Source organism: Henckelia pumila, chromosome 3 (genome assembly GCF_033568475.1).
Source record: "Henckelia pumila isolate YLH828 chromosome 3, ASM3356847v2, whole genome shotgun sequence".
Classification (NCBI taxonomy): Eukaryota; Viridiplantae; Streptophyta; class Magnoliopsida; order Lamiales; family Gesneriaceae; genus Henckelia; species Henckelia pumila.
Window position 1 is genome coordinate 29,265,707 of NC_133122.1, and position 71,846 is coordinate 29,337,552.

Genomic DNA, 71,846 nt, shown 5'->3' on the forward strand with positions numbered 1-71,846 from the left:
ATCGTACTAGTCTTCATTTCTTGAGCATGAAGCTTCTAATCGACACACGCATCGATACAAGCATACTCCCGACCAAGACTCTCTACATGTCCTCCTACGAAGAACTCCGGAGAAATGGCTTGTGATAGCTAATCAGCTATGCTCTGCGTCAGTGCATGTCAGTCGACCCCTCCTGCTCACAATCTACCAGCGTTCTTCTTGTATTCATATCATGCTTCTGAACATGAAGTCTCCCGTGTGTCTACCGAACGCATCGATACAAGCATACCGGCAAAACCATGTTCTGCATGAGGTTAAAGACCTCACTCTCGAAACCTGTCATGCTTTAGACACTCAAGGCATTCTCTGGTGAAGGTCTATCTGACAATCTCCTCATCTATGACTGGAGAATCTTCAGAGTAGTGTCATCATGGTATGGACTGTACAGATGCAAGCATCAAGTGCGTCCCATCCAATGCTCTGCCACTGCCTCTGGCATCCGGTACTTGATCCAAAACTAGGATCCATATGAGTAAAAATTTTGAAAACTCGGACACGATCCATCACTCCTGTCCGCACTTGCTGGAATCCCATAAGCCAAATCTTCAGAAATCCTGCCGATGATGATAGTCTCTGGGAAAACTAATTGCTGCATCATCACCTCTTCCAAGGTCTCATCAATCCTATAAGGATAACCCAAAGTCTTTATTAATATATCCCAAGTCTCTTGCATGCATATGCTCTGATACCAATAAATGTAGCGACCCTACCCGGATCCACTACCTAATCAGAGTTAAGAGCATAATTAAATATGCATTTAATAAATCGCTGCGGAAGACTTAAATAAAAACAGACCGGCAGAATACAACCGCTTAAACCAATTCGATTTATACAACCAAATCGAATAAATAGCCTAAAGGCAAAACATACAGCAAATCCTGTTGTCTTCACTAGTCACTGGCTACTCCAAGCTCGGGGTGCTCAATCCTGCACCTACACCTGCCCCGTCGAATGGGGTGTCCAAATACACAGAAAAAACTGGACGTGAGCTCTAAGCTCAATACGAAAGCACTGGGTAAAACATACAAATATGATGCATGCAAATGATAGATATCCATATCTGGGATAACTGTATATAACTGCTCAGTAATGGCGCCTAGGATATGAGTGGTACAACCCGGGGAGCAAACCCTGCGTACACTACTCATTCCTATAGGACGTGGACCGTATCCCCAGATGCTAGCCACCCATGACCCGTCAGTCAATAGGCCCTAGACATCAACCGTCCAGACAGGGCTAAGCGGCCCTACGTGGCTCATCTCACAAATATGGATAGGCACAATATGATATGCACGTGCTGCATAATAAATGACATACAAAATGCAACATATAAGCATGCAAAACCCGCTGGCTATCTCAGTCTGTACTTGCGTACCTTACTACAGGCAGTCCTAGCAGTCCCACTCTAGGTTCCCAGCCTATATCAGCTCTACAATGCAAATATCCATGCATCATTATTTAAGCTCTAAAAGCCTTAACTAAGCTATTGCATACTCCTAAATAATTTAAGGAGACCATAGCTATACCTGCGTCCGTCGTCAGCCCGCTGATGATAATTGCCTCAAAACTAGGCCACAGCTCCGCCTCGACGCCTGGATCGCTATGCCACTTCCAGATTCCCAATAGGATGCCTAGAACTCCCTAAATCTGAGTTAGAAGGCTTAGGAATCAGAGAGAAGAGAGGGAAAGGTGCACTTTGAAATGAAATCTTGGCCCCCTATTTATAGACGGAGTTCGGAGCCTCCGAACCCGGTTCGGAATGTCCGAACACGATCGGAACCTCCGATCCTGTCTTCGGAGCGTCCGATCGCCCCAATATTACGTCAGCCATGACGTCACCTTGCTGACGTAAGCGATGACGTGTGCCCTGGTCCCGATTGGAAAGTCCGATCTTGCCGACGGAGCTTCCGATCTCGATTGGAGCCTCCGATCCGAGTTCGGATCCTCCGATCCAGTTCGGAGCCTCCTGACTTGGTTCGGAGCTTCCGAATCCTCCGGACCTTCGGGACATTTCCGGCTACTTTCGAGTGTCCTGAATCCATTTTTGGACTCCGTTAATCTATTTGGAATTTCCTTAATCATGTTTTTACTTAATATAAACATGATTACACGATTAATATACTCATTAATCGCTAATTCTGGATACGGGTCACTACACATGGTTAGCTTTGAGGGAAAGATGTAGAAGTGAGACTCGGTTTAGAAGTCGATTTCAGCATGCCAATCTAGTTTATGTTAGAACATGTTTAGTTATCGAACTTCATCGTTATATTGTTGTTGCATGTTCTCGACTTTGGTTTGGTTGTTGAACTCCAGAACTCATGTTTTAATTTGAGGAATCATGTTTGTAACGCATGTTTATGTTTTGAAATATTTTATGGCTTGATGTTCTTGATTTTGGCAATTTCTAGCACCGGAGCAGCCAGGGAGGCGCGCCCACGCGCCTGCGCCCCTTTCCGGGCAGGGCGTCATGCGCGGCCACGCCTCGGAAGGGCGCCGTGCGCGCCCGCGCCTGATGAGGCACGGCCGCGCGGGCCCTTAAAAAAAATTTCTTGGCTTTTCCTTGCTTGTTAGTTTACTCCTTTATTAGATGTTTAGAACCGAGATCTCACAGAGATGCACCAGTGTCAATAAGTACGATAGCAGGTATACCATAAAGTAGAAATGTACCTACGATGACTTTCTCATTCTCCTCTACAGCCTAATCATGCCTCAAGGCAAACACCTGACCAGAAGCCCGCGGCCTCAAATGAGAACTCCTAGAAGACTGTCCCTGCGACCTCTGCTGAACGGTGGCCTGAGAACCTGATCCTGAACCAGAACCGCCTCCCCCAGATAGTGGACAATCCCTCCGGATATGACCAACCTCTCCACATCGGAAACAAGCTCCAGAAGCTCTACGACACTTGTCTGATGGATGCTTCTTCCCGCAATGGTCGCACTTGTCCTTCTTCCCAAAGCGAACAACACCTCCAGAACCAGAGGAAGAAGTAGATCCGGACTTCTTGAAAGATTGGGCACGGGGACCCAAAGAACTAGCAGGCCTCGACTGAGAAAAATACCTGTTTCGCCGAATACTGTCCTCTGCCTAGTGACAACGGCTCACCAAACCCTCGTAGGACATGTCATCACCGACCGCCACACGGTCATGGATCTCAGGGTTAAGGCCCTGAAGGAACAGATTATACTTCATCTCAGAGCTGTCAGCAATCTCGGGGCAATAGGATAGCAGATCAAAGAACTTCTGCTGATACTCGTCAATAGACATGGCTCCCTGTCGCAGACTCATTAGCTCGCCCGCCTTTGACTGACGGAGTGCAGGAGGAAAATACAGCTTCTGAAAAGATGTGCGGAACTCGGCCCAGGTGGCCACTCCTTTCGCCGTAACAAAGGGTGCAGAAGTAAACCTCCACCACCTACGAGCTCGCCCATCAAGAAGATAGCCAAGGGTCTCCATCTTCTGCTCCTCGATGCAGTGGAAAGTCTGAAAAGTCGTCTCCATGCGGTCTAACCAGTTCTCCGCATCCTCCGGAGACTCACCTCCAACTAAGGGCTTAGGTGTCATCTGCAAGAATCGGCGCACGCTAAAACGTTCCTCATCACGACGACGACGATGACGGTCCCGATGATGCTCACGATCGTCATCTCCCCAGCGTCCACCTCCACTATCATGGCTACTCTGGTCATCGTAGTTCGCCATCTACAAAAGTACCTCACGGTTACCTTATGCAGAATCTAAATCCCAAGAATACTATGCATGCTCTGATACCATAAATGTAGTGACCCTTACCCGGATCACCTACTAAACAAAACTTAGGCATGCAATTAACTTAATTAAACAGAAATCAGAATTCAACTGCGGAAACCATAACATTTATACAATCCCAAGAAAAGGAATCTGTAAATATCCAATAATATACAACCAAATCGAATAGCTGAATAAACCCAAAACAACAGAATAAAAACCTAAACGAAGCTCCAACTGATCAACCACTGCCTAGCCCCTCTTTGATCCACCCGCCTCGTCCAATCGCAAACCTGCCCCATGGAATAGGGTGTCCAGAAACACAGAGTACGAGACGTGAGCATAAAATACTCAGCACGAGAGTATGAGTATACATGCATGCAAAGTGAACTCTCTATAAACTCGAGGTCAAGGATCAGAGAACAAAGACAGACCGGGCCCTGGTATGTAGCACGATGTGCCGTCGCTTCAGGAGGTGGCTCCCATACCAAAATACCAGTGGATATGCTGGACCCAAATCTATGGAAGTCGAACCACTAACAGGATAGGGTAAAACCCTACTATAGACATCTCGAACGAGATAGCTCAATATGCAAATGTATGCAGCATAAATCAGTGACATATAAATCATGCATTCACATAATACATACATACTCAGTCAAGATATCTCGAACAGTACTTTCGTACCTCAAATACTAGGCAAGTGCTATCAGCCCTAGGTCCATGCCTATAATCCGCGCTACACTGCCAAATGATATTATTATCATTATAGCGCTCTAAAAACCTTAACTAAGCTAAAGCATACTCCTAAATATTTTTAGGAAGTAAAAGCTATACCTTCGTCCGTCGTTAGCCCTTTGATGTCGATTGCCTCAAAACTAGGCCACAGCTTCGCTACAACACCTGGACTGCTATGCCACTTTCGGATTTCCGATGGAACGCCTAGAATTCCCTAGATCTGGACTAGAAGGCTAAGGAATTGAGAGAAAAAAAAGTGATTGGTGCGACTAAATCTGAATCTCGGCCCTCCTATTTATAGACCACGATCGGAACCTCCGATCCTCGATCGAAACTTTCGGACATCCTCATCTGCCACGTGTCAAAATATCGTTGGTTGCCTTCGGATTGGGTGATCGGAACGTCCGATCCTGATCGGAGCTTCCGATCCTGCCACACGTCATGCCTGACGTAATACCATCGGAGCTTTCGATCCGTCCGATACCCAATTTGTTTAATTAGCATTGATTAATCCCTTAATCACTGATTTTGGGTACGGGCTACTACAGAAATTATCATCACTAATATCATAATGCGATCAAGTTACTAACTTGACCACACCAACTTCATCACATCCTTATACATGCTCTTAAGGGCCCCGCCAATTGCACAACTTTTGATCTAAAATTTCAAAGAGATGGTTGAACAAATCACACAAGATTGAATATCATTTCCGATGTCATTAGCAGTTTTTCTTTAATTATCAAATAAATCCTACGAACTCAGAGCCCAGAATCAATGTGTTGAAAGAAGCGAGATTCACCTCCAAAGGGTTATCAACTTGATCGCCCCATTAACTCCTCGCCCCTCCAAGGGGCGAGGAAACAGCACGCGGAAATGTGGGTGGGTTTCGCGCGGAGAGTCAACCCACAATCTTCTTTTTTTTAAAATTTTTTTTCCATGCGGGGCCCACCATTATTTGTTTTTTAATTTTTTTCACAACGGGCCCACCATTATTTTTTTAAAATAAATTGTATAAAAATTCAAAAAATTTAAGAATAATTAATAAAAATATTTAAAAAGGTCAGCGACTATATTGCATTTTATTTACTTGTGTCAAGTATAATTCATGTGTATTTTTTCATGTTTATGTTTTTATTTTGAAATATTATGTATGCCTTTAAAATTATTTTTTTATGTTTTAAAAAATATTGTTTTTATTTCTTATATTTATGTGCATTTTTAAATTTAATTAAGTTTATTTTTGATTTGTTATAAATTTGTGTATTTTATTATGTTTTAACAACATTATTTAATATATTAAAAAAATAATATTCCAACATCACTACACAATTGTAGAAACATACAATGAGGTTATCAACACTGACATCATCATGCGATCAAGTTACCAACTTGACCATACCAACTTCCTCACATCCTTGTACATGCTCTCAGATCTCCAAATTTGATCCCACTGAGTTTTCGTAAGCTCTCGCAAAAAAATGATATGCTATAAAAGAAAATACTTATATATTTTCACTATCGTATTTAAATATTTGAAAATAATTAACAAATAAATATATAATTAAATCTTTTTTATTTCTTCTTCGAAATTCAAATTTGAATATGATGTCTCTTGAAAATTAAAAAAAAAATGTACTTAAATTGATTTTTTGTAAATTCATGAATAATTGTTATCTATCTTGATACGAACATTAATATAAATATTCTTAACATGTTATCAAACAAAAATTTAACCAAAATTTATTCATTTATATGAATGACAAAAATTTTGAGTATTTCAAATATTTATTCATTCTTTGTTTTCTATTTTTTTATTACTAATAATTATAATTCTCCTTGGCCAAAACATTGTAATTTGTATGTGATGATACATACAAAAGTCAATTTAAAGACATAAGATTGTTATCTTCATTTGTATTTTATCCCAAATAACATTTCGATATAATAATCCATTTAAATTTTAAATATATTCCGTACATAATATTAATCATTTTAAATAATCAAGCACTTATATTTACTAATTTTAATAATTAATTATATAAAATAATATTATGTGCTTGCACATAGACACTAGTTTGTTAAAAGCTCGATTTGATTAGAGGAAAAAAAAAACTCAAATTAAATTCGTAATATATTAGAGGAAAAAAAAACTCAAATTAGATTTTATATATATATGTATATATATAGTTTTGATACGATGAACACCAATTATTAGCATTCATATAAATACCGATCAATTAAGGCTACAACATGTACATATAATAAATAAACGTCGCCTCTATTGATATTCACATAAATATACATTATTGATGCTCCTAGAATCCTAAGATTGGGTAGAAAAGCTTGTTCAGGCTTCTTTCCCTGAAGCCATAGAGGTAACGACATGGATGCATCGACGTATTTTAACTTTCCTCGCCTCTTTCTCATTAATTAATATTAGTTTTTGTAACTTTTACCAAGTTTCACGCGTCATTCTAGATTATATTATAATGTTTTTAAAAATAAAAAATAAAAAAATTGCAAATACTATATTATAAGTTGACATCAACGTTAATGTCAATTCATGGGCCATCCACCTTCCTAATACTTGTATGAACATTTATTGACAATTTTAATAATACTATTGTTAATAATATAAATATAAATTTAATTTAATTGCCAAATTCATTAACTTTATATATCCAACTTTTACAACAACAACAATAATAATAATAGTAATAGTAATAACAATAATAGTAATTTTATTATTATATAACAAAAGCAATATATAGTTTTCAGAAATATACATAGTGTTACAATTTGAAGAGTTTTCTTTTCTACAATAAAAATTGTTGTGATGAGGCTAAAATTATAGTAGTTAACAGAGTTTTTTTTTCACGATGATAGTACTAAGTATATGTCAATAGATTCGAATTGTTATGTTATAGGCATTGCACAACTGATCTCGCTCGCCCACATATATCATATCATCATTAGTCTATATGCGCAAACTTATATTATATCGAGTCGCCAAATACTATGTATTTAGACTTGACTCTTGAGAGGCATTCCTTAGCGAGTTAGCGTACAAGAATGAATTTCTCGCCAATTTCGTGAGTCACATGCCTTGGAAATATCAAACACGGTTGGTCCTCTTAATTTTTCATTTTCATATGTGATTTTATGCCTTTTATATGTTATTAATTATTAATTATAATAAATTATATAATAAAACCTTTATAATGATACATTATCCTAAAAATGAGTAAATCATATGTCAAATAAATTTACAGTTATAAGTACCTGATTTATATTAGAAAAAATTACATTTCCATATACTCCATAAGATTTAGAAATATGATTTTTGGGACATAATGCGATGTGTGAATAAACTTTATGTAAAACATATAATCTAATAATATGGTTTTCAAAAAAAAAAATCTAATAATATGTGAGTATTTTATTTTTTTACACAGAAACTATTATTAGACTTAGAAGATCGTTTCGCAGGTCAATTTCGTGAGACAAATATCTTATCTAACTTATAAAAAAATATTACATTTTATTTCAAATATAAATCAGGTCGACCAATCTCATAAATATAGATCTGTAACGTAAGACCGTCTCACAAAAAAGACCAGACCTATACTTTTTTTTAGCATATTATATGAGAGTATTAAGAGAAGACAAAAACTTTTGTGAGACTGTCTTACTGGTTAATTTTGCGAAACGGATCTCAACCCGATCCAAATCATGAATTTTTTTTTCTCAAAAACAAAACTTTATATGATAAATAAAAGTCGGATTGATCCGTTTTACAAATATAGACCGGTGAGAGAGTTTCAAAAGAGACCTATTAGATATATATGATGTGCACAAAGCAACCAAACCGAATCGAGCCGAATAATGGTAAAATTTTAAGGCTCGAATTTGGCTCGATAAGAGTATATTCGAGTTCGAGCTCGATTCGAAGCTCGATAATTTCAAATATTTTGGTTCGAGCTCGGCTCGAAATGAAGTTCGAATTCGGCTCGAAATATTCGAACCTATTAGTGAACTATTGCTCGGATATTATGATTCGAAAAGATCGAAATGTTCGAAAAAGTTCGAAATGTATATATATTTATTATATAATTATATTATATTAATTAAATATTAAGGCTCGCGAATTATCGAACAAAATGATTTTGGCTCGAGCTCGACTCGAAAAAAAGTTCGAACATGTTCGAATTCGGCTCGAGTTCGATAAGCTCGAATACGAATCAAATATTTATCGAGCGGACTCGTAAAGCTCACGAACCGGCTCGGTTCGTTTGTATCCATTATGCACAACACAACTAAGCATAACAATAAATCTCAACTTTTAATTTTTGAGAGAGGCGTAGACGGTTGACGAGTAGTTTTAAAAAGTCAACTTAATTACAGGTTTCCCCAATTTTAACCTAGAATTTTCCATTGTTTATTTATAATTTATAATTATAATTATAATATAATTTCTTCATCCTATTCCTAAGACAAGATGAAATTGAATACCAGCCTAAATTGAATTTGCGATCTAGCGCATCTTCTCTTTTACCGGAATAATATTCAATTATTACAGGAAGAACTTAATTTTGCTCGTAATTTGGATTTCGGGAATCCCACTGGTGTAATTTTAGTGTTGTGATCATTGAGTGGTTGCATTTATTGGAGAATCTATTCATAAGATGAAGAAATCAAAGTTTCTGCAGAATCCGAAGGATATGCTTTCCAGGAGCTTCAACCCGGCCAAGTGGTAATTACTTCCCGTGAATTTTATATTCACGTTCAGTCATATTGTGGGCAAATTTTGTTTTTCAATTTCATGTTTTTAATCGTTTGATTGGCGTGCTGATCAACATGTACTTTTGAGTTGATTGATTGTTGAACTAGTAAATTTTATTCGTGTCGGTTATTGATAGACATCTTTGCGTGTTTTTGGGTTTGTTGAATTTGAGTGCGATGAATTGATTTGATGCAGCAAGACATCGCTGAGGCTGGCGGGATCAAGGCTGAAGCTGTTGAGGAACAAGAAAGAAGTTCAAGTCAAACAGATGAGAAGGGAAATAGCACCGTTGCTTGAGTCTGGTCAGGATCGGACGGCCCGAATTCGAGTACTGATCTATGGCTCCCTTTCTTTTATCGAGATCAATATCTTATGAAATGCAATGTGTTCTGTTTCAATTTATTATTATTATTATTATTAAATTGGTTCCGTCATTCCGTGTCTCGATTTGCAATGCGAAATACATTTTGCAATATATGAAGCCCTTGAACTAATGTATGCTCTTAAACTTTGAGGAATAAGGCCCTATAAGGAAATGGTGTTGGAGATTCTGTAGTGAGAGGGAGTCTTTGTGGAAAAGGATTGTCGTTAGTAAATATGGTTTTCAAGAGAACGGTCGGGATGCAGGTTTAGCTGCGAATGTGTCATTTAGGAGTCCTTGGAAATTTATTTTGAAGATATACCCGGCTTTTCTCCAGTCAATGAAGGTGGTGGTTAGAGGAGGAAATAGTATCTTTGGAGGACAGGTGGTGGGGGATTCTTTCTTTCAGGAATTTTATCCATCCTTATTCCAGATTTCTTTGGTTCATAATCAGCCGGTCTCTGTCTTTTTTCAGTCAGACTCATCTCACAACTTTCAAAATCGTTCTCGGAATTTATACTTTCGTCGGGATTTGAGGGATGATGAGGTGTTAGAGTTGAGTGCGCAGTTGGAATCTTTAGACAGGGTTAGTTTGATTGAGGGAGTGGATGATATTAGGAAATGGGTGTGAGATTCTTCAGGGCTTTTCTAAGTAAAATCTTTTTTCGATCCTTCTTTCTGGACAGTACTTCTCCGTATTTGTCTATTTATCCTATTATTTGGAAATCTTCAATCGTCTAAGGTGCAAGTTTTCTGGTGGACCGCCATGCTTGGAAAACTACGGACGTGTGAGATGATGCAAAAGAGGTTTCCCCTTTGTTCACTGTGCCCGAGTTGGTGTGTGTTGTGTAGGCAAGAGGTGGAGACTCCGGATCATTTACTCATTCATTGTCCTTTTATGAGTTCTCTCTGGTTCGGAGCTTTTGAGGAGTTAGGCTTGGTACGGGTATCCCCAAGTTCAGTTAGGGATTTATTTGAAGCAAATCTTGGTGGAAATCTGGGCATGAGGGGTAGAATCTTTTGGATTGTGTTAGTTCATTGTATTTGTTGGATGGTTTGGTTGGAAAGAAACAGGAGAATTTTCGATAATGGAGAATAACCGGTTGGCGATTGCTGGAATAAGATAAAGTTTACGGTTCCATTTTGGATTTCAAAGACAAAAAAGTTCATAGACTTTTCAGTTTCAGATTTGTATAGGCCATAGGGATTGGAGTCTTATATTATGCTAAGTTGACTCCGGTTTTTATCTTTTTTTGTGTGGACATCTGGTCCACTCTTCGCAATTATTGCCTTTTATCCAATGAATATTTTAGTTTCCTATAAGAAAAAAGGGGCTTCAAAATGATTTTCCAACATTCTAGATTGTAAAATATTCTGGCATCTATATTTATGAGAAAGAGTGTGGATTATCATAGAAAAATTATACTCCTTTGTTTTGAAGTTGGTCTTTGAGATTGATACCAAATTTCATCAAGAGTTGAAATAGTGAAAAAATTGGGCATCATCTTTTTTTAGCCTAAAATTGGTACTGGTTGTGCTTTAATTATAATCCATTTTTATTTGAAGAGTAATCTTGACAGAAATTTTGGCATCTATGTTTTTTAAATAGTAATCTTGAAAGAATTGTGTCATTTTAGAAATGGAAAATAAAAAATAGAATGATAGATGACCCGAACATGTTAGCATTTCATCACGAGATCTGTATGATACGATTTTGATGTCATTATGTGTAGTGGAAAAATTTGAAATCCAAGAAGTCTTGAAATTTAATTCGCATCTTCACTAAAAAGTAAAATATATTATAAGCATGCTAGGTAGGCTGTCTAAGTTATGATATTTGTCTACATCTCAAGAGGAAAACTTTTACTTTTTAACACCAATTTGAAGATATTTATTTTTTTCCTGCTAAAATCATCATATAATATTTGGGATATTCACCCTACATAGGTATTATACTCACATCTATTTTATTTAATGTCAGGTCGAACATGTCATCAGGGAAGAGAAGATGATGGCTGCATACGATCTCCTCGAGATTTACTGTGAACTGATTGTTTCACGTTTGCCCATTATTGAATCGCAAAAGTATGTATATCTTGTCTGACAGAATGCTCCATGAATAACCGTTACTAATGTTTCATAATTTAGTTCTTTCAAAATCCAAATTATCTCTTGAAGAACTTACTCTACACTAATGAGCTCATGCATCAGCATCACAACAATTACGGTAAATAAGTTTCTAGGAGACAAAGGTTTTGGCTATTTTTTAAGTAGACTGCTAGGTGTTTTCCTATTTAACAAATTTGGAAAAGAAAAAATTCTGTTAACTGACCCAATTATTTTCTGTTAAATTATGTGAACTGAACCCATTATTTTCTGTTACAAAAAACATTATTCTTCATCCAATCATTAGACTGCACATCATGATGAGACCTTGTTTTGGGCTAGAAGACCAGGAATCCTTGTGGCGTACTATTCATGCATCAATTTACCCAATAAAATGTAACTGGCCTATGAATCTTATCTATCATCGAGATCGATTTGGAAATGACTCTTTTCCTAGTTTCCAAATTTTATCAATGATTTTGTGTTGACTTGAGGATCATGGTTTAGTGTTTAATTACACTTGGAATGTAAGACATTCCATTATCCATTTGTTGGTTGGTTCTATAGGTTGAATTATTGTATATTCAGTAATCTTTTTATTAGAGCACAGGAAATTAGGATTATATGCATGTTATGAATGCTATTATTTGATAGTTTAGCCAGATGGGCTTCACTTTTTGTTGATCGCATCACGAAATGGAAGGATTTTGCCCTTCTACTTTTTCCCACAATATGGTGCATTGAGGAATATTTTTTGCCCATTTTTTCTTTTTTATCCATGGTTCCTTCGTGTTATGGTTCAGTGAACGTATTTCGTTATCTCTTTTTGTTTATTTTTTTGGTTACCACATTTTATGCTATGAGAAGGACATTCATTCGATTGTCTTGTCTTTCTAAAGTTATGATTCTACTCTCTTGTCAAGTACTGGAGTTTTTTGGGTTTATAAAAGATGGAGGCATTTTATAACTAGACAGTGAGGGCTGTGCTTGGACATTCTTTATGCATGCGTAGTGGTGTGCAATCTCTCTTTAAGTTATGATAAGTTATTTGTGCCTATTTCTGTTAGCATGCAACATAAAATAATTCTCCCATTGTTCTAAGGCTTAATAGTTTATCTGTTCTCTTAATTTTTTATGTAGAAATATCCCCATTGACCTGAAAGAAGCAATTGCAAGTTTAGTTTTTGCATCACCAAGATGTGGAGATGTACCTGAACTTCTAGACATCAGGAAGCATTTCACTGCAAAATACGGGAAAGATTTCACAACTGCAGCTATAGAACTACGTCCAGAATGTGGTGTCGGCCGCATGGTATGTTCTGTTATTTATTAGTTCTTGAAGTTCACACTCGAGAAAATAATGATGGGGCTCTACTCAGCACCCTAAAATTTTCAATTATTATTTGATTCTGATTTTATATTGCAGTTGGTTGAGAAGTTATCGGCAGTGGCACCAGATGGACAGACCAAAATTAAAATTCTAAGTGCTATTGCAGAGGAGCATAATGTCAATTGGGATCCTAAATCATTTGATGAGAAAGATCCAGTACCGACAAATGACTTGCTGGTATATTCAGTTGCTTTGCGGCAATCCACATATGATTTGATTTACATTATTATATCCTAGAGGAAGACACTATTTTATATAACTTTCTTATTTCTGGATCAATTTGTTCAATTAATCAGAGTGGCCCAAGTACATTTGGGAAGGCGAGTACTCTATATGCTGAAGCACCTCGTGCTGGAGATCCAGATATCCAAGCTCCCCCTCCCTCTAGTGACAACAAGATACATAGTACAACATTTAATGTCTCCCAGCAGGGTCCCAAAACGTTAATTGGAACAGAAAATATCTCTTCTGCACAAAATCATGGGATCAGCCTAGCTTCCCAATCAGAAACAAAGCCCCCTGGTACAATCTATGTGACTGAAGTGAACGAACTACTTACTGTAATATGGCTTGTTATTTTGCTTAACTATTTGTTCGCGATTTTTAGGTGACAAGAAGACGCAATTGTTTCAAGACTATGAGTCCTCATTGGATAGACAGAGGTGGAATATGGAATTCAAAGATGCTACTACTGCGGCACAGGCAGCTGCTGAATCTGCCGAACGAGCTAGTATGGCAGCTAGAGCTGCTGCAGAACTTTCGAACCGTGATAGAATTATGAGGCAAAATTCCTCTTCAGAGGGCCACGTTTCAATAAATGAAGGTCGTGAAAACTATGAAACATCAAAATTTGCAAGTAAACCATTCCCTGATGATTCTGCAAGCAAACCTTTTGTGGAAGAGAGTGAGCCACGGAGGGAGCAAGTTAATAGGTATGATGAGAAGACTTCGGGTAGTTTCAAGGGGCAAGGTCGTGGGAAAACAAAGGAATATGTCCAGTCAACTTCTTTAAAATCTAAAGCTTCAAAAGATAATGATACAAAGGATCACGATGTCGTAGCTGCAGGTGCACATTCTCAAAAGAACTCTTTCAAGGTTTCTAGAGGTGAAATGAGCATGAAGAAACAGTCTTTCGTGTATGAAGATGAGAACACTAATGATTGGCCAGAGAAATCTGAGAATTTTAGAGAAGAAAGGATTGGAAAACAATCCAGCGTCAACTTTTCTAGATCTGATTCTAACATTTCTGATGATGTGAATATTTTTGCGGACTCCGATGACCGAAAGTTTGGGCATGTTGCTGGTGAGGATTCTTTTGTGGATATTGGTATGAAGAAACAGTCTATCAAGTATGATTTTGAGTCCACTAATGACTGGCCAGAGAAATCCAAGCATTTTATGGAAGAAAGGATTGTGCAACTGCCTAGTGGAAACTCTTCTCGTGCCCATTCTATCATTTCTGATGTTGATAACATTTTTGTGAACTCCAAGGACCAAACTTTTCGGCATGAGGTTGACGAGGATCCTTTTGTGGGTAGCAAGGGAAGCATTCCTGGTGAAGCCTCCCAGATAAGCACCCACGATACTGATGCCGCAGTTTTTGACAAGTCTGATTCAGAGAGTGATGGTGGGTATGATTTTGGCACTACATATGATGAGCGAGAGTCTGTATTCCATTTGCCATCGAAATTTCCTGAGAAGTCCTCAGTAAATTCTGATTCATGGAACCCTATATCTGGCTCAACCAAAATCTTGCAGCCCAACGCCTCATCATTGTTTTCTATTAGAAAAAACTCATCGCCTGATCTTTCTGAAAATTTAGTAGCTAAAGATGCTTCAGAAATGGATAGTAATATGTCTGTGAAATTTGACTATTCCGATGGACCAAGTTCTGAAAGTGATGATGGCATGAATATGTTGGGACACACTGTGAAGCAAGACTCGAGAAATATTTCAAGTACACAAAATAGTAGCAGTCGGTCAGTTAGATCAGAAATTAAAGATAAAAGCAGAAAATCACTTGGGTCACCGTTAAGGGAAAAGAGATATTCAGGATTTGGCAGAAAACAAGCACTTTCATCTGATGATGAATTGACGTCCGAGGAAATTTTCAAGGAAAGAGAACAAGGAAAAAGTGCTTCTCCAGGAAAGTTATGCTTTCAGAAATCCTCTGCTGGTAAGAAAAAGGAATATTCAGGATTTGGCAAAAGACAGTCGTCCCTGTTGTCTGACGATGAATTAATGTCTGAGGAAATTCTGGAGGGAAGTGGCCAAGGAAAAAGTAATCCTTCAGAGAAGCTTAGTTTTCGGAAATCCTCTTCTGGCAAGCCACCCTCTAGATATGAGCAGTCTCAGATTGAATCCATTGAACATGGAGATGAATCTAATTCAGATAGTGGAGAGGGTCTAAATTTTAGAAAACTCACTGGTGGTTTTCGTCACAAGGGCTATAACCAGCCATCTTATTTGAAGAATCGGTTGGGTGGGCAATCATTGTTGAAGAAAGAGACGGAGGATGCTGCCACCTCAAATGTAAGATCCATTTCTCCTCCTGCTGTTGAGAGTCCCCGGATAAACAAAATGTTCGGTCATAAAAAGGGGACAAAAATACCAGTTCTCTCCTCGGATTCAGATAGTAGTTCCGAGGAGGAAGAATATATACAAAAGAGTTCTGGTCACAGGAAAGGGCGAGTTACTCCTAATGCAGCAGCAGAAGTTAATAAAAAATCAAGTTTAGGAGCTTCTCGCTCAAATTATGGTTCTTCTAACAATGATTTAGATGACGATGCTCTGGAGGAGTCCCATACTAGAAAAAACCATGTGCGAAGTGGGCTTTCTCGACGAACAAAAGGTCCTTCATCCAGTGCTAAACCAAGTTCTCTTCCCAATACTTCGTGGAATGAATCTGAAACTCCTGATTCTGATGCTGCTAGGCACAGAAAATCCAAAGTGTCTGGCATTTCTGAAAACCAACAAGAATCCGAGTCTCAGAGGAAGAACTCTAAAAAATTGGAAAATTATGAGCGACCAACCTCACCAAACGTGCCTTACAAGCCAGCTAAATCAAATTTCTGGGCACCTCCTGAGCAGCCCACCTCAGCAAAAGCAGCTCATGGTACATTGTATGAGTCCAAAATGAGACTCAAGTCTGAAGCGCTTGATGATGATGCTAGCGATGACAGAAAACCTGTCAAAACACGCCATAAGAAGTCTCAAGTGCTTGATTCTGATGAAGAGGATGAAAAAACGTCTACAAGAACCAACACTTCTGAGACTCCACGGAAACTGGAATCTGAAAGGAAGAGCACTGTGAACTGGGAAAATTCCGAACGCCCCACCTCTACGAAAGGGGATTCTAAGCCAGCTAGATCAAGTGTGTTCTCACCTCCTAAGCAGCACAAAGTGGCTTCTAAGCCTAGTCAGCCAAGTTTTATGGGGACACCAGAGCAACCTAACTCTTCGAAACCAACTACCTCGACAGCTAGTGAGCCTAGAACCTCTCAGACGAAGGCAGAGACTTCAGTTAGCAACGAAAATCCGAAGTCAGCAACTTTGAACAAGACTAATTCAAATAATGGTGATGGCTCTCAGAAAGCTAGCCATGTTCATCCAAAACTCCCCGATTATGATATCTTCGTACAAGCTTTTCGGAAGAATCGTACTTGAATTGCTAGAGAGTGGAATTTTTCAAATTTTATGAGTATTCTACACACAGCTCAATGGTGGTTCTGTTTTTTTACAGTTAAAGTCGGTGTTATATATTTATACGCATATGATACCTGTGATTGATGTCACATAGAGAGTGTTTCTTCTTTCTTCTTAATTATCATGTAAATTTAAAATTTCAAATTCAGCTGTTTTTATACTTTGTAGTGTTTTGTAATTTCTTACCATGCTGGAAGTCCATTTGATTCATTGGTTGTATACAAAACAATATGATTGATTTGTTTGAGCATTTTGTAGACTTTTATTGAAGCTTTCTTTGTTTACTTTTATGAGTGAACTGAACAACTAGATTGGTGCTATCATTTTTTTATTATTTTTTCCGCAATTAATTTATGTTCTCAGCTGTCGGATCAAAATCTATCTTCATCAAATGGTAATATCAAAATATCAGTTTACTAATCAAAGCACAATCCAAAAACAAATTAATTTGATGAAGATGGATTAACATATCTGCATCTCACATAGATTGGAGCGTGAAGAGACAAATAACTTGATGTTATGGTGTAACATCATAACTTTACTTTTCTATTATATTATGTCATATAATTCTTTTAATTTTTTTTTATAAGAGTTAGTTTTTTATATTCAACTTTTAATTTTTTCACATTTTTAATATTTAATAATATTAATATTCTTTGTTGATAACTCCCATAGTGGGGATTATTTCATGCTACACCTGAGTATTTTTTCTCATACGACGTGATCAAAAGTTAGTAATTGGTTATCAACAAATATGTCAACGTACATAAAAAAATTTGAAGGATCACATGATCTGATAGTATTTGATAAGGGGAGACACATGTTAAAAAAAAGAAAAAACTGCAATTTTGGTCATTTATGTTTGTCACTTTGCGATTTCGGTCTTTTATGTTTTCATATTTCAATTTTAGTCCTGCATGTTTCGATTTTTTGCAATTTTAGTCTTTTTTATTCGAAAATGATTACGTGGCACTACACACGTCAACTCCACATCAACACTGTATTGGTGCCACATCAGCGCCACATCAGAAAAAGATTAAAATTGCCAAAAAAAAAAAAGATAGCTGACAAAAACTGAAATTTATAAATATAAAGGACCAAAATCACAAAGTGACAAACATACCGGACTAAAAAAATAATTTTTCAAAAAAAAAAGAAAATAAATACACATAGTATACTATAGACCAACCTACCTCATGCTAGACTACCAAATTAACACGTGGGTTAAAATTGGGGGCAGAGGCATTTTCTAATGCTATGTATTAAAATCTGAATAATAATCCCATAAAAAACTTAAATAGCCTAATGAAATTCGACGTGATGTTGCATATATACAAGTAAAAAATTTCAAATAAACACAACTAAACATACATCACATTTCTCAAAAGTAAATTTTAAGAAATATAATCTTGAAACAATTTTTTTTTAAAATAAAAAGACATCCAACAAAAAATTACTTTCTTTAGCAAAAGTTTTTTTAAAAAAATATATATATTCCAACAATACTTTTAGGAAAAATTGCATTATTTGTGTTCAATGTTTTTTCACCTTTGGTCCTCAATATTTCAATTAAGTTTTAGTCTTTTATTTTTATTAAAAAAAATCACTTTCAGATGTGATTTTGACTGATAATTTGTACAATATCACGTCAATACTACAGATAAGAAAAATAATAAAAATTATAAAAATACCAAAAAAAAAGACTAAAACTAAAATTTGATAATATATACAAAAATTGTATCAGAACAAAATTGTATTTCTCCCTGTTTTTTTTTATACAGAAGCCACTATACACTCATAAGAGAGTGTTTAGGAGAGCTTATACAAAGTGCTTCTTAGCTTCTAGCTGCATATAAGTGTTTTTGAGTGTTTGTGAATGTTAAATTCTGTTTTAGCTTCTACAACTTTTGCCCAAAAGCAATAAACTAAAATTTGATACTTTTTTTAGCTTTTGTTTTTTTGTTTAAGATATAAAATGACAAGTTGACATATATACTCTTAATAAGCTTATCATATTACATATGCTTTTATTATTTTTTAAAATATTTTAAAATTTTACATTATTATTACAAGTATTTTTTTAAAAAGATATTTTTTTAATTTTACATTATTATTACAAGCATTTTTTAAAAAAAATTATTTTTTAAACTTTTACATTATTATTACAAGAATTTTTTTAAATATATATATATTACATTTTCATACATTTTTGTACATATCTTATATATTTATACAAATTTTTTTATTTTTAATATTTTTATTTTTATTAATCTTATCTATTTTTTCAAGTATTCATCTTATAAAAAATAAAATATTTTTGATACAAAATTCATAATGTAAAATAATATATAAACTCATTTTTATAGCGTGAGTATCAAAAATTAAATAATCAAATAAAGGTATGATTGTCATTTAATTAAAAAATTAAGCTTGAAAGCAATTATTCTCCAAACACTAAACTTTAGCTTGTATTAACTTTCAACTTCTATTTCCAAACACTTCCTACTTTAGCTTCTCACCAACTTCAAAATAATCTCTACTAAAAGCTCTCCAAAACACTCCATAAGTCATAAATACACTTTTTGTATATATAACAGTATCTTATGTATTATGTATATTTTGTTCTTAAAGTTCTTGATTTAATTATAATATTATAAAATTAAAATTAAATATGATAAGAAATTGATTAATATCACGTTTTATAGTTATAAATACAATATGCATGATCAAGCATACGCTATTGCATTAAATAAAGATACAACGAAACAAAAATTCAATGACAAAATATCATATGTATTATACAAAATGCTACAAAAATCTTAGAAGAAAAGTCAATTTTAGAAACAATATATGTATTAAAGATAATTTTGAGATCATGAAAAAAGCTTCACGAAAAAAGTTAAAAGCCGTCGCTTTGCTTTATAAGACGTACAAGAGCACTCCAACGTTGGCGACATTTTCGAAGAAGTATTGTGAACTCAGCATTCTTCAGGTGCCTCCCGACCTCTTTCATTTTAATGTTTATCGAAGAATATGTGGCATTCTGCGTTTTTTCGAATTGATTTTCAAATTTTGACGTCGAAATTAGGGTGAAATTTGATCGTTTATTTAAATTTGAGGATACAGGGTCTCATCATTCTTGTGTAAATTGTTTGTGATGCAAAAGATGCTAACACCTCAAGAAAATCAATGTGTTAAAAACCCATTTGTTGTTAAATTTTAATATCAGTCTCCCAAGTGCTGTTACAAATTTGCTGAATCTGTATCCATTTTCCGCGGTTTATCTTTTCAGGGCTTTCAGGGTTTTCAATGTGAGGACTAATATGACTGTTTCTTGTTGTTCTTTTACTATTATAACTGAAATGCATTGTTTTTTTTTTTTTTTTTTGAATGGAGAAATGCATTGTTGTTTGCATGTGTAGCAAATATGAAAATCCATGAGCGCTCAAGGGCTTCTTTTGTTAGAATCCGTTGTTTTATTGTTGATATTTCATTTTCTCGAACTATCGTTGAAACATGAGAAAAATCGAAATTTGTTTACTTCCATTGTCTGAAAAGGTGTTGAAAAAGTGTGATGGAGGATAAGGCGAAGGCTACAAGGTCTCCTGTGGATAAAGGATTGCTGCAAACTCATGATCTGTACAAGGTACGGTTTCATCGATTTTACTTGTAAATTGTCCTGTTTTTGTTTTGTTTCATGCAATACTAGTTACTCCTCTTTTTGGCCTGAGATAGTATATACTGGAGACAAGTGTGTATCCACTCGAATCGGAACTTCTAAAGGAGCTTCGTGCCATCACTTTGAATCATCCTCGGTAAACTTTCCCATCTACATCATGTTCCATGTCTTCAAGTTAGTTGTCATAGTCACACACATGTGCATGACTCTTCTCGATCTTCCCCTATCATAAGCACGGCCCTAGACCTCGTAATTTGAATCAACTTAGTCTTATAGAATCTTACTCTTGTACAATTGTAAGCATAACATCTCTGTATCATTGTCATCATAATAGGGCACTCATGGCTACGGCACCAGATGCAGGCCAACTGATGGCCATGCTCCTGAAGTTAGTTAATGCGAAAAAGACGATTGAAATTGGAGTCTTTACTGGATATTCCCTTCTCCTAACCGCCCTTACAATTCCTGATGATGGAAAGGTACCGAAACTTTCGGTTGTGCTTCTTCCAAGATATATCTAATTTTTTTCATCCAGTCGTTTATCAAGTAAAGTATGGTGCTGCAGATTACAGCCATAGACCTCGATCGGAACAGTTACGAGATTGGTTTACCTGTCATCGAAAAGGCTGGGGTCAAGCACAAGATCAATTTTATCGAGTCTAAGGCTCTTCCGGTCCTTGATAAACTATTAGAAGATGTAAGAAAGAGTTGCCTAAATTTTATGTCTATTCTCACATCAAATCAACTTTGTTTTATTTTTATTGTTGAATATATTTTCACCCTGATATGGATCTATGTGTGGAAGGGAGTAATTTAATTCTGAAAGCTACATATGAAAGTTTCAAATTTCCTTTTTTCATGTGAGATGATGAGCACTGCTGAATCCACCTCTGACCATAATCAAGAGAGTAGGCCAAAAGTTTTTCTGGCATCAATCTTCTTGCAAACTCCCAAGTTCTGTTTGTTTTGCTGTTTTTTTACCTTCTATTTTGGTGATACAGCCTAATAACCATGGCACTTTCGACTTTGCTTTCGTTGATGCGGACAAAGCCAATTATGCGAATTACCACGAGAAATTACTGGTTCTTTTGAAACCCGCGGGCATTGTCATCTACGATAACACGCTCTGGGGAGGGACGGTTGCAATGCCTGAGGACTCTGTTCCCGCAGACAGGTTGGCCACGAGGAATGTTGCCATCGAGTTCAACAAATACCTTGCTGCTGATACTCGCGTGCAAATATCTCAAGTCCCCCTTGGTGACGGGATTACTATTTGCAGGCGTCTCTGAAATGATTCATATGTGTTGGGATGAGTTTATATACTTTCAATCGCAAATGAACTAATAAACGAAGTCTACACTCGACTATAGCCTGTGCATTGAGAACTGGCCTACATGTATGTGCATGGTCATTTTAAATTATTTCTACTAGTTTTATTTGCGCATATTTATATCTTTCTTTTTTCTTGATCTCGTGTTGCTTTCGTGTGATTAATTAAATATTCAGGGTTTAGATGAAGATAAAAAGAATTAGTAATGCAAAAAAAATTAAATAGTAGATAAGATATTATAGATAAATTACAAATAAGTTATTTATTCTAAACTTTTTAACCTTATTAATATATTGTGTGCACAAAAGATGAAAAAATTGTAATTTGATTTAGGCTTCCTCTAGACACTCTTCTTTAATATATAACTCTACATCTTTTCCTCATTGATAAATAGTGTATTGATGTACGCGTTAATGGAAAACACAATGATCAACAAATAAATATAAAATAATATGATGGTTCCTTTAAAAGAACAGCACAAAGCTAGTAATATATATATTAAAGCTTAAAATGGTTCCTAATGAAAGGAATCTAATGATAATATATATATATATATATATATATAATATAGTGCGGAATTTAAATGCTGAAATTTAAATATAATGGGTTTTATAACACCACTGATATATACATATATGTATATATTGCTGGAATTTAAATTGCAGAAATTAAAAGCTGGAATTTAAACGTCTCAGATAATATTGTGGTTCCTCTAGTTTCTGATACATATAATCAAATATTATATGCAGAGCATACTTTTCCAAAAAACACCATGAATATTAACGGATTCGATTAGGCGGTATAACCGACCATATAATATTTATATATATAAGTATACATAAATATATATATATATATATATATATATAATATATTTATATAGTGCTTAGGCGGTAGAACCGTCCATGTAATATATTTATATAGGTATTTAAATAAATAATATAAATAACACAAGAATAATAATAATTAAAACTTCATTACAAACCTTGGAATTTGTACAACTCTTGGAATCTTCAAATATTTACAACTATCTTCAAGATCCTTGAAGAACTTGATGCATAATATAAACAAATTTTTAAAGGTATTTAGAAGGTTGAAGGGATCAAAAAGATTTTATGAAGAACAAGAATGAAGAAAGAAAGAGAAGAAAGAAAAATGTTTTGAAGAAAGGTTGAGGGAATTTGGAAGAGAGGTTTGAGAGGAATTTAGAAGTGTTGGAGTGTTTTCAAGTGTCTCCAATTTTTTCCAGTGGTTTAGAATGGGGTGATGAGTGGTTATTTATAGATAAAGTAAAAAGGTGGAATAATATAATATATTATATTATATTATTTTATTTTATATTATTTTCGTTTTTTTTTCAAAATTACAATATTTACAACTTCTAATAAAAATACAAGAAATAAAAATATACAATTCATAAAGCAAAATTTATTTTTCACTGTCTTCGCCTTGGTCATCGATCAAGCATTTCTTGTATGAATTCTTCTAAATCAGAATCTACCTCTTCATGTTCATCACTGTTATAGAGATTTGCCTCGTAACAGACATCTTCTTTATCTTGTACGTGTGGTATCAAGATTTTTAATTTGTTTGGCCCAAAAATTTGGGTTAGGTATGTTTCCGAGATTAATCTGTAATCTGACCAGTTGATTAGGTAATTGTATGGGCGTGCTCCGAGCATTTCATAAAATTCATGGCATTCAATATGATTGTATCTCAGATCTTCTATTGGGAATTTGTATCTTCCTCCAACAGCACTATCCATAAATATTATGTGTCTCGCTGATTTTATTGCAAACCCTTTTATTTTAGGAACTGTAGAAAACACTTGGAAAAGTTGAGTTTTTTGATTTTTTAAATATGTTGCTTTGTGATATTCATTTAAAACCAATTTAGTTCTATCTTCCAATGATTCTAGTTGAGAGATATTACTAAATCTAAAAGTACGGACTACTCTGAAGTCCATAAGACGACCAATAGTCATTTTGGAATGGTCATAAATAGATAAATCAAGCTCGACTGTTAATAGTCCCATAGTCTCGATTTTCTCACTGTTTTCAAAATAATATTCATTGAGATCTTGCCAAATGGAAAGTCCGGGAATAGGACTTGTGGTTGCTGAGGCTATGAAATCTTGGATCTCAATTATATCTGAAAAGAAGCTATCAACAAGTTTATATTGTATAACAATTTTTAATTCAGGTTCGAAAGAAAAAAGTGGGTTTAGGGTATCTTGGATTTTTAATATCAATCTGGTTTTTAGATGTTTTTCAGGGATGATTTGATTTTCATAATTTCCTTGGGCAAAAAGGGAATTATTTTGGGATTTTAAGTATTGGTTCTTTTCATTGAGTTCAGAATATTTTTGGTTCAAAGTTTCAAGTTTTTCACTCAATGATTCAATCTCTTTTTAAAGAGTCGATACTTTTTGGGAAGTATCTTGAGTGTGTGATGTGGATGCACAATCTGTGCTGGCTAAAGGATTTTCACAAATTTTTTCTTTACATCCTGGTTGGATATAAAAATTTAAACCAATGATTTTTCTGCAAGCAGCTAATGCTTCGCTGTAAGAATAGTATCCTTTATATAAAGGATTAGGATAATTTTTTATATTTTTGGCTATTGCTTTTCATTCATGAAACATTCCTAGAATATTTTCAGAAAAAATCACATAATGGCTGAAATTTATTCTTGGAGGATTGTTACTAATTCCACAATTTTCTCCAATTATAAAATAATCAAAGCATTACAAACTTGGAGTTTTGCTGTTCTTTGGTTATCCAAATTCCAAATATTATCCAATATGTTTTGCTGAAAATGATTTACGTGTTGTCCAAGACGTAAATTAAATTTATTTTGCTGAAAAATAGGTAATCTAATATCGCAGAATTGAATGAAATTACCTCTTCTACCTGGTTGGTAAGGTTCGACAGTTTCCAATGATCTCATAATTCCTTGGAAAGGAGCTATGTAAGGTTTTTGCTTTTTTGAAGGAATCCAATTTTTTGGATTGCTGTGTTGGTCTTTCATCTGTAAATCATTTTTCAAATGATCATTGTTGGTTTCAATATTTTTGTTATTTCTAATTACATTAATACTATTTTTATAAATTGAACAAGCTTTAATTAGATTTACATTTCTAAGTTTAGGTTTTTCTAAGAAATCAAAATTTAATTTTTTATGATTAATTTCAAAAGTTATGGAATCATTATTTACTATATACGGGGTAATTAAATTAATAAAAGGTGTTCCTAAGATTACAGTGTTATGGATATCATTAACAAGAATGAAAGCAGTTTTTATATTAACACCATTTTTTACTATCGAAGCTTCTGTTTTAGAATTTACATTTAATTTTGAATTATTAGCAGTAGATAATTTTTCATGAGTTTTTTTATGGAATTTTTTAGGCAAAATTTTTGATTTTATGCAATTTAAATCTGCACCAGTATCAAAAAGAGCTATAGTATCAATTTCAAATTTTTCTGAGAAAACGATTTTTATTTTTAAGAAATATTTTTTAGAAGTTATTTCTCTTAATACAAAAAGAAAATATTCTGGAACTTTTTCAATGTTTTGAATATCTTGTGTTTCTTCTTCAGTTTCAGAAATATTGTCGGTATTAATATTTTGAAGAATTAATTTTATTGCATCAGTATTTTGAACTTGATTTTCTTTTAATTCTTTTATTTCTAATTTAATTTCTTTTATCTCTCTTTGTATATCTTGAATGGACACTGTTGAATCCGACATTTTGGTGATAACAAACAACAACTCATTGTATAGGAATGTGCTGCCAATCTTTTGTATTTCAGGAATCTACTACAACTCCTACCGCAACCGTCTAAACCCTTCAAGTTATCTACCGGAAGCTTGTCAACCGCCTTTGTCTCTCGACCGGTTGCAGTCACAAGCCTATCGACTGGTTATTCAAACCAGCAGAGGATAAATCTATCTACCGGTAGAATGCCAACTGCTTATCAAGATATCTCAAGACAAATACTTGAGACAAGACGTTCATTGCAAGATCTTTTATCAAAAGAAGAACCGGCGTATCAGAAGATCTGTTGACTCTTGCATCGAGACAACAGGTTGCACTAAAATGGCAAAAACGCAGAATGGCTACAGATAAAGCATTCGACCGTTTATACCAGTTTTGGACCCTGGAAGTTGTCTGCATTTAAAGAAGTGTACGATCTTCATGCAGAATCATCAATGCATTTATGAAGCATTAAATGTGCATTCAATGCAGCATCAGAACGTTCAAAATAAAGACGTTGATGATTGACCTATATAAAGAGAAGATTGCTCAAGAAGTGACAAGAAGACAAGCAACACGAAAAATCTCAATCAACTCAATCATTTGAATACTATCAGAAGTCCTCATCTGATATACTGAAGCAATACTTGAGCACACTTACAAGATCATTCACTTGCTGCTCAAATAAACCCTCGCCTACAGTTTACATATCTGATCTTCAAGGATCATCCTAGGGTTTCCAAGCCTCTCGACCGCTCTGCAGTTTGAGAAGCTCAACCGGACTGCATTCATTATTGAAGATACTTGAAGCTACTCTGAAAGCTTCCACCAGTCTGATAAGAACTGAGAATCTTATCTGTGTAAATCTAGGAGTTTCGGATTAGGCATTGGATAATTCATAAGTCTGAAGTGGGTGTATTGCAAGACATTGTAATAACCAAAGTTTTCTAGTGAATTCCTTCCTAAGTGGAAGAAGGGGAGACGTAGAAGGATTAAGCCTTCGAACTTCCATAAATCTTGCCTTAGTCTTTACTGCATATTTATCTTATATATTGCTCATACATCGTGTTATAACTTGCCTTTGCATCACTAAAACCTCTGAACTATTTCCGCACTATTTAAGTTGTTCAAACCGTTTTAGAAGTTGAGAAAACAGATTAAGTGAACTAAACTTCACTTGATCATTTTGAAAAGAAAGAAAATAAGTTTCAGAGTGTATTCACCCCCCTCTACCCTCTGAACCGATCCCAACAAGTGGTATCAGAGCGGGTTCCTTTCTCAACTGCTGATCTAAAGTTTTAAAATCATGACTTCTTTCAACAAAATTCCTATGTTTTCTAAAGAAGATTATGATGACTGGAAAATTCGCATGCAGGCACATCTTGCAGCACAGGATGATGACATGCTATATGTCATAACAGACGGTCCTATCAAAATCTTGAAGGTCAACCCAGCTCTAACCGTTGGTGCAGGACAAATGATTGAGAAACCAAGAGCTGAGTGGACTACTGAGGACAAAAAGAAGGCCAATCTTGACAATGTGGCCCGGGACATCTTATACAAAACACTGGACAAGAACATGTTCAGCAAAATCAAGTCATGCTCCACAGGAGATTTGGGAGAAGCTCACTCAGCTGTGTGAAGGAAATGACCAGACCAAGGAAAACAAGCTCACCATGGCCATTCAAAAATATGACAATGCCAAAATGAAGTCAGGGGAAACCATGGCTGAATTTGATGAACGGTTCAGTAGTATCATTTGTGATCTTATTGCTTTAGGAAAAACTTATACTAACCGTGAAATTGCTGTGAAGGTTATGAGAGCTTTGCCAAAAGAATGGGAGATCAAGACAGTGGCCATGAGGGAGTCAAAAGACTTAAGCAAGGTTAAACTGCATGATCTCTTTGCAGATCTCAAAGCCTACGAGTTCGAGCTCAACTTGAGGACAGAAGATGAACCATCTACCTCTCAACCAACCAAGGCCTTAACCTCAACGGTGATGCGTCCACCGGTCGAGGAAGCTCCAAAGAAATCAGCTGAGCAAATCAGCAACGAAGCCATGACACTCTTTGTCAAGAAATTTGGTAGATTTATGCGTAAAAACAATTCTAAATTTAAAAATTATCATAAATCGGACCATACAGACGATGGTCCTACTTGTTTTAACTGTGGCAAGCCAGGCCACTTCATTGCAGATTGCACCAAGCCTAAGAGAAATGATCAGAAGCAATTCTTCAAAAGAAGAAGGGGCAAGGAGGACAAGAGGACGTTTAGAAAAGGAAGAGACCAAAGGGTTCTAGTAGCAGACGAAAGCAAAAGCAAGTGGGCTGAGTCTGACTCTGACAACCCCAATACCGGAAGCTCTTCAGATGACAGCGATGATGAAAAGGTGGAATGCCTTATGGCTGACATCGAAGAAGAAGCTGAGGAGGTATTTGACTTTGGTTCACCTGAATTTACTCACAGTGATCTAGTTACTACTTTACACGAAATGGCTAATGAATACAAAGCATTATCCAAGGAATTCGAGGAGGTAAAGGTAGAAAGAGCTGACCTAAAAGATAAGTCAAGCGAATCAAGCTGCATGCAGCGAAAAGAGCTTGATGGTCTTAAGGTCAAGCTAAGTCTGCTGGCTACTGAGAATGACACCTTGAAAAGAGTGTTCCAAGCAACCTTGACTGAGAACAAAAAACTACTTGAAACAATTAAGGCTTGGAATAAATCTTCTGTAACCATTGACAAGATTCAAGAAATCCAAAGACCGGCACATGACAAAACCGGTCTAGGGTTTGGAACAAATGAACAGTCTATGGAATCTTGTATTCAGTCAAGCCTGGACAAAGGCAATCTTAACAAAATAAGATTTGTCAGGTCCAGCACGATATATGAACATGAAAAGTGCAGCTTTGACAAAAATCAGAAAGTATCTAACGAACGAAGCTCTAAGCATAGAGGGCTGGGATATGTGGATCCCCAGATCTCTAATCAAAGAGGAACTTGGATTAAACCAAAACCTAATGAAAGAAGAAAGGAAAACCAATCTAATTTCAAAAGGCCATGGAATGAGTCTAACTACTCTAAGAGAAGATGGTCAAAGGAGAAGCCTTACCAGTACTTTAATTGCAGGCCAGTTCAAAAGAGGTACAGGCTAACTGATAAAGATCAAAAAGGCAAGCAGCACACAGCAACCTCACAAGCACACACATTTACTGCTTATCGACCGCACAGATTTCTGGACACACACACGGGCAAACCTGTAAGGGTGTTCCAGGTGTGGGTCCCAAAAGGGCTAATCCAACCTGGACCCTACTAGATATGGGTACCAAAAGTTCTTCACTTTTTGCAGGTACTAAAAGTCCAAACGGGCGAGAAGACCACTTCTATCAAGGACACTACCTGGTACTTAGATAGTGGTTGCTCACGGCACATGACAGGGAATCCAGAACTTCTAACAGAAGTTGTGCTGTGCAAAGGACCAAAGATCAGCTTTGGAGACAACTCCAAAGGTAAAACCGTGGGTAAGGGTAAGATTATCCATGGTAACATCATTATTAAAGATGTGTTGCTTGTTGACAAACTGTGCTATAATTTGATAAGTATTAGTCAACTATGTGACAATGATCATTCGGTCGAGTTTCACAAACACACTTGCATCATCAAAAATGACAAAGGTGAGACTCTTATGACCGGTGTAAGAGACCTAAACACCTACAAGGTAAACTGGTCTTGCTCACATATTTCTTCACCTACTTGTCTTACTGCTCATCATGATAAACATTGGTTGTGGCATAAGCGGTTAAATCATCTAAATTTTAAGTCCATCTCTAACTTGAGGAAGCATGATTTGGTTTCTGGTCTGCCTGAAGGAGATTTTATAAAAGACAAAGTTTGTCCTGCTTGTCAACTAGGAAAGCAGGTGAGAGCAACCTTTAAAAATAAAGGGTGTATGTCTTCTTCCAAATGCTTAGATTTACTTCACATGGACCTATTTGGTCCTATACCAGTAAGAAGCATAGGGGGAATGAGATATGCTCTTGTTGTTATAGATGACTTTTCTCGATTTACTTGGGTCATCTTTCTCTCTTCAAAAGATCAAACTGCACCTCACCTGATTAAGCTTTTTAAACGCTTGCAAAATGAACAATCTACTGTGATAGATAGAATCAGGAGTGATAGAGGGACTGAATTTTTAAACACCACTCTTATGACTTATCTAGATGATCAGGGAATCAAGCATGAGTTGTCAGCTGCTAGATCCCCACAGCAAAATGGGGTGGCTGAAAGAAGGAACCGTACTTTAAAAGAAGCAGCCAGAACTATGATTGCTGATTCAAATGTTTCTCAAAGGCTTTGGGCAGAAGCAGTTAACACAGCTTGCTATACTCAAAACAGATCTATGATTAATAAACGATTTAACAAAACTCCATATGAGATCTGGAATGGCACAAAACCTGATATTTCATACTTCAAAATTTTTGGGATGCAAATGCTTTATCCACAACAATGGCAAAAATCATTTGACAGCCTTCGATGCCAAAGCAGACGAAGGAACTTTTATTGGTTACTCAGCCGTTAGCAGAGCTTATCGAGTGTTCAATCAAAGATCACTAACGGTCGAGGAAACCATTCATGTTGTTTTTGATGAATCTACTCTTTGTACAGAACAAACTCAAGGGAGCATAAATGATCTGAGTCATAGACTGGAAAACACAAATCTACAGGAAGAGAGTGACAGTGATCCATATCCTCCAAAGAAGGATGATCCAGTTCCCTCTACCGTGTGTGATCAAACAAGGCCAGAAGAGGATCCACCGGTTGATAACGATCCTCCTGCCAATGATGATCCAGTAAACGAGGACGTTCGTCAACCAATTGATGACAACCCTTTAGGGAATTATTTTAGGTGGAATAAAGATCATCCATCTGGGTTGGTCATAGGTGACCCTTCTGCTCCTCGAAAAACACGTGGTCAAATGATTAATGAATTCTTGCATGCAGCTTTCATATCTCAGGTAGAGCCCAAGAAGATAGATGAAGCTCTATTAGATGCCAGCTGGATTGAAGCTATGCAAGAAGAGTTGAATCAATTCACCCGCAACAATGTTTGGCATCTAGTTCCTCGACCGGAAAATCAAAATGTGATTGGAACTAGATGGGTGTTTCGTAACAAGCTCGATGAACATGGCACTGTTGTGCGTAACAAAGCTCGGCTTGTTGCACAAGGATTCAGACAAGAAGAAGGCATAGACTTTGAGGAATCCTTCGCGCCAGTTGCAAGACTAGAAGCAATCCGCATCTTTCTTGCCTATGCAGCTTTCAAGGACTTTAAAGTTTATCAAATGGATGTCAAGTCTGCATTCCTCAATGGTCTACTTCAAGAAGAGGTGTACGTTGAACAACCACCAGGTTTTGTCAATCCTACTCATCCTCAATATATCTATAAACTTGACAAAGCCCTCTATGGATTAAAACAAGCACCGCGTGCATGGTATGATACATTACTAAAATTTTTACTGGAACATGATTTCCAAATTGGAACGGTCGATAAGACCTTGTTTAAATTTGTAAAAGGTGATCATGTGTTACTAGTACAAATTTATGTTGATGACATTATATTTGGGTCAACTAACCCCAAGTTGTGCTCAAAGTTCTCTAAGATGATGCAGGAGAAATTTGAAATGAGCATGATGGGCGAGCTAAATTTCTTTCTTGGATTGCAAGTGAAGCAATTTGAAACTGGAATATTTATCAATCAATCCAAGTATGCCAAGGAATTGGTAAAGAAGTTTGGAATGGAACAGTGCTCAACTGTATCTACCCCCATGAGTGCATCAATCAAGCTTGATAAAGATGAAGGGGGAATCCCGGTCGAGGTAACAATGTATCGAGGCCTTATTGGCTCATTGCTTTATTTGACTGCCAGTCGACCGGATATCATGTATTCAGTTTGTTTATGTGCTAGATTTCAAGCAGCACCTAAGCAATCTCATTTCATTGCCGCCAAACGAATAATTAAATATATTAAAGGAACTACTAATGTGGGTCTTTGGTATCCCAAAGATTCAAATCTTAATCTTATTGGCTATTCAGATGCAGATTATGCAGGTTGTAGAATTGATCGCAAAAGTACAAGTGGCACATGTCAATTCCTTGGAGATAGACTAATTTCGTGGTCAAGTAAGAAGCAGACATCAATTGCTACCTCGACCGCCGAAGCAGAATACCTTGCTGCTGGCAGTTGTTGTGCTCAAATACTCTGGATTCAACAGCAGCTTAATGATTATGGAATCCGGTCGAGTGAAGCTCCAATCTACTGTGACAATACAAGTGCCATAGCCATCACTCACAATCCAGTGATGCACTCTAGGACAAAGCACATTGATGTCAGGCATCACTTTATCCGGATTGCTAGTATGACTTTAATAGCTTAGCTGTTACATTGCCATAAATGTTGGCATATCATCCGCCTTTAGCTAGTCTCTGACAGGCTCCGTACTAACAGCTTTGTGCTTTGAACCAAATGACATTGATTGGGCGCGGTGATTATACTCTTCAAAACTTTTTGAATTTCAAAAATACTTTTCATGACATCACCATATGGCCCATAGGTTCCTATATATACTTCTTTACACTCATATATCAACCTTTCACCGTTGCTAAAGCTTTCATATTGCATTTAAAGTTCTATCATATTACTATCAAGCTTTTGCTTACTCTCTGCTCGAGTTCTTATCTACAGCTATCATGTCGATCCAGAAGACTTGCCTTGCAATCAACTTTAATTCCGTTATTTAGGCAAACAATGCAGGAATCACTGAGGTCTTCACCATGCTTGAAGCCTCTGGACTGAAGAAGTTTTTGGGAAGCAGCGCCATCTGCGATCTGCCTGTCTTGAAGGAGTTCTTTGCAACCGCTCAAATCGAGCATGGGACTGTCAAATGCTTGATCCGGACAGAGTCCTACTCCTTCAATCAAAAGTTCTTCGCCAGCACATTTGATCTGCCCTCCAGGGGTTTGACAAAATGCGCGGATCTTCCCGATGGTAACTGCTCATACTGGTTGAAGGAATTCTCAACCACTGATGCTCCGATCAAACTGCCGGCTCAGAAGACATCTCTTAAAGCTCCATTCAGGCTATTGACCAACAAAGTGGCCAAGAATCTTCTTGCCAAGGCTGGATCGTACGACAAGGTGACGATGGAGAAATTCCAATACATGGCTTGTATCGCCTCCAAAATCAACATCAACTGGTCAGACATATTGTTCACTACTTTATGTGAAATGATCAGGGGAAAAGGGCAATCCGAGGGATTTGCTCTGCAAATTTGCCACACCTTGAGCGTCCTTGGAGTAGACTTCTCCAAGACTGAGCCTCTGCATCCCACCAAATGGCTCAACAAGTCTACAATCTTCAAGTTTCTGAACAAGAAAGAGGTTGCGGTCGACACTCTGCCTTCAACCGCAAGTGTTGTTGCTGTCACTCAACCGCTTTCAACAGTCCCGGTAGCGGCCAAACCAGCCCATACCAAGAAATCTGCCAAGCGTCAACTTATCATAGAGTCTAACTCTGAAGAAGAATCATGTGAGAATGTTCCACTGATTCAAGCCTTCAACAAGTCATCTCCTTCTGTCTCCAAAGCAGCTGTGCCATCCACGCCTGCAGGCGAGAAGAAGAGGCAGCACAAGAAGTTAAAGTCCCTTTCTGGACTTGCTCCTACCATTCCAACACCAATTCTGCCAACGGTCGAGACTACTACCACTACTGCTACTACTGCTCCACGTCCTACCAAGGGTGTGATAATCATGGAAGGTGCCTCATCAACTCCAAAGGTCACTCTCGCTGATCCCAAGGACAAAGGGAAAGGTGTGATGATCTACTCACCTAAGGCTCAACCAGCAGCTACTGTAGAGCTCAACTTGATCATCTCTCACATTCTCCGCACTGTCAAGCGTCACCTACAGCGCTTTGACAGATGGCATCATTCCCGTACTCACCCGACGCTTGCTCAAATATTTCCTAAGTGGAAAGCTCTGAACGTTATTGAGCAGAAGATGCTTCTTTTTGCTGACACTGAAGACATCGTGGAGGCTCTGGGAAGAAGACAGCTCATCGACTTGAAGCTTCGAGGAAGCCTGATATCTCTGTTGATTAATGAGCATGTCAAGAACTTCAAATCCAAGAGTCCTACCGCCACCGATGACTTTGTGATTTTGACTGGACTACAGAATAGTCTACGTCAAATCACTCAACTACTTCAGCACTTCCAAGCTCTTAACAACGTAAAGACGACAGCTTCAGCAGCTTGTATACAGGCTTATGGACTGGAAGCACAGGTGATGATGAAGACTTTTCTTACCCAAGATCAGGGTGAAGAAGACGTCTCTGCTATTACTCTTTCAGATGGGATTCTGACCGGTCTCATCACTGCTGACCTGTTTCAGTCATCCGCTCTAGGATCGATTGTGGGAGCATCTTCATCGATCGACCCCGCCTCAACCGTAGTCCCAGCAGTAATTCAACCGAAAGCAGCTGTGACTGCTCACTCATCTCCAGCGGCGACCGCTCACACCTCTCCCAGTCGTATACAAGATTTTTTAGAAGTGATTGAACAAGAAATTCCTGTCACCTCTGTGACAGAGGCTCCTTGCAGCAGTGAAGCAGTAGTGCCCCCAACAGAGATACCAAGCACTATTGTATCACTTACACCTCCAGAACAGCCAGTGACTGATGCTGACCCAGCACTTCAACCGTCTCCATCTACTGAAAAGTTTGTGGAAGATCTCCTAATGGATGAACCGAGTGCTGATCCTGCTACTCCACCAACCATCTTGGCTGCAGTCGAGACCCCTACATCTCCAACTGTACCACTATTGGAAGGTACATCAGCTAGCTCACCAGCCAGATCACCAGCACCACATCATCTTGAGTCTGGCCCGGCTTCACCAAGGAATGACACACAGAGTCAAATGCTTCAGACTGATGACTCATATATTGAAGCCATGGCAGCAGCTCTGGATCACACATTGATAAATAGGCTTCATGAGCTCATGCAAACAGTTCGATCCTTTTCACAAGACATCACAAACACATCCTCATGGGTTGACAATTCACGCAAGACGATGATTCGGCATTTTGAGACCGTGTCTAGAGACCTTGCTCATCTGTCCAAAGAGATCACTGCCCATCATCGTACTCAAATCAAAACGCTCTCTACCGTCTCCGAACAAGTTGTCAGATCCGAAAACCGCCTTCATAGGCAGTTGAATGATCGGATGGACATTATGCAAGCTACTCTAATTGCTCAACTAGATGCAAAAATTGATACTATGCAAGCCTGCCTTGGCACTCAACTCACTAAGATCATCCTTCGACTCAACCAAGGTGATGCCAAAAAGGGGGAAGAAGAGCAACGAAGAGCAGCAGAGGCAAGAAGACGTGAAGAAGAATCCAGAAGAAAGGAAGAAGCCGACAGAAGAAGAAGAGAAGGCGATAGGTCAGGAGGAGCCAGTTGGTTCAAAAGATGAACAACTTGTCTCTTCTTTACTTATCGCAGCTGTATCTCATTTTGTTTTTCTTCAGTAGGTGTAATAAGAATGCTTATTGTAATTAATGAAATTCATTCTCTCAATGAAGTTCATTTTAATGCTTTCATATTGTTTTCGGAGCACTTAAGTTTTGTCATCACCAAAAAGGGAGAAATTGTTGAATCCGACATTTTGGTGATAACAAACAACAACTCATTGTATAGGAATGTGCTGCCAATCTTTTGTATTTCAGGAATCTACTACAACTCCTACCGCAACAGTCTAAACCCTTCAAGTTATCTACCGGAAGCTTGTCAACCGCCTTTGTCTCTCGACCGGTTGCAGTCACAAGCCTATCGACTGGTTATTCAAACCAGCAGAGGATAAATCTATCTACCGGTAGAATGCCAACTGCTTATCAAGATATCTCAAGACAAATACTTGAGACAAGACGTTCATTGCAAGATCTTTTATCAAAAGAATAACCGGCGTATCAGAAGATCTATTGACTCTTGCATCGAGACAACAGGTTGCACTAAACGCAGAATGGCTACAGATAAAGCATTCGACCGTTTATACCAGTTTTGGACCCTGGAAGTTGTCTGCATTTAAAGAAGTGTACGATCTTCATGCAGATTCATCAATGCATTTATGAAGCATTAAATGTGCATTCAATGCAGCATCAGAACGTTCAAAATAAAGACGTTGATGATTGACCTATATAAAGGGAAGATTTCTCAAGAAGTGACAAGAAGACAAGCAACACGAAAAATCTCAATCAACTCAATCACTTGAATACTATCAGAAGTCCTCATCTGATATACTGAAGCAATACTTGAGCACACTTACAAGATCATTCACTTGCTGCTCAAATAAACCCTCGCCTACAGTTTACATATCTGATCTTCAAGGATCATCCTAGGGTTTCCAAGCCTCTCGACCGCTCTGCAGTTTGAGAAGCTCAACCGGACTGCATTCATTATTGAAGAGACTTGAAGCTACTCTGAAAGCTTCCACCAGTCTGATAAGAACTGAGAATCTTATCTGTGTAAATCTAGGAGTTTCGGATTAGGCATTGGATAAGTCCTAAGTCTGAAGTGGGTGTATTGCAAGACGTTGTAATAACCAAAGTCTTCTAGTGAATTCCTTCCTAAGTGGAAGAAGGGGAGACGTAGAAGGATTAAGCCTTCGAACTTCCATAAATCGTGCCTTAGTCTTTACTGCATATTTATCTTATATATTGCTCATACATCGTGTTATAACTTGTCTTTGCATCACTAAAACCTCTGAATTATTTCCGCACTATTTAAGTTGTTCAAACCGTTTTAGAAGTTGAGAAAACAGATTAAGTGAACTAAACTTCACTTGATCATTTTGAAAAGAAAGAAAATAAGTTTCAGAGTGTATTCACCCCCCCCCTCTACCCTCTGAACCGATCCCAACAGACACATTTTTATTTTTTATTTTCTTATCTAAAATATTAGTTAAGTCGTAAGCTTTCTTAGTAGTACTTGGTAAAATTTTATTTTCTTCTTTGCCTTTTAATGTTTTTAGAATTTTTTCTAAATAGTCTTTTTGAATATTTGGATCATCAATATTTTTTAAAACATCTAGAAGAAGTAATTGATCTTTTGAAAGCATATTAATTTGATTTTCAGATTCTTCACTAGTTGTGATTAAATCATCAATTTGTAAATATTCATCATGGTTAGAATTTTCAAATTCTGTATCTTTATCAGAAGAATCTATTAAAAGATTAGAGATTTTATCTAAAATTTCTTCACTTAATTTTAATTCATTTAGTTTTTTGTTTAATCTACAATAATTTGCTGTATGACCTGTTTTATGGCATCTATAGCATTCAATATCTTTAAAGGATTTTTTTGTTTAGAATTGTCTGGTTTTTCAAAGGTTTTCTGTAAATTCTTTTATATGGTTTTTTATAATATTCTTCTTTTGGTTTATCAAAATTCTTTTTTATTTGAGTTTTTAAAGGTTTTTTGACAATCTCCTATGCATTTTGAATAAGATGGTTTATTGGTATTTATATCGAATTGTTTACAAAAAGTTCCTAACTCTTGTTTTGTTCTTTTCATTTCCCATTTTAAATGTTTTTGTAATTTTAAATCTTGACAGATTTTTTATCCTTCTTGTTGAGTTAAACTTATTAATTGTCCATAAGTAAAAACTTCATAAGATATTGGCCCCGTTTGGTTTCAAAATTCAGGCCAAAAAAGCACTTTTTTAAGTGTTTTTCATTTAATAAAGTGTTTGGTTGACCAGAAAAGTGCTTAAATAAGCACTTTTTTAAGTCAAAATTAGAGCTTTTTCAAAAGCCAAAAATTATAGCTTAAAAAAGTGTTTTTTTAAAAAAATGTCTATCAAATCCAAACGGGGCCATTATATGGTTATTGTTAGTTTCTCTAATTTTATTTTTTACCTTTACTCCTAAGAGAGTGGGTAATCCTGCAAGAAATTTTTCTTTCCAAAAAGGTTGATTAGAGTCTTCTCTTAACATTATTCTTGTTAAGAAAGTATTTTTATACCATTGAAAATCATTTAATTTTTTATATTTTAAATTTGATAATAATTCTGAGTTTTTATCTTTTAAATGTGTAGGATCACCAATAAAATGTAAAGAAATTGTTAAGATTAAAGTTGCTACAGCATCTTGTTGAGGATTACCATTTTCATCAAGAACTGGTATTCCTTCTTCATCTGTTTTTATAGAATTTAAAATTTCTTCTTGTTGTTGGTTTGTGAGATAATAATCCCACCATCCTTTTATTTGACCAGAGAATCCTGCTATGAGGAGTTCTGCAATGGTTTTATCATGAGTCCCAATCTGGGTTTTATAAGCATTTGCAGCCATAGTCATTTGTTGTAAAAGACTAAGGATATTATACTCGGTCATTCCATCTATGTTCCAATCATAGACAGAAGAGACATTAAAGCGATATTGTGCTAAAGGTTTAACTATTCCAAGATATGGAGCAGAGATTATTTGCAATGGTTGTTGTATGGGTAAATCTCAAGTTATTTTATTAATATTTGTAGGATTTTGGAATTGTTCTAAAGCTTAACTAATATCAGATTCATTATTTAAAACATTTACTTTTAGATTAGATATTGGGGTATCAGGGGCTACAAGATCTGTTGGTTCATTGGAGCTACTAGTTGTAGCGGTCATTCTACTCAACTGATCTTGAACGATTTTTATAAATTCGGACTTATTATCTTGAATATTTTTAACACTGGTTTTTGAAATTTGAAATGGTTTAAAAACTGGATTTTTAATATCCATCATTTTAAGATTTTCAATACTAGCTATAGGTTGTTTCTGTAGATATTTTTCTATTCTATCTAATTGTTTTCCTATGGTATTTAAATTTGTATTTGTAAAATTACTTTGTTTTATGATATTTTTAATATTATTTTTATCGCTATCTCCTGGAGTTTTTATTGGAATAGCTTCAATTTGTTGATTTTGAATATTTATTTTTATTCCTTGTAAAGGAGGATGATTTGATTGAATTTTTCGAGAATCAGAAATAGTTTTCCATTCTGTTTCTTTAGTAAGAGGATTTATATTTTTTGAAAAGGAATAATCTAGGAAATTTTTTGAAGCATATATTTCAAACCAATCAAAGAAAAGTATGTGTATTTTATTTGAATTAACAAATTCATAAAACTGTTTTTGTATAATTTTTCTAGACTCTAGGAAATTTCCAAAAAACCATAATCTCCTTTTTAAATTATATTTTGCATAAAAATCATTATGTAGGAAGTTTTTATTTATTTCAAACTCTTTTTCTATAACATTTAATTCATTAAAATTTTCTGTGATAGAAGAAAATGTAGGGCTAGTAGGCTCTAGATCTTGATTATTATTTTGAGTAGAATAAGTTTTTATTCTACTGCTGTTATAGACTGGTCTAGGAATTTCTGAAGTATAATCAACATTTATTATAATTGAATTTGGTATATCTGAAGTGGAATGTCTATGTTTAGTTTTACAAGGAGTGTTTACTACTGAAGGGATTTGAGAAACTCTACCTAAATCTATAGTATCTGAGGTAGAAGAATTTTCAGATTTGTCACTACTATTTTTTCTTTCAAAAGAAATTTTAACTTTTCCATCTAGACATTGAGTTATTTCTTTTAGTTGGGTATTTGGTTCTGGATCTTCTATTGGTTCAGGTTTAGCAACTCCTTCTAAGACCCATTCTTTTGGTAAATTTATATCACTCCATTGGATTGGTTTGGGGATTACAATATTATATCTAGTTAAATCTATTTGTAATAAAAGGGTTTCACCTTTTTTACTATGATTTTTTACTTTTGTAGCAAAAGCATAAATCATAGCTTTGTAATGGATTCTAAAAATTATTGCCACTGGAATTGATCCTTTAAGCATGTTATAATTGTGAGTTTTTATTTGTAAAACTAAAGATTTTAAAATATTTTTGTCGCTTAAAGAAAATGAAAAATTAGGATAACAATCAAAAGAGATTGGTCCAGTACATAGACTAGATTCAACTGAACTTAGTAAAGAGTCTTCAAAATTTGTAAATCTGGCATCTCTTAAAATAGCAAGGATCGAAGTATTCAATCCTTCTTTAGTTAAAAGTTTTATTCCTACTTGAACTAATCCAATATGAATATATTTATAATTTTTATCTTTATATTTTTGTAAGGAATTTTGAGATAATAACTTAATTGTTTCAAAAGGTTTTGTAAGTTGTATATCTCTTTCTTTAGTTTTAATAGAAAAGTCGGTTTTAAAAAGTTGAAATCTTGAATGCTTATAAATTTGATCTTTATTAACTCTAGGGATTTCCCAATTATCTATAGATTTTTCAAAATTTTCTATAATAATTTCTTAAATATTAATTATCCTTTTAGAATCATATGAGCTCGTAGTAGCAGAGTTTAAAGAAGTAAATCTACTGAAACTTGAATCCATATTTATAAAAAAAAATTGTTTTTGAAACCTATTTTCTCCCTACAATCCCAAGCACTTCATAGGTTTTACAGCCTTCGTAGTTAAAATATATGGATTTATAATTTCAAATTTAGAGGTTGTTTGGTTGAGGTTATAAGCTCTTACAATGTTTATTTACAATAATTTGGTCAATCAGCTTATAAGGGTACCCGAAGTCTTGGACCAAAAAACACAACTTCATTGTGGGACCTACCATGACACATAATTCTCATCTCAAAACAAAATTTTTACAACTTTTCTGCACAATCCTAAACCTAAAAAATAACTTTTTTACTGGTCTCACTAATTATTTCTCCTCATATTATATAATTATTATTTATTACCTAAATTTAAATTTAAATTTTATAATATAATAACATTAATTTTATGTTAAATAATTCTAAATACGTAAAATTATTTAATAAATTAAATTTTAATTTTTTATGCACTTGATTTGATTAGTTATGTTTTTAATATTTTTTAGTGAGTATCTATACAATATTATAATGCAAAAGGATCACATAAAAATATTTTTGGTCATTTTAATGATTGTACAAATAACCCTACTATTTTCACTAAAATTAAAAATACATGAAGGGGATCTAAAAATAAATAAATAAATACATAAATGGCAAAATTTGAATATCAAAACCCCACTTTATCAACTATTTCATCATGTTCTTTTTTTAACCACTCATGTTGCAGGAATGAGAAAAAAAAATTAATTAAAAAAATATACTATATAAATTATACTCCCTCCGTCCCAATTATATTGCCCATGTTTTCTTTTTTATTTGTCCCAAATATATAGTCATATACCATATTTAGTAATATTTTTTACACTTCTTTACTAATATGCCCCTATTAACTACATCTTAAAAATTGTGCTTTCATTTTTAATACATTGAATAGGGAAAATAGGAAGTTTATATAAAATTTGATTTCCCAATACATTTTTCTTAATCTGTGTGAAAATCCAAAGAAGACAATATATATGGGACTGAGGTAGTATATATTATTTTTATATTGAATCACACGCAATTATTCTTGATGTCTCCCCAACTATTGAGTGTTGACTATATTAGTATATATATTTTACTATATTACTAAAATTTTAAAAGAATTTTATACAAAAACTGAAAAAACATAAGACATAAAAATTATTTTTCACAATAAAACTCATAAATATTTCATGATTTTAATGTTTAGGTTAAAAAAACCGCCCGCCTATCGCATAGCACTTTTTAAAACATTGATGTAAAGTAATTAGATTAATTATATTTTAGTATTTTTCTTTATTTAAATATAATTCAAAAAAAAATTATTTGATATGGGGCCCAAACCCCACAAGGCCACACTCGCTATTTGAGTGGGTGCGTGAATGCATCCAACTTAAACACATCAAAATAAATTGTTTAATAGCTTATAAACTGTTTTTAAAAAATTAAGGTTATTTTAATTTTTTAAAAAAGATTTTGTTTTAAAATTTTATTTCTCCAAAATAGTCTGTTTATATTTCCATAGATCTCTGTCATGTCCTCCACTTATTAAATATTAACTATTTTTAAAAATAAAAATTCTAAAAAATATTATCATTTTTTCTAAATTAAAATATGAAATAATTTATTTTTTTGTAATATAGGTTTAATATTTATAATATAATTTTAAAACTATTTTTAAATAATATTCATAATATTATATTTTTTTTGATAATTTGATAATAAAAAAATCTTATAACATCAAATACATCATATTTAATTCGTTTAAAATAATTTCATCTAAACACTTTAAAAATTATTTTTAAAATAAATCATATGACAACATACAAACTCATATAGCAACTTATAAACTTTAACAACTTATAAACTGATTTTAATAATTTCAGTCGGAGTCCCAAAAGCAACAATGTAAAGAAGTCAAAAGGTACAACCATCCACAGCACAAATAATCATCCTCAATTTCCACGAACAGAACCTGGGCTTCGATTCCAAACCTCCATGGACGACCTTCCTCCACCTCTCCTCCTCGAGATCCTGAGCCGGCTCTGCGATTCCGCCGATCTGGCTCGATGCCGGGTCGCCTCCAAGACCCTCAATTCTCTCGCGCCGGAGATCCGATCGGTGAATCTCCAATGCTCCTACCTCCGCTACGCCAAGTCCCGATCTCCCCCGGCCAGTGTTTCCATGACTCCTTTCAAATCGGTGTTCAATAGATTGATTTCCGATTTGACGGCTGTGGAAAGCGTCTCGATCGGCGTCGAGAAGCCTCTGCGGCTTGTTTCGTACGACGACGTTGAAGACGAGGATGACGATTTGTTTCTGACTGAAGCTAATTTTGTGGATTCTTGGCTGCCCAAGGTGTGCGGACATCTGAAATCGGTGTCGATATCCGATTTTTGGGTGCAATCCTGCTGGCGGCGATCGGATGTGCTCTCCCGCATTTCTGCTTCTTGTGAGCTGAATTTATCCTTTATCTAAACTTAATTTCGTGTTATTGTTTTTTTTTTTTTTGGGTAATATTATCCTATACTGTTGTTTTGTCGAGGCTTCATAGGCAAGTTGATTCCATGAAATTCACTTTTGATAATAGGCTCAATTTGAAGTATATGTGAATTATATGCTGCCTGTATTGTGACATGGAGTATATCTTGCGATTGGAAGATTGTTCGGGGTTGGTGTTGTTTGAAATCATTGATTTTGAATTCTTGAATAGTAGTTGTGATGGTCTCAAATATACCAAGATAGTGTCGGTGATCAAATCGGTCCACCCAAATATAATCCAGTTATGCATCCATACGAATGCAATTTCATTGAATTTTTGAGTTTAAGATCTGCGTCTCTGTTAAATTTTATGTTATGTGTGATCACATGAGCAAATTATACTACTTTTGAACGTTATAGTTGCAGCATCTTCTTGAGTGATTAATCAAAAGTGGTTGAATTTTTAATGCTTTGGTAGCTGGGTAGTGTAGCTCGAATGCTCGATCATTATATGTAGATTGAAATTTTGTCCTGGGAGTATTATGTTTCTGGAAATGTTTGTTTTCGCAACTGGTTTATATGATTGAAAATCAATGTAATGAGATAGTTCTGTCCATGCAGGTCTTAACCTCGTTGAGTTAGAGATCAAGAATGCATGGCTTTCGGTAGATTTTATGATTCCTATGCCAAATCTCACTACATTGACTCTCGAATTTATAAGATTGGATGATGAGAACTTGGAGAAGGTGAACGAATGTTTCCCTTCCTTGCAAGTTCTCAATTTAATTGGTGTTGGAGGACTTAAAGATCCCAAGATCCATCTCATAAAACTCAAAACACTTTGCTGGACTTTGTCTAATGCTCCGATGTCTATTACAATAATTGCACTGAATCTTGTGAAGCTCAAACTTAAATGCGTGAAGCCACGTGTTCTACTTATCGAGACTCCACTGTTATCAGACTTGCATCTTTCTGTCGAGGGAGCTGGCAGTTTCAAAGTCAAAGAACTAGCTGATTTGAGAAAGCTTCATCTTGAATCTGCCGCGCTGCGCAACCTACTTGTTAGGTTCCCATTTGGAAGGATTGTCAAGAATCTAACAGTTGTCTCGACAAAGTGGGAAGTGCCGGTTGGAGTTACCAAGTCCATTCTCGAGTTATTGCTTTGTGCGTTTCCAAATGTGGGTTCTCTCACATTGACAGCTGGCGTTTGGTCCGAGTTCGAAATGTATCCTACCCTTGCAGGTTCAGAATCCAAGACTCATATGAAAGATGTGAAAGAAATTAAGGCCTATTTAACAGTTAATGATGTCGAGGTTACAGTGTCCACAATTTTGTCTGTATTGGATAATTGCAGTAACATCTCTTACATGGCAATGTTTATTCATCGGGACGTCGTATCTACTGTCACCAGCAGCCTTATCTCGAGGTGCATGGCCTATTCCTCTAAGGTGAGATGGAAATGGGGAATGTGGAAGGAGGGAACTAAAGATGCTTGGATATGTGATAGCGTCTAGTACCTTACCCCTCAAAGCTTCCTCAAGAATAAATTATTCGTCATATCACGTCTACGGGCGATTTTTATACTTGCTGTGTTTGCCATAATGTGTGGCATCAAGATAGTTTGATCCAATCATTCAATTGTGCATGCCATATACCTCGAATTGGAGAAAGTTTTGTACATAATGTAGTGTTTTTTTAACTTCTCGACAAAGGGAATATATACATCGCTGGGAAACTGCGACATGTACTATCAGATGAAAGTGTTGTACTTGAATAATGTAAATTTCTTGTTCCGTTCGGTTCATATCCATTTACTACAGCGTGCAGAGTGTTGCCGACTATGGATAGTTAATTCGATCCGCGATTCAGTATTCACTGCATTGTTTATTGTAGGGTTGAACTTATGCTAGTATAACAAAAACTCACAAGTATAACAAAAACTATAATTTATTGTGATCATAAATTTAAATATTTTAAATCGCACGTCAAACTTGAAAGAGGAATGAGGACAAATCATCCAATATCTTCTGCATGTTCCTGATATGAAGGAAGAAGCAGCAGCAACACGGAGAAAATATGTGATTTGGTTTGCTTGTATGTAAATTTGGTGCAAAAACAAAATTCGGGTCTTTTGATTATATGTATAGGCTCGATCAATTGTCTCACAAATTTAAGGTTCGGTTTGGACAAATAAGTATAAATTGTTTTTTTTGTTTTGTTTTATAAATTGTTTTTTTAATTTTTATAAAATATTTTAGTCGTTTTAAGAATGAATATGCGTTTGAACAAGTATTATATAAAAACATTTTTACAATTTAAAAGAAGTATGATTTGTTTTTTATCGTTGCTTTCAATTCTAAAAATATCATAAAACACATCTCAATTCTTTTTTTGTTACTTGAAGTACATATTTTAAAAATATTTTATAAAAATCTTGTACAAATATACGCTTTAATTTTTTTTTTTTTTACTTATACAACACTAAATTTTTTTTAAAAATATTTGTCTAAATGAATCTTCCAACAAAATTCTCATTGCCTCCTTATGTGTCAACTCCGTGAAGCCGGAACAAAAACTGTTCATTTTGTTGACTAGGTAGGTAATTAAAAAAAGGGGCGTTCCGAGAATCGAACTCGGGACCTCTCGCACCCAAAGCGAGAATCATACCACTAGACCAAACGCCCGATTTTGTTCAGCTATCTTACGTAGCGTAATTTAACGCATATAGTACAGTCTTGTGTATAAATTCTTTCTTCGCCACACTGCCACTGTTAATTTCCCGCCTCTCCTATTTCCCGCTACACGTCCGAGCCCTAATCTCCGAAAATGGGAACGAAGCACCACTCTTCCTCCGATCCAATTTCCGACCAAAAGAAGCGGCGTCGCGTCGGTTTCTCCAAAGTTGGTAGGTCAATTTTTCTGATGCTCTTTATTTTTCTCCTTTTGTGGTTGAATTCTTCGTCGCCTTGTCTTGTGAAGTGTAAGCTTCGGGATTTTCTTTGTACGTTTTCTCATATTTCTTTTCAATTCTTCTGTACAGACGCTGGAGTTGAAGCCAATGAGTGCATCAAGATTTATATGGGTACTTGTTTCCTGATTATTTAAGATTGTCTATTGACTTGGTTTATTTGCTGTACGCTTTATACATTTTCAATGGTCTGAGGTAGCTTAGCATCTATCAGTACATAACGAGAATCCTTGAAGTTTTTTGGTTATTCCTTTTAGTTAGTACAAGGTTGTTTCATTATTTTTGTGTGTAGTGTCGAGCAAAGAGGAAGTGGATTCCCCAAACAGTTTCCAAATTGAGCCAGTTGACTTAAACCAGTTCTTTGAAGAAGATGGTAGAATATATGGTTACCAGGGTCTGAAGGTAATATGTTGGAATTAATTTTGATAATTAAATTTTTTTTTTCTAAATTCAATCTTAAAGTTCATTGTTTTAGTTTTGTTCCTTTACACTAAGCATTAGACTTGTCTTTCCTCTTTCTACAGTACTGTCTATATTTGTGATTTTTTTTTGGCTTTTGTTTATGGTTGTGGCATTTTCGGTGATGGACGTACATATTTACCATGATAAATCTTTCTTACTTTATGAAATTGGAGTTAGATGATCTTTAAATAACAAAGATTGATTGCTAAGCATTTTCTCTGTAAAGAATGAGAGTCTTTCTTGTAGTATCTGTGTAGTGTATAAGAAAAGGAATTAGGCGGTCTTTTTGTGTTTAAATTCATTTTACTTTTGTGTGTGTTTTCACAAAATCCATATTGTTGGCCACGTAAAGATGAATTGCAATATCATTATAGTCCTTCGTTTTGATATGAGTTGGGATTGTAGGGGGACATGCTATTTGGTACACTGAATTTTTAAACCATGTCGAGCCATGCGATTCGGAAGCATTCTGCCAATATATTGCCCACAGACACACTTGGCCCTTTCTTAGCCAAAGCAATTGATGATGATGGGATTGCAGAGTTGGATGAACTTTACTTGACATTCTGTGACGTATTGTTGTTTACATTTTACATAAAAAGGGTTTGTTTGGCTGTCAGGAATCACGTACTTGGTCTCTATGATTTTTTATCTCATTGGGTCTTCTTGGATGTTTAATTTTCTCTCTTTAATTATGCAGATCAGTGTTTGGATTAGCAGTGTATCCTTTCATTCGTATGCAGATATTTGTTTTGACAGCTCATCAGATGTAAGTATTTACTTACAAATTGTAAAACTTAATGAACTGGCAGATGCTCTCTAGTTGAGTAACTGTTTGCAGTGCACTAATCTCTTCTGTCTTGGTTTCTATGCTTTCCCGATGGTCAACAACATGGTAGATTTCCTTTTGAATTTTCCCCTTAAATGTTAGAAACACATGGTTTAATTTTGAATTTCTTACATGATAACATTATAATGGTGTCTGCGTAAGAGTAATTATCTTGCATTATATTAGCTGGTGTTGGACTTGGTTTGTTGAAAAAGAATAGGTAGTTCAAACGAGTGGAGTTGATTAAGCTTTTGGCTTCATTCCACCAAATGTATCTAGATTATTTGCATCTCTTTTCCGTTTTCCCATCTTCCTAGACAATAACTTGGCGTGCTTTCCTTATCTCATTTTATCAAGTTCTGTTAGAAAGTTTTGTTCACAGTGATGACTTGATGTGATGTTTGATGATTCTTCCACTTCGCACTGTCAAAACTTTTATTTGTCCACGTGGCTTTTTTCATAAAATCAAGCTGTTAATAATATGTGATGGTTCCAGATGGTAACTGCCAAATGACAAGTGACAAGGAAATCTATGTTTTATCTGCTAATATATCAAGCATAGTCAGTTGTATGTCCCCTCGGTGGCATTCTATTGATCACTTCTGTTGATGTTTATCAGGGAGGCAAGGGAATAACAGATTTGAAGGCATCTCTTCAGGTATATTGACAGCACATGCTTGAGAATTCCTAATCTTCTCTATGAAACCCATGTGTATAACTCAAATATGTCTTTGTTCATGACAGAATATATTTGCTGAGAACCTCGTTGAAAAGAAAGATGACTTCCTTCAAACATTTTCAACTGAATACAATTATGTAAAGTACGTAGAATCCTTTCCTGTATGGAATTTAACATATGCTGCTGCTTATCAATTGATACATTCTAATTTGTCTTCTTCTTTTCATGCATTTAGAAATATTGTCTCAAGTGCAGAAGCATTGCAAAACAATGCTTCTAATAGCTGTAAAGGTAACGTCAAGTGTCATTTGAAAGAAGAGCATGGTAATGTTGAGGTGAGTATTTTTCTTTATCAATCCTCATCATGTCACTAATATAATGTGTTAACTCTGGCGTATCATTCTGCCTAAAAAAATGCTCTCTCCATGATTCACTTGATGATTCCAACGTCACTGCACCATAATATGGTGTACCTGCGTATATTTCTGATGTAGTTCCGATCCAAAACATTTTTGAATTTACAGCTTGATGAGGATTCATATGAGCCGCGAACTCCATTCATCGATCATGAATGTCAAATTTTGTCGCAATTTGCAAGTGGCTAGCTTTTATGCTTGTGTAATTTATTTGGGGCTAAATGGTTGATTTCATTAATATCACCTTGTTCTTCAGCATCTGGTGGTTTGAGGATTGATAATAGACATGTTGCAGTACTTGCTTTGTATTTGTTACAGATTGTATATATATGTAGGAATTATATGATATGATTCTCCTTGATTGTAGGGATTGATTGTAGGGATTTGATTAGTCTATTTCCTAATATAGGCTGATACTCTGTATATATATATGTGTATGAGATAGATGAATAATATACAAGTGATATGTATTCTTTCTCAATATACGCTGTAATTTAACAGTATTGATTGTGTGGCACTCCTTTGATAGCTGTTGAGAGCGTCTTTACATTATTATTCTCTTTCATTGACTCTATGGCAGCTGGAGAAAAGTGTTGCCACCATGGCCTATGTGATTGATGATTAAGTTTTTAAAAACAAAATTTACAAAATGATGAACATCCGTCACTTCAATGCGTGAGAAATGTCTAGCAAATACTTAAAAATGTCATCAAATCATCCTTTTATTTCCACAAGGACTTCTTTCTTTTACAATATTAGATGCAATATTTTGATTATGAGGCAGCTTTATTCCACGTGAGAGAGAGAGTATTTTTTTGTCTGCAAAGAATTTTATTCCTGCGCTTACGACTTACTTACTGCACTTTATCCATGGTACCAATCTTTTCGAGATGGCACTTTCTCCACTTCTCCTTCAGCTTGTATTGTGAAACAACTATGGTTTGGATTGAGAGTTCTCTCTATTTACCCAGAGAAAAACTCCATCATTTATGTATGGATCTCTCTATTATGTTTCAGGATCTGAGTTTCTCTCTTGATTTTGTTGTTTTTGTTTCACTATATCAGGTTTACTGGGTTGGTGGTGCTGCAGTGGGGCCTCTTTATTGCCGATTAGTGCAGCTCGTTCTTCTTCTTGTTGATGGTGACTGTCTTATCTGTTTTGTTTCGTGAAAAATAATTGCGTTATAGTATATAGAACTAATTGCTGGCCACTGAAACATGTTTCACTTTTGTTATTATACTGCTGACACAGGTAGCAATCCTATTGACGTTACTGATCCAAGTTGGCAAATATATGTACTAGTGGGAAAGGGTCAAGAAGATAGGTGCAACATGTTGCTTGGCTTTGCAGCTGTTTATCGTTTTCACCGATACCCTGCCAGCATAAGGCTACGTCTTGGTCAGGTTTGTGCCTGTGTTTATTTATTTATTTATTTTTTTACATAGCTTTTATCCGTGTTTTGAATAATAGACTGTTGGTTAATTCACCATAATAAACTGGTAAATGGATGAATTTGTTGCTGACAGATATTAATCCTACCTCCCTACCAACAAAAGGGTTATGGTCGTACGCTTCTCAAAGTGATAAACGATGTCGCGATATCAGAAAATGCTTATGACCTAACTATTGAAGAACCAGTGGATTCCCTTCAACACGTGAGAACCTGCATCGATGTGCAGCGCCTGCTTGATTTTGAGCCGATCCATAATTCACTTGATCTGCTAGTTTCACTGTTGAAGCACAAAAACTTGTCAAAGAACAGCCAGCCAATTCGATGTGGACCTTCACAGAGTATCATTGAATCTGCCCGAGAAAGTTTGAAAATTAACAAACGGCAGTTTCTTCAGTGCTGGGAGATTCTCATCTACCTACGCTTAAATCCCATAGAGAAGTACATGGAGAATTACATGACCATCATTTCAAATCGTGTGAAAGCTGATGTGATTGGGAAAGAAACCGAAGGCTTAGGTAAGCGATTAATTGATATCCCAACCGAGTTTGATCAGGAAATGTCGTTTGCTATGTTTAAATCGGAAGGTGGCGATGGGACAAGGCTCGAAAAGGATGAGAATGAGGGAAATTTAGACGAGCAGATAAAGCAACTAGTGGATAATAGAATGAAAGAAATCAAGTTAGTTGCAGAGAAAATGTCTTCGTGAAGTCTAGAGTTCAATGTTGTTTTTTGTGGTAATTTGAATTAAGATATGACAGTTGCTTTAGAACAAAAACCAGAATCTGTTAGAGGCATGTATCTTTGTATTTGTCATCAGCCTTGTTCACATTTAATGATTTATAATGACAATTAGCTAATCTGAAAATGTTATGAAAACCATGATTAATGTTGATGACTTGTAGTTCTAATGAAGCTCAGGTTCAAAACCAATTATAACAATGGCCTCTTCCAAATGAAAAAAAGGACCATGATTAATGGGACATGCATTAATTAGGGTAGCTTGGGAGTCATGTTCCAACTTTAACTCACATGATCACTCCCAACTAAAAGTGATCAGAATTGTCAATTTGGTACTGTATATCGACTTTTTTTTTTTTTTTTTTACGATTTTAGTTATTTTATTATAAATTTCACTGTACATTTTTCATTTCGTATTTTTTAATTTACCATCATTTTTTAATTGAGTGTATTTAATTATATTGCATAACGTTAGTATTACATCTGCGGCATTCAATAGCGGAGAGAATTCTAAATCTATCTGTGTTGTGTTAAAATTTAAAATTCTAGATTTAGTTTAATTTTTTTTAAACAAATCGTCCCGGCATATCAAATTATTCCAAAATTAATATATAAAAAAAATGTAAAAAAATTTGAGTCACTCAAGCAATTGTGGTTCCGCCATTGACGGCATTATAATTATAAAATATAAATAAATTACTAAAAGTACCAAAAAAATAGCAATAGAACTAAAATTTAGAAAACGTAAAATACGAAATGACAAAATTATAAAATATAAATTATTAAAAGTACCGAAAAAATAGCAATGGAACTAAAATTTAGAAAACGTAAAATACAAAATGACAAAAAAAGGAACCAAAATTTCAATTTTTTCGTTTAATTATTCTTTTTTTTTTACAGGAGAAACTTGTAATTTATTCAACCAAATAGAAAATGATATTTTTAGGTAAAAATAAGTTTTTTTTAAAAATAAGTTTTGATATTTACATATTTTCACGTGAAATTTAATGGAACAAGTACTTGATTTTTAGGTTTGTGCATATTTTATAATTTTACTGGGCGAAAAGACATTAACAGCTCTGATAAACAATAAAATTACATCTTATGCCACTAGGGCTTTAAGTTCATCTCTCAAATTATAGTTGAGTTCCGCCCACCTCTTACACAACCCCTTCCAGGTTTGCTTCCCTGCGTCTCTCTCGCACACGCTCACACTGCTTGATTATTACACGAATTTGATCCATTTCTTGAGATCGAAATTTATCTAGATTGATTTCTAATTTGGGGTTTTGTCTTCTTCTTCGCTGATTTGTTGCAAATGCAGGTGTAATAACTAATAATTGTGGGATTAAGCGAAAATGGTTGAGAAAACGAAGGGAAGAAAGGATGAAGTGGTGTCGCGGGAGTATACCATTAACCTCCACAAGAGGCTACATGGCTGGTATGTTTCTTAGGATTTATCGCTTCCTTGATTTTTTTTTCTTTTTCTTTTAGCTGTTTGGTTGTCTCAATTTGAGAGCAATTTTGATTTTTTGTTTAGTTTCACTGATGGTTTTTTTTCGTTTCTTTGTAATTCTGCCTTCGAAGTACTTACTCTTTCAGTGAAAATAATTGCACTGCTGGGTGTATGTGCGAGTTTTCTTATGATCTTAGCTCATCTGGTTTACTTTTCTGAATGTATTTTTTGATGTTTCTCTGGCTTACTGGTGTTCTGTAAATTCTGTAAATTGAGTGGAGTGGAGGCTTAGGATTGATGTGGGCTTTTACCTAAGAGGATGTGCAAAGGATGAGTTTTGTTTCTGGAAGATTAAAACATTAATGAAGGGATCAGCGAACTGGATCACAGATAGACGAAACTTGAAACTTGAAACTTGTACCTATGACACGGAACATGTTTTGATATATGGGTTAGAATGGCTTGCTTTCCGGTGACACCTAATGTGAGAAAAATGTGGAACTGTTTGAATTCATTTCATTTGTGGTCGGGAAATGTGTCTTGGAATAGTCTTTGTGACTTGTGAGTACATATAATATGAAAATGCACTTCATAATGTGATTGTCTTATGCTTTTTCTTTGGGTGGTATCGGGGATCAGCAATAGTCTTCTTTGAAGTATCTCAAGTTGTGTTCTCTATTTGCTCATACATGTGAATCTGATAGTACTTCATGCATCCGTTCTTGATTACCATGGCTTCATGCATCCGTTCTTGATTTGCTCATATCGATCTTGTCTTTCTATGATTTGATATTTACAGCTCCATGCCTATAATTGATAATGGTTTTTTATATAATATTTCTTTGTCATTTGAATACTATTCTCTCTTTGTGGATATTAATTAGCACCTTCAAGAAGAAGGCTCCCAACGCCATCAAAGAGATCAGAAAATTCGCTCAGAAAGCCATGGGTACCACAGATGTGAGAGTGGACGTGAAGCTTAACAAGCAAATTTGGAGCAGGGGTATTCGGAGCGTCCCAAGGAGAGTCAGAGTTAGAATTGCTCGCAAGAGAAATGATGACGAGGATGCCAAGGAAGAGCTGTACTCCCTCGTTACCGTTGCAGAAATCCCCGCTGAAGGATTGAAGGGATTGGGTACCAAGATTATTGACGAGGAAGGGTAGAGTACCAGTGACGGTATCAATATTTTTGTGACAATTTTCATTATTTTAAGACTGCTTAGACAAGTGTTAAATCTTGATTTACCTTCATGGGACATCAATGATTAAACTAAGGTTCTTTTTTGTGCAATTGAGGATATTTATTTTATCGAGTAAATTAGTTGCATTTGGTTGGTCACATGTGAAACAAGTATGATCATATATATGTGCGTATATTGCTTTAAAAAAGGTAATAGCCGTTAACAAATTCGTGGCATCAAATCGTATGCTGTCATGGTGTATTTTAATTATAATTTCCTCGAATCACGATTAGGGTTGTAAACGAGCCGAGCCGGCTCGAAAAAATATTCGATTAGGATTCGAATTTTTCAAATTCTAGCCGAACTCGAACTATTATACGAGCCGAACTCGAGCCTAAAATATTCTGTTCGAACGTTCGCGAGTCAGCTCGTGAACCTTTATATAATATACATATATAATATTTTATATAATGTATATTATATATATTATAAATAATATTATAAATTATATTATATAAATATTTTATAATATATTCGAATCGAACTCGAACTTTTTATCGAATCGAACTCGAGCCGAAAATAAAAAAATTTCGAGCTTCGAGCCGAACTTCGAATATCTCATTTCGAACTCGAACACTAAAATTTTTCTATAGTTCGGCTCGGTTCGTTTACAGCCCTGATCACGATACTCAAGTGCAGACTTCTAGTTAAAACATATAAGCATTTTTTACTCAAATTTTCCCATTGTTTTCTTATCTGCCAATTGATGGGAATAGGATGAATTCTTGAAATTTATTTGTCAAGTTAACAGGTCATATTAGAATTGCCAGTTATTCGGATTCTTTCCCCCCTTCATAAGACGATTAAATCTGGTCCCCTGTTCAAACATCTAACAAGAGTTTCAGCCGTCTCAACGTCTATGATTTCAGTTATTTGTTTTTTGTTCCCTATTTCATCATCTTCAATTAAATAAAGACTAGGTCTCACATTTCTGAGACGGGACAACCGGTCCATATTTGAAGTTAAAACTTCAAAGCATGTATTCAAGGGCAAATACATAACAGCTGGGAAAAGCATACGAAAAAGAAGTATAAAAAACAATTTTCATCAAAAAAACAAAGTATTGAAACAATTGATACACAAGATGCTACTAAGATTGCAAACGAGCCTTAAAATAAATAGGTTTTTGCATACCAATCAAAACATATTCTTGTCATTGTTACTATACTTAACAACTTTGTCGTATTTCTCGAAGACAACTAATAAACATGAAAGCTCGAAGGACTCCTGAGTGACCGTGTGTAATTCAGAGATCTGCTCTCCCAGGGTATCTTGGGAATGGAATGACATCTCTAATGTTTTCCATACCAGTAGCAAAAAGAATCATTCGTTCAAAGCCTAGGCCAAACCCACTGTGCTTCACTGTACCATAGCGCCGCAGGTCAAGATACCACTCATATGGCTCCAAAGGCAGATCCAATTCCAATATCCTGAGGCAAAGAAATCATTGATATCCATATAAATTATTGAGATCTTGTCTAAATAAAGAGGGAGCAATTGAAAAATCGAATACAGCAGTTACGCTCCTCCTACCTATCTCGGAGAACTTCATAATTCTCTTCTCTTTGGCTTCCACCAACAAGTTCTCCCACCTGATGAACACAAGAATCCATTACAGCATATACCTATGACGTGCTTGTAGAAATTGTGGTTCAGATTGCTAAATAAGGAAAAGGTCATTGAACAAGGTCAAGAGCCCACCTTGGGTACTAGCACATCCATGGCAGCAACAGTTTTATTGTCTTCATTGACCTTCATATAGAAAGCTTTAATAGCTTTGGGGTAGTTGTAGACAATAACCGGTGCTTTGAATTTCTCTTCTGTCAAGTATCTGTGGGGGGTCGAATGTAGAGGAATTCAGTAACTCAAACTGCAAGCTGCATGGAGAGAATATATGATGAACTGATAATTACCTTTCGTGTTCAGATGCCAAATCAACACCCCATTCTACTTTATTCTCGAATTTCCTAACTTTAGCAGCTTCCTCAAGAATGGCAACTGCTTCTGTGTAAGTTATTCTATGGAACTTGGATTTTGCAACCATTTCAAGCCGTTGGATGGCAGTTTTGTCAATAAACTTGGTCATGAATTCCATATCATCGTAGCAGTTGTCAAGCAACCATTGACAAAGAAATCTTACATATGCCTCTGCACAGTTCATATCGTCCTACAAGAGAATATCATCAATGTCAACTCCCATGCCAGACATATTAAACCGTAAAATAAAAAAATAAAAAAAGTAAAATCCAATTACAGGAGCACAAAGCTTCACAAATCTTCAAGTTTGAGGTACAGGCTTACCATACAGTGGGACGTGGCTAATAATACACATTAAGATTTGGACAGTTTGTCAACAAGAAGGCCTTCAAGGCTGTTCCAATTTAAATAACAAGGATATGCATTTTAAGATGACTACTTTTTTACTCAAATGCAAGTTCAATAAAGAAGCTTACAGGTGGTATACCTCTATATTTGCAAATGCTATTTCAGGTTCCACCATCCAAAACTCAGCGAGATGTCTAGATGTGTGAGAGTTTTCTGCTCTAAATGTAGGCCCAAAGGTATATACGCTGCTGAGGGCACACGCATATGTTTCAACCTGCAGTTGTCCAGATACAGTCAAGAATGCTTGCCGGGCAAAAAAATCCTCTGAATAATCAATTTTCCCATCCTTCTTTGGAATGCCACCGCTAACCCTACATCTCTCAGCCAGCTTTAACCTTTCATTTAACTTTGAGAGATGCTCTTTTGCCTTAGTGAGCTCCGCAACTGCAGCACTAATTTTCTCCTTGCTTGCTTTAGCAGATTTTAGCTGGGCGATCATTTCTCCTTTCTCCTTGACATCAAGTTCAGCAGCTTCCACATCAGTTTCTGAAGGGGGAGGGTTCTCTTTCAGCTCTTTCTCTAATTTTTCTGCTTCGCCGATTATTGTTGTGACTTGAAACATCTCCCCAGCACCCTCACAATCGCTGGTTGTAATGATAGGAGTATGAACATAAAGGAAACCATGATTCTGAAAGAATGTGTGGGTAGCATATGCCAGAGCGTTGCGAATTCTGGCAACTGCCGAAATCTAGACAACCAAAAAAGTATAAAACTTCGAGTGAGAAAATCTCACGAGAGAGGACGAGCAAATCATATTAAGGGATGTAATGGATGGTATAAATAATTACTTAATTTGTGCAAGTACAAAGAGGGATATAACAAGATGTAACGATCCAGGAGTCCAAATTCTCGTGCCACCTATAGAGCTCAACATCAATGCATCTCAAAAAGAAATCATCAATATAAACTTATAGAAGCAATTCAGATGTGCCTCAAATATATGATTTCTTTACAAACATCATCTCATGATTCGAAGCATTAGCATTGCCTTCACTACTTTGTTATAAATCACTGACACGAAGGTAGAAAATTTATAGGCAACATTGACCCATTCCAGGAAGTTTTAATGACCATTCACTCTGTCAAAGTCCTATATGACAGGTATCTATCATTTTTATCATTTGCCTACTCATGGAAAATGAGGGGAAAAAAGACAAACTCCCAACAAACTTCTATTCAATCCCATATAAATAGGAACTATAAGCATAATTAATAGTTCGAGACGACGAGAAACTCCGAGAAATGGGCATGGGAATGAAAGTAATAATACCATTTACTTTAGCAAGATCAAACGCATTGAAGGAGTAAAATATAGATATACTATCCCTATCTTTCCCGGTATTTTTAAAAAAATCTAGTCTTTAGTTTTCTAATTCAAAAACAATAAATCCCATGAGACAACAACAAGAACAAGGAGAAATATAATCGTAAAGACAGAAATTGATTGGCCGTGTGTACTAAATGAGCCAAAAAGACAAAATTCTTTGTCACTCACACAACTACGGCTAATTAAACAAATGCAGACCCACGTTTTCTGAGTTTAAAAAGCTTAAGATCATACAGTGTTAGTCCTGGGGCGAAGGTGCATAACATCCCTGAGAAATTCGAGCGTCAACTTAGTCTTCGGCAACGGATACTTCCCCGCATCTACGGTACCCACATCAATAACCTTCTTCACCTTAAGCTCGATCTTCTGCTTCACACCTTCGGGCGGAAGATGGAGCTCGCCTTCCACGTGTATGCAGGTTCCCGTGGAAACGACGTCGCTTAGCTTGTAAACATCGGCTTCCACAATCACCTGCAAATTCCCAGGGCAAGACCCATCATTCACCTCCAAGAAGGCGAAGGCGCCCTTCCCCTGCTCCCGACCCGTTTTCACCCATCCCCCGATCCGGACCCTCTGCCCCGCCAGTCCCGCACCCATGTCGGGCCTACCCAAGATTGAGCGGATCAACACACGTTGGGAGAATTCAGCCTCCCGCACGCCGGAATCGTTGATGGCGAGCTTGTCCATCGGCGGCGGCGCAGATGCGTCTGACATTTCCGTTTTCTCTTGGGTTTTGTCTGGCGGAGAAGTACGAGGGAAATTCCTTTGAGTGCAATAAACCCTAATTGGAGCCCTTTTATATGGTGAATCGGGTACGGGTCGTTTGATTCCCCATTTACAAGCAAAAATCTTGGCCCGAACATTTCCATCTTTATTATTACTTCAAATCAAGAGGAAGAATCTTTTCTTTTAAAAATCTGTATTATGGAGAATCTCGTCACCCATTGGTCCATATCATTTTTTAAAATAAAATAAGGTAACATATATATTATTTGTATCTAATTGTTAATTATTTCAAAAAAGATTTGTCCTATTTTTAATATTATATTTTATATGAAATTGTGAAAAATAAATAATTTTGAATATGTAAGGACAAATTATTGAGAATATAATTGTAACATATATTGTGTATATGTTATATCGTCTCATATGAGACCGTTTCAATGATATTTATTCGCAAGACGAGTCAAAATGATTCATATATAGAGTAAAAACTAAAAAATAATACTTTTGATATAAAAATAATATTATTTATATATGGGTCGATTTGAGTAGGATATGGACGACTATAAATGGTTATTTTGAACCAGATGTCACCTCGATGCTTAGCAACTTTCTTTGCAAATGTGTTTACCTTCATGTGATGTCTTTGCATTTTATTTTTGGGTGCTTATGTTGTTGTTTGGTAAAGCCTACTCTTTACTGCACACTTTTGACCCCATTTGCGACTATTTTAAAGAATTGATGCTATAATTAGCAATGCTTTAAACCCAAATAACGGTAATTTATAATTCAGTCCCCAAATCTAAACTTAAATTGGTAATCAGTCTCTGTCAGAAAAAAACTTTGTTTAAACTCTCTGGGCCCACATGTTTTGTTTCGGATGAAATTTGGTACAAAACATGAAAAATATGGTACAAATACATGATATTTGAGCATCAAACGTGTTAGATCTAGTATAAATATATAATTTTTGAGTACTCAAACACATGTTGCAAGTTCACATTAATAAATATGTTTAGATTTTATACTCAAAATTGTATTTTTTGTACTCGATCTTGAACAATTAGTGCTCAAATATCTTGTATTTGTATCATATTTTAAATGTTTTGTACTTAATTTTATCCGAAAAAAATAATGTGGACCCAGAGAGTGCAAACAAATTTTTTCTGACAAGGGACTGATTCTTAATTTGCTTTTGAATTTAAGTACTGAACATCAATTCACCCTTAAAATAAACGGTCGCGATTATTTGGACAAAAAACTTTAAAATATATATATATATATATATATATATATATATATATATAATGATGAATTCAGGTTTAATTTATGAACAAACAATTGCGCATTTTGATTATGAAACTGAATAACATCAATGACTATTTATTCGATTTGTTTTAATGCATATGCTTTTGTTGTGCGTGCTGCGTGCATGCTTAGTATTATAAGCAATCCCTGAGAATGTAGCCCTACTTGGGGTTTTCACACAAATTTTATTTTCAAATATAAAAAAAGGGTAAAAGTTTTAGTAGTTCATGTTTAGACTTATCTACACATGAAAATATTGGTCGTCATGGGGTTTCACATTATTATCTTTTGCGGATTAAAAGTATTTGGTAGTTTTATATATGATATATTGTGTAGTTTGGTGGAGCTTTAAAAAAGTGTTGTAATTTATATTTTCATTAATGGTAAGTCATATATATATCGTTGGAATGTCTCCAATGAATTTAACGACTAAACCTAAACCCTAAATGCACAAAGAAAATGTATTCCCGTGTGGTTTGACTGTGTGTTACTTTTCTAAACCTAATATTTGTTTTTATTGCTTTCACCAAGGGCAAAAGATCATCATCGAATGTCACATTCTTCCCGTTGATCATCATGACCAATTTGATTATTCATTATCGATAATCTACATTGTGACGATGTGTTTTTCCTTAAGTGTTTTTTGCAGTTATTTAATTTTAGAGGTTGGTAATTTAGTTTATTGATGATTTATAACCATAGTTTTTGGGAATAATTGTATATATTAATTACTCATGTGAAATCATGATATTTTTGAAAATATTTTATTACTATTAACCTCTTTTATTTTAAATTTTGAGCACAAATATCCTTGAAAACATGTATGGACAAGGGTTTTGTGCTTAAAATTTGAAAACATGGGGAAGATATGCTCAAGATTAAAAACACAAGGAGCTCATAGATCATTCTTTTTAATAAGGGGTTTTTAACAATATCGATATTTCACAAGGTTAGTGTGTGCAATTATCCCTATTTTTTGCGAAGATAAGATTGACATTGTGGACTTTTGTTCATGGTTTTAGTGCAAGGGATACAATGACTTCTTGTGAGTACCCCTCACACTAATCTCTTTCTCCAAGGACTCTAGTGACTGCTCGTGATTTACATGAAAATATCTTGCCTTCTCATATTTGGAATCAAACACATGTTCGAAATCATCTTATTCTTTCCTGCTCAACAGACTTTGGTTATCAACTCGTGGCCAATCCCACAAAAATTCCACCTAAAAATATTTTTTCATCTAGTCATATTACACAAATTTTTGCCCTGAAACTCAAGAAAAAATTTGTTCCATCTTGGACTTCATTCCATAAATGTAGGAAGTTGTATAGTACATAAATATTTTTCTCAATCAGAAACTTCTATGCCAGAAATGCAATATTCCCTTCATGGAAAAAAATATGTTTGCTCCAAGTACAACCAGTGTTTGCTCCAAGTAAAACCAGTGTATGAAGTCTCTCTCTGTAGTAGTCCGGTTTCATTTTATAAGATTAAGTTGTTAATCATGTTCAGATTTAATAAAACATGATTAAGGGATTTTTATATGATCCAACGGACCAATAAATTGGGTACAGAATGCCCGAAAATGCTTAATGGGCTTATTGGGCCTAAATAGGATCGGAGCTTCCGAACCAGGATCGGAACGTCCGATCAGATCGGAATCAGGGAAGCCAGTTCGAAAGCATTGGGAGCGATCAGAACGTCCGATCAGGAGATCGGAACTTCCGATCTGCATCACCCGAGACGTGGCATTAGAGCTTGTACACATAGCTGCATGTAGGAGATCGAAACCTCCGAAGTGCAGATCGGAGCTTCCGATCGTAGCCGTTGGACACGTTGCATGCATGCATCGATCGGAGCTTCCGATCGTCGTCTATAAATAAGGGTCCGATGCCTCATTTTTATTTGCTAATTCCTCACCTCTCATTGGCCCATGTAGCTCGATTCAAAGAGATTTTGGGTACTCTTTATTTAAGATTTGGAGTAGGTAATAGTTTTTAGATAACGAACAGTGTCCATAGTAGCGGCCAGGCGGTGGAGCTCTGGCGAGGTGTTCAGGAGTCGTAGAGAGGCTGTTCCTAGGCTCTAGGGCATGCGACATCAACGGGCTGACGACGGACGAATGTATGGCTTTGGTTTCCTATAGTAAATAGGAGTAGGTTATAGTTTATTTAAGGCTTTTAGAGCATGATAGGTGATGTTTTCATGCTAGATAATACATGGTATTTATGTATTGTAGTGTTGCATGATAGGCTTGGACCTAGAGGAGAGCTTATAGGATCTGCCTTAATAAGATACGAAAATATTATTCGAGATATCGAGATTGAGTATGCATGTATTATGTGTTTGCATGTACTATGTGATTGCATGATTTTATATGATACAACATGTCATGACTGTATGTTGCATATATGAGAATATTGATCCAATATCTTTGAGATATCCTGTAGTAGTAGGGCGCTCACCCTATGAGTTGTGGATGTTGGATATGTAAGTCTTGCGTCAGGTCACCATTATGGTTGGACACTTGTACCAGTATCAGGTCATCATTATCCACTGGGTATATGAGTCACCTCTTGAGGCGAAGGTGTAGCGTGCTATATACCCTGGGCCCGGTCTATGAGCTAATTTCTTGAGCTGAGTGATTTGGTATCCAGTTCATTTGCATACATGTGCATATAATAGTGCGTACTCTGTTAGAGTAGGTGCCCATAAGGCCAACTGTTGGCAGGACATTATTGACTTTATGTACAAACAATCTTTATTTAATACAATTTATTTTCTGTATATGGCAATCTTTATCTCTATACCCATACAAGCTGCATTGATAAAGACCTTGAATATACTATAGTGCATGAAAAATGAGATATCGTTGGATGATAGTCATGAAACACATCTTTTCCACTGTATATTCTAAACATAGTTCATAGTCGATTAAGCCACCCAAAAAAAGGATAAGGGTCGCTTGAGATTGAGACTATCATCTGTGATGTGGAGTACCATGTTTCATTGGTAATGGACATAGGATGTCTGAAGCATACAGATGGTGACACATAGGATGTGTTCATTGAACTACCCTCGTAGGACTTTCCAAGTGGTTATCAGTTTTCGAGTGGATGAAGTCCTGATTATGGTTGTACACCATTAGTCCTTATGACCCGAGACAACACTAGGCTCTGTGTACTAATACTGCACTTTGATCAGTTTACTGGCTCCAAGAGAGCACTACAGTGGCATGGTTGGGTGTAGCTGTGACATACATGAGAGTAAATGGTTGTAGTCGGAAATTCACCGGACATTTACGAAATGTGGATATCCTATATTATCTGAGAAAATGATAGTGTATTCAGTCTCTGGCCAGAGCATGATATATGTTTTAGGGAAATGGTGTCTCTAGTTGCATAAACGATATCACTATGCATTATCCAAGAAGATATAATATAGTTATCGAATCAAAGAAAACTCTTGATATACCAATGGTTGCTGATTCGATCATGATATATGAGATGAAGGGAATGTATTGTACGTTAACCATAATCGACTGGTTCTTGCAGACACTATCAGTGATACCTAGGGAATCATGGGGCGGTGCTACTTAATGCTTTTACCATGATTCGATGAGTTAAATCAGAAATGAGTTCTGACATTTTATAATCAAGGGGTTGATACATAAAATGAGGCTAAAAGGGTAAGCCCATATAAAGAAATATTTTCTGAATCACAAAGAGTTGTGAACCCACAGCTAGCTGTATAACTGAACCATTGAGGGTTACACAATTACTGGTTTTCCTGTTCCCGTTGAGATAATAAATTCAAAGAGATGAATTTATAATATATATTATTATAATTTAAAAAAAATTGATTGAGTGCCCGCCAAGTTGGCCGAAACTCAATATTAATTGCATTAGATGCAATGTTGGAAATTATTGCATGAGATGCAATAATATAGAAGGAGTAGTCGGATGAAGAAATAATTCAGAAGAGAAGCTCTCCCTCTTTTGCTCTCTGTTTTCTATTCGGTCATTTAGAAGAATTGATACGATCAATTTCTTCACTCAATCTCAATGCAAAATCTCTTCTATTTCTTAAGTGCGTTTTAGAAGAGGAACATAAAATCCAGTCGTGAACCTGATTTGAAGAAAAGAGGAAAAATCCAGTTGATTGTTCGTATTGATATACAACAAGAGCTATTTTCGATTTTTGAAATAGTTGGAGTCCAGTGAATTTGTTCACCGAAGGTATAATTTCATAAACTTCCTACGAAGGTTATTTAAATCATACGAGTGTCCAAGCATATTTTGAATGTCAAAATAATTTTTTTTAAACTTCTGCTGCGTCTTGGGCACGAGAGATCCGGTATCCCAACAGTGGTATCAGAGTCGGGTTCTCTATATCGTATGGTTAACTTCATGTTGAGTATTTTTTATTTCTAACCGCATAAGAAAATTCAAAAAAATCGCAACGCCTTAATATTATTATTTTTCAGAATTTAAACGTATATATATATATATATATGTATGCGATACATATATATAAGGATATATAATAATTATTATTATATATGTGTTTAAATTTAAACATATATATATATATATAGATGTATGCGATACATGTATATATATATATATATATATATATATGGAAATATAATAATTATTATTATATATATGTTTAAATTAATAATAATAATAATATTAATATATATGGTGGACACAACCATTCACGTGAATTGCAATTTGGAATTCGTTATTAATATTGGGTCATACTTCACCTGCCCGTATTAATTGATGCCCGAATGGTTCGGGTAGTCAAATATCGGGCTGCCCGAAAGTGTTTCGGGCAGTCCTATTAGTAGGTTCGAAAAGGTTTCGGATCCGATGCGATTTTAAAATTATGAATATTTTCTTATGAAATAAATAATTGGAATGTGATTTTAATTATTTATAGTAAAAGAGTTTTACAAGAAATCAATTATTATTGAATTAATTAGAAATTAAATAAAGGAATTTATTTAATTTATTAATTCATTTAATAATAGTGGCGGTTAGTAATAAAATTACAAGATACATGACTTGATGAATTATATAATATATGACATTATTATTCCGTTGATGATCGAGAGCCATGACCAATGTGCTAGATGAATGCTAGGATTTATTTATCATTCGGTTTTGTAATAATGAATTATCATTGCATAATGAGCTTGTTCTATAGCTCAATTCCCACCCCTTGTGATGTATCTTTTTATGTGTCATGGAATTTTAATGTACGACATTAGAATTAGTGGGAGCTCAAAGGCTAGAGATGATGATCAAGTTTGAAGACCGGAGATGTGTAAAATAAATGATACAATGTAATAGGATTGCATTGCATACCTGCATTACCTAGGGTACGACCTAGATCATTGTCTCGGTAAAACAAGGATCGACATAGCTCTCGGTGATCGATCATCCTAAATATTTATGATATATATATGCGATATATATATAATAAATCAGTATGTGTGTTATACGATAACAAAATTGCATGAATCCGGCAAACATACTACAAACATGGCACGTTTTTGAAATGCTCAAAAGATGAGATAAATTTCAAAATTAAAATCCCTTATTTTGAATATGATTCAAAATTTATATCAAAACCGTTAAAGGAAAATTTAAATTGTTTAATGATTCCTGCCTTCCATCAACAGTGGTTGCATGATGAACGCTACCCATGGTCAGTTCTGGCTCATATTATTGGGGAGGCCTGGACATCGGGAAGCTGTGACTTTCACTGACATACGTGATGTGAGTTAGGTGGAACTCCCATGACTTAGACATCATATTATTGGGGGATCTTATAGGACCGTCCACAGTAACTCGACATTGATGGGTCGGTTTGACATGAAATTTATATTAGACGTCATATTATTGGGCTCAAATATAATCATGAGGCGAATAACATGAAGGTTACATTGGATGTAATTGGAAACTACATTTGGGAATTGAGATCGACTGATATTATTCAGGGATCAAAATTAGCCAGTTGGACTTCATATTCTCACTGAGGAAATACGATTTCCTGTTTTCATTAAAGAGTGGTGAAAATGTCAAAACAGTGGGAGGGTAATTCATAAAATAAAAGACCATATTTTATGTCTTATTAAATTAATTAAAATAATCAGTAACATTTTATCTGTTTCTAATTTCAGTAAAATATTTCGAATATGGCTCATCGCAATCCACTATCTGTTATCCTCGATACCAACAAACTTACTGGACCAAATTACTCCGATTGGCTAAAACCCTTAAAAATCGTACTCGCGTCGGAAAAGTTAACATATGTACTAACAAAAGCACCTCCAAAAGAGGCAGCTAAGGACATCAGCCCTGATGAGCTGAAGAAGCTTGAGACGTGGTGGGACCATGATCTTAAAGCCAAGTGCTATATGTTTTCTTCAATGTCAAATGAACTACAAAGGCGATTTGAGGATGCTGTGAATGCTGCTAGCATTCACTTACACCTACAAGATTTGTATGGTGCACAAACAAGAGCTGAAAGGTTCATAATCGTAAAGGCACTCATGACTACATGTATGCGAGAAGGGACTTCGGTTCATGAGCATGGTGTCCACATGATTGGGTACATTGAGTGGTTGGTAAGCCTAGACATGGTACTTCCCCATGAGCTTTTAGTTGACGTCTTGCTATTGTCTTTACCAGATTCATTTGATGAGTTTGTGGTAAACTTCAACATAAATAAGATTAAGGCCACCCTTGAAGAGTTGGTCAACATGCTTACTTCATTTGAATCAACCATGAAAAAGGAGAAACCAGTTCTTCTAGTTGGCTCTTCATCTCGTGCGAATAAATGGCCTAAAGGAAAGGGCAAGAAACGTTCTGCCCCAACTCGAAAAAACAAACCCAACAAGAAGCGTCTGTTGAATGCTCCCAAATCCAACAAGAAAGACGATGTATGCTATCACTGCAAACAGCCAGGGCATTGGATGCGAAACTGTAGGGATTACCTAGCTCAGAAACGTTCTGAAAAGGGTATATTCTACATTGAAGTAAACGTTTCAATTAATTCTTCTTCTTGGGTATTAGATACAGGATGTGGTTCTCATCTATGCAATGATTTGCAGGTGATGACAAGAAGCAAGAGACTCCGAGAAAGTGAGACTGTCTTGAAATTGGGCAATGGAGCAAGAGTTGCTGTAAAAGCCATTGGAGATGTTTATTTATTGTTGAATAATAATTTGAAGTTGTATTTGAAAGATGTTTTATTTGTCCCTGATCTTGTAAAGAACATCATTTCCATTCCTTTGCTAGATAGAGATGGATTCACTTGTATTTTTGCAAAAGGGTTTTGTAAAATATACAAGAATGAATGTTTGGTTGCAAATGGGAAATTGGAAAACGATCTATACAACTTAGAAATTAAAGAAATCCCATTGAACAATATTCAAACAACAAAAAAAAAGGTTGATCGTCTCAACCCCGCACACTTATGACATGCTAGACTTGGACATATATCCCAAAGAAGGGTGAGTAGACTAGTGGGAGCCGACATGTTTGACATGACCGATATAAGTTCTTTATAAACTTGTGAATCTTGTCTTAAAGGAAAAATGACCAAGTTATCATTTGATGATAAATTCAAACGTGCACATGACCTATTGGATTTGATCCATACGGATGTGTGTGGTCTACTTAGTATTAGTACTAAGCATGGACATACTTACTTCATTACCTTTACCGATGACTATTCAAGGTACGGATATGTGTTCTTGATGATACACAAATCTGAATCATTTGAAAAGTTCAAAGAATTCAGAAATGAAGTCGAGAAGCAACTTGGTAAAAATATTAAAACTCTTAGATCTGATCGAGGTGGAGAATATTTAAGTATCGAGTTTCAAGACTATTTAAAAGAGAATGAAATTTTCTCTCAGTTAACTCCTCCTGGCACACCACAATTAAATGGTGTTGCAATATGTAGAAATAGGACATTGATGGATATGATCCAATCAATGATGAGTTTCACTGAGTTACCTTCTTCGTTTTGGGGCTATGCACTTGAAACAGCACTGCAGTGAACAAAACACTATATGAGATATGGAAAGGAAAGATTCCTAAATATTCATACCTGAAAGTTTGAGGGTGTCCTGCTTATGTAAAGCAAGAAGTGGAAAATAAATTGGATAATCGATCCATTTTATGCTACTTCATAGGGTATCCAAAGAATTCTATTGGATACTATTTCTATTATCCTAAAGAAACAAAGATATTTGTTTCTAGGAATGCCACATTCCTCGAGAAAAAGTTTCTATTGGATAGAAAGGGCAGTATAGTAGAGTTTGAAGAGTTTCAACCACAACCCACTGAAGATCTCACACCCCAGCAGCCAATACCTGAGATACATGTACCTAGAAGATCCGAAAGGACTTCAAGACCACCTATGAGATATGGTCTGCTTCTTGAAGGTGATCAGGTTGGACCTGAAGTTGGATGTGATCCAAGAACTTTCAAGGAAGCTATTTATGATGTCGATGCATCCCAATGGATTGAAGCTATGCAATCAGAGTTTGACTCGATGCATTTCAACCAAGTATGAACTTTGGTAGATCCTCATGATGGAATCGTTCCTATAGGTTGTAAATGGATTTACAAAAGGAAACTTGGGGTGGATGGGAAGGTATTGACCTTCAAAGCTCGATTGGTGGCAAAATGTTATACTCAAAGGCCAGGAATTGACTATGAGAAAACTTTTTCAGCAGTAGCTATGTTCAAGTCCATTAGGATACTGCTAGCCATAGCAGCATGGTATGACTATGAAATATGACAAATGGATGTAAAGACAGCTTTTCTTAATGGCAACATTAAATAAGAGATTTATATGTCTCAACTAGAGGGGTTTACATCCATGGAAAGTGAGCATAAGGTGTGCAAGCTTCAGAGATCTATTTATGGTCTCAAACATGCATCAAGAAGTTGGAACTTCAGATTTGATGATACTATAAAAGAGTTTGGTTTTGTTAAAAATCCTGAAAAACCATGTGTGTATAAGAAAGTTCGTAGGGGTGCGGTAACATTCCTAGTACTTTATGTTGATGACATTTTACTCATTGAGAATGATGTAGGAATGCTGCAATCAACTAAAGTTTGGTTGTCCAGTAAATTCTTGATAAAAGATATGGGTGAAACATCCTATATATTGGGCATAAAGATCTATAAAGATAGATCAAAAATGATGTAGGGTTTGACCCAAGTCACCTATATATATACCATAATGAGGAGGTTCTCTATGGAAGAGTTCAAGAGAGGACATCTACCAATGTGTCGTGGAATTTCTCTATCTAAGTCAATGTGCCCTAAAAGTGACGAGGAGATAGAGATGATGACACGCATACCGTACGCATCAGCCATTGGTAGTGTCATGTATGGTATGATTTCAACAAGGCCTGATGTTGCATTTGCTCTGAGTGTCACAAGTAGATATCAGGCAAACCCCGGTCCAATGCATTGGAAAGCTGTGAAAGATATTATGAAGTACTTGCGAAGAACTAAGGATATGTTCATAGTATACGGGGGTGGATAATTAAAATTGGAAGGCTATTCCGACTCTAGCTTCCAATTGGATGTGGATGATTCGAAATCAATCTCTGGATTTATATTCACGTTAAATTGTGGCGCTGCCTCTTGGAAGAGTTCCAAGCAAGACACCGTGGCGGATTCCACCACTGAGGCAGAATATATAGCAACATCGGATGCAGCTAAGGAGACCGTTTGGATGAGGAATTTTGTAGTGACCCTACCCGGGTCCACTAGCTAATCAGAGTTAAGAGCATAATTAAAACATGCATTAAATAAATCGCTGCGGAAGACTTAAATAAAAATAGACCGGTAGAATACAACCGGTTAAACCAATTCGATTTATACAACCAAACAGAATAAATAGCCTAAAGGCAAAACCTACAGCTAATCCTGCTGTCTTCACTGGTCACTGGCTACTCCAAGCTCCTGGTGCTCAATCCTGCACCTACACCTGCCCCGTCGAATGAGGTGTCCAGATACACAGAAAAGACTGGACGTGAGCTCTAAGCTCAAAACGAACGCACTAGGTAAAACATACAAATATGATGCATGCAAATGATAGGATATCCATATTTGGGATAACTGTATATAACTGCTCAGTAATGGCGCCTAGGACATGAGTGGTACAATCCGAGGAGCAAACCCTGTGTACACTGCTCATTCCTATAGGACGTGGACTGTGTCCCCAGATGCTAACTACCCATGACCCGTCAGTCACTAGGCACTAGACATCACCCGTCCAGACAGGGCTGAGCGGCCCTACATGGCTCATCTCACAAGATGGACAGACACAATATGATATGCACATGCTGCATAATAATATGACACACAAATGCAATATATAAGCATGCAAAACCCGCTGGCTATCTTAGTCTGTACTTACGTACCTTTCTACAGGCAGTTCCTAGCAGTCCCGCTCTAGGTTCCAAGCCTATATCAGCTCTACAATGCAAATACCCATGCATCAATAATTAATCTCTAAAAGCCTTAACTAAGCTATTGCATACTCCTAAATAATTTAAAGAGACCATAGTTATACCTGCATCCGTCGTCAGCCCGCTGATGACAATTGCCTCAAAACTTAGGCACATCTTCGCCTCGACGTCGGGATCGCTATGCAACTTTCGGATTCCCAATAGGATGCCTAGATCTCCCTAGATCTGAGTTAGAAGGCCTAGGAATCAGAGAGAAGAGAGGGAAAGGTGCATTGAAAATGAAATCTTGGCCCCCTATTTATAGACGGAGTTCGGAACGTCCGAACATGATCGAAACCTCCGATCCCATCTACGGAGCATCCGATCGCCCAGTATTACGTCAACCATGACGTCACCTTGCTGACGTAAGCGATGACGTGTGCCCTGGTCCCGATTGGAACGTCCGATCTTACCGACGGAGCTTCCGATCCACTTCGAAACCTCCGATCCTGAGTTCGGATCCTCCGATCCAGTTCGGAGCCTCCTGACTTGGTTCGGAGCTTCCGAACCCTCCGGATCCTTGGGACCTTTCCGGCTATTTTTGAGTGTCCTGAATCCATTTCTGAAATCCGTTAACCCATTTGGAATTTCCTTAATCATGTTTTACTTAATCTAAACATGATTACACAATTAATATACTCATTAATCGTTAATTCTGGATACGGGTTACTACATTCTCCCCCCCTTAAAAGATTTCGTCCTCGAAATCTAGGGTAACACCTCGAGAATGTAAAAGAAACCCTTGCTCGAGTGTCTGGTCAAAATATCCTCCGACACACTCAGACTCCCGTCGAATTCTCTGCAAGCTTCATTAATGCTGAACCGCATTAACATTTTCCCAACTGAAAATTACTGGGCTACTGGTCGACAATCGAACTCCCTTAGCGCTATCGTATCGTAACTCTGATACATCTTTCACTCGGACCACGATCTTTCTGACCACGAAGGATACAATACCCGCTTGATCAATATCATCGTCCCAAAGTAATTTTAGACTAACGAAGACCAAGTCATAACTTGACTGATTTTATTGCATTCGTCGCATTACTTATCGAATCTAACCATCTAATGGTTCCAAAAGTTCTCGGTGCTCAAAACCTCTAGTCAGGAAAACACTAATCCCAACATTGTGCTGACACATTCTAACATGAATCTCGCTTAAGATAATCCAGTGGACTCAAGTCTATACTTCAATGTAACTGTTCACAATGTTCCCTAGACTGGTTATCCTCCCCACTCTCCCTGAAGCATAACCGGCTTCCCAAGGAATACTGGGAACTTAAACCATCATGTCTAGTACATTCTGCTGTCCACGTTTCTTAGCATAACCTCAACACTGTGCCTTGATGAAAACTATCATCGATCACTAATAATGACACTAAGTCATCTCCTAGCCATTGGCCTGCGAAATCACGCATACATTGCAATAGAAGTCATTACACCTCTGATGATCTACATCGTCTCAACCATAGGTTATTCACCCATGAATCTTAATCGTTGGACATCCTCCTGATAGTCATACATACTCGCAACCACTGTACACACATCAAGACTAAGGCAAGCTCTCACCAATATGCTCGACTGGGACATTCCACAGTACACGACATATGGAAACGCTTCCTATTCTATCTCAAAACTCGACAGTTATTGCACCTGGTATAACTCAACTCAGAGTCTCTGATAATACCATCAGCTCATACCAACCTTCCAAGGTTGAACATACTGATCCTGGAATTAAATTCCAATGGATTCTCAATGGTCAAATTGCTCCCTTTCGGAACGAATTAGTCTCAGCACTGAACGATCTAATTCGTCGATTCCCTAGTCAATCTTGAGAAATACTTGTGCTCAAAGTAACTTGCCACACAATGCATCTCTGATTGTCGTTTATTGCTATAACGTAATATCTTTGACAAACAGTCTGCATAGATGTGATTTACTGACTCGAAAGAACAATTTCGATCCTTCCTGATCTTGCGAAATCTTCGATCCCAAAGGCAAACCTCGTTGGCTACTAAGTCGATCCTTGACTATCTTAGTCACATATCGCACATCACTCGCTGGAAGATTAGTGACACAACCTGCTGGATCTCGAGAATTAGACCCCAGCTAATGTCATACCACACGATTAGACAACTGATGTTTCCTTCTTAACAAGAATGAACTATACTGGAAACTACCAACTCCTTTGCTTGTCTCCACTGTCAAGTTAGCACGTAACTTGATCATACAAGTCAATCATAATCTTTCGGTAGATTAGTCCCTGGCAACCTAGAGACCCTAAATCATCCGAATTGTCAAATTCTCTGAGATGGTATCCAGTTCTCATCCCATAAGCATTACTCGACAAAATACTATCCCAGTATTTCTTAATTGCTACATCCTGATTAACCCTGATTGGCTCAACCAATCGAATTCGTCGATCTACTTAAGCTCGCACTTACCAAATCAAACCACCACTGATCATCCAACCTACATGGCTCGGTCAATAATTATGACTCAGCTGCCACAAAGAACTATTTCCAAACAGTGTCAGATCACAGTACATAAGTAGTTTACTTGGCACAAGTCCTGCGCATTTTCAGCACTACTAATCGCTGCTTCGTATTCTGAACTTAATCATCCTAACTCTGGCAGAGTTATCCAATAACCACTAGTAGTCACTAGCACAGATCCCGT

General features: G+C 36.0%; 6 protein-coding genes and 1 non-coding gene across 7 annotated transcripts; 5 read left to right on the forward strand and 2 right to left on the reverse strand.

The window, feature by feature from the left end:
• Window positions 1-8,944: 8,944 nt before the first annotated feature.
• LOC140887573 (uncharacterized) lies at window positions 8,945-17,158 on the forward strand. Its single transcript, XM_073294899.1, has 7 exons — window positions 8,945-9,278; window positions 9,504-9,636; window positions 11,651-11,754; window positions 12,916-13,087; window positions 13,202-13,342; window positions 13,462-13,687; window positions 13,773-17,158. Exons 1-7 carry the CDS (start codon window positions 9,211-9,213, stop codon window positions 16,829-16,831), a joined length of 3,903 nt encoding a protein of 1,300 aa, XP_073151000.1. The 5' UTR covers window positions 8,945-9,210; the 3' UTR covers window positions 16,832-17,158.
• A 2,613-nt stretch (window positions 17,159-19,771) lies between these two features.
• Window positions 19,772-21,933, forward strand: LOC140892124 (cation-dependent phenylpropanoid and flavonoid 8-O-methyltransferase 1-like). Its single transcript, XM_073300876.1, has 6 exons — window positions 19,772-19,862; window positions 20,429-20,516; window positions 20,606-20,685; window positions 20,884-21,028; window positions 21,115-21,246; window positions 21,551-21,933. The coding sequence occupies exons 2-6, from the start codon at window positions 20,445-20,447 to the stop codon at window positions 21,836-21,838; spliced, it is 717 nt and encodes a 238-aa protein (XP_073156977.1). The 5' UTR covers window positions 19,772-19,862; window positions 20,429-20,444; the 3' UTR covers window positions 21,839-21,933.
• A 20,115-nt stretch (window positions 21,934-42,048) lies between these two features.
• LOC140891478 (F-box/LRR-repeat protein At4g29420) lies at window positions 42,049-44,448 on the forward strand. Its single transcript, XM_073299988.1, has 2 exons — window positions 42,049-42,600; window positions 43,251-44,448. Exons 1-2 carry the CDS (start codon window positions 42,147-42,149, stop codon window positions 44,141-44,143), a joined length of 1,347 nt encoding a protein of 448 aa, XP_073156089.1. The 5' UTR covers window positions 42,049-42,146; the 3' UTR covers window positions 44,144-44,448.
• A 793-nt stretch (window positions 44,449-45,241) lies between these two features.
• On the reverse strand, window positions 45,242-45,313 carry TRNAP-UGG (transfer RNA proline (anticodon UGG)). Its single transcript has one exon. It is a non-coding gene; the product is annotated as a tRNA-Pro (tRNA).
• An 80-nt stretch (window positions 45,314-45,393) lies between these two features.
• LOC140891354 (histone acetyltransferase type B catalytic subunit) lies at window positions 45,394-50,307 on the forward strand. Its single transcript, XM_073299811.1, has 10 exons — window positions 45,394-45,534; window positions 45,670-45,711; window positions 45,890-45,999; window positions 46,760-46,828; window positions 47,508-47,546; window positions 47,633-47,709; window positions 47,803-47,902; window positions 49,049-49,124; window positions 49,236-49,387; window positions 49,511-50,307. Exons 1-10 carry the CDS (start codon window positions 45,456-45,458, stop codon window positions 50,141-50,143), a joined length of 1,377 nt encoding a protein of 458 aa, XP_073155912.1. The 5' UTR covers window positions 45,394-45,455; the 3' UTR covers window positions 50,144-50,307.
• Window positions 50,308-51,315: 1,008 nt separating this feature from the next.
• LOC140891857 (large ribosomal subunit protein eL31) lies at window positions 51,316-52,949 on the forward strand. Its single transcript, XM_073300525.1, has 3 exons — window positions 51,316-51,353; window positions 51,500-51,616; window positions 52,516-52,949. The coding sequence occupies exons 2-3, from the start codon at window positions 51,534-51,536 to the stop codon at window positions 52,793-52,795; spliced, it is 363 nt and encodes a 120-aa protein (XP_073156626.1). The 5' UTR covers window positions 51,316-51,353; window positions 51,500-51,533; the 3' UTR covers window positions 52,796-52,949.
• Window positions 52,950-53,901: 952 nt separating this feature from the next.
• On the reverse strand, window positions 53,902-57,382 carry LOC140887255 (asparagine--tRNA ligase, cytoplasmic 1). The gene is made up of 6 exons (XM_073294375.1): window positions 56,819-57,382; window positions 55,337-55,945; window positions 54,786-55,039; window positions 54,574-54,703; window positions 54,406-54,464; window positions 53,902-54,302 (listed from the first exon to the last, which is right to left on the reverse strand). Exons 1-6 carry the CDS (start codon window positions 57,296-57,298, stop codon window positions 54,119-54,121), a joined length of 1,716 nt encoding a protein of 571 aa, XP_073150476.1. The 5' UTR covers window positions 57,299-57,382; the 3' UTR covers window positions 53,902-54,118.
• Between the last annotated feature and the right edge of the window lie 14,464 nt (window positions 57,383-71,846).

Bases quoted from the DNA above. Each gene is read 5' to 3' on its own strand.
- LOC140887573 (XM_073294899.1), top strand. From the start codon at position 9,211: ATGAAGAAATCAAAGTTTCTGCAGAATCCGAAGGATATGCTTTCCAGG. The intron at 11,755-12,915 runs GTATGTATATCT...TTTTTTATGTAG, and splicing joins CCCATTATTGAATCGCAAAA to AAATATCCCCATTGACCTGA. The intron at 13,688-13,772 runs GTACAATCTATG...CGCGATTTTTAG, and splicing joins ATCAGAAACAAAGCCCCCTG to GTGACAAGAAGACGCAATTG.
- LOC140892124 (XM_073300876.1), top strand. From the start codon at position 20,445: ATGGAGGATAAGGCGAAGGCTACAAGGTCTCCTGTGGATAAAGGATTG. The intron at 20,517-20,605 runs GTACGGTTTCAT...GGCCTGAGATAG, and splicing joins AAACTCATGATCTGTACAAG to TATATACTGGAGACAAGTGT. The intron at 20,686-20,883 runs GTAAACTTTCCC...TCATCATAATAG, and splicing joins ATCACTTTGAATCATCCTCG to GGCACTCATGGCTACGGCAC.
- LOC140891478 (XM_073299988.1), top strand. From the start codon at position 42,147: ATGGACGACCTTCCTCCACCTCTCCTCCTCGAGATCCTGAGCCGGCTC. The intron at 42,601-43,250 runs GTGAGCTGAATT...CTGTCCATGCAG, and splicing joins CTCCCGCATTTCTGCTTCTT to GTCTTAACCTCGTTGAGTTA.
- LOC140891354 (XM_073299811.1), top strand. From the start codon at position 45,456: ATGGGAACGAAGCACCACTCTTCCTCCGATCCAATTTCCGACCAAAAG. The intron at 47,547-47,632 runs GTATATTGACAG...TGTTCATGACAG, and splicing joins ATTTGAAGGCATCTCTTCAG to AATATATTTGCTGAGAACCT. The intron at 47,903-49,048 runs GTGAGTATTTTT...TCACTATATCAG, and splicing joins AAGAGCATGGTAATGTTGAG to GTTTACTGGGTTGGTGGTGC.
- LOC140891857 (XM_073300525.1), top strand. From the start codon at position 51,534: ATGGTTGAGAAAACGAAGGGAAGAAAGGATGAAGTGGTGTCGCGGGAG. The intron at 51,617-52,515 runs GTATGTTTCTTA...GATATTAATTAG, and splicing joins CACAAGAGGCTACATGGCTG to CACCTTCAAGAAGAAGGCTC.
- LOC140887255 (XM_073294375.1), bottom strand. From the start codon at position 57,298: ATGTCAGACGCATCTGCGCCGCCGCCGATGGACAAGCTCGCCATCAAC. The intron at 55,946-56,818 runs GTATGATCTTAA...TTGGTTGTCTAG, and splicing joins TTCGCCCCAGGACTAACACT to ATTTCGGCAGTTGCCAGAAT. The intron at 54,465-54,573 runs GTGGGCTCTTGA...TGTGTTCATCAG, and splicing joins TGGATGTGCTAGTACCCAAG to GTGGGAGAACTTGTTGGTGG.